Here is a 60,948-nt window from a genome sequence, read left to right as displayed (position 1 = left end):
AGAGATGATTTCAAAGCACAGTAAGTTCAGTGGTGGTAGATAAGCATGTGGTGACAAAAGCAACTTGTGAGTTGATGAAGAATGAGGTAGCCAGGGAGGCTTTCTCCAAGAGCAAAGCATTTGAGCTAAGCTTGGCATGATGAGAGGGTGGCAGCTATGCAAACATCAGTAAGAATGTTTCAGAAGGTATATGATCACTATCAATACCAATTATGGGGCTAACTCCCAGCATCTACACAGTAGTTTTCAATTATCTATAACTTAGTCTCAGGGTATACAATGCCCTCTTTTGGACTCTAAGAGCACTGCATGCACATGGTGCATAGACATACATGCAGGGAACACCCATACACATAAAATAAAAAAAAATAATTATATGGACAGGAGACTTGATCTGGAAAGATGCTGATGTGTCCAAAGCCCACAAAGGATGCTGGAATAGGTAGAATATATTTCTGAGGAGAGTGGAACAATGGAGGCTAGGAGCCAGACCATGCTTGGTAAACAGTTTACATAATCTAAACTGCAAGTGGGCACTTTTTAACCAGTTGTCTGGCTGATATGATCTTATATGCACTTTGAAAAGATTGCTTGTCAAATACTGAATGGAGGATGGATCAGAAGAGTAAAAGTGGAAGTACCAGCCTTAGGTTAGGTGACAAACACTGGTGTGGAACTGGGAGAAAGATAGAAATCATGATTGATTTCTCAGTATGTAGCTGGGGGATGGAGTGGTGATAGTAAAATAGGAAGATGAAGTGCACAAGAACATGAAGTTCAGATATAGCAATGGAGCCATCATACCATAGCACAAGAAGACTAGAAGGTAGACAGTGGGTAAGATGGTATTTCCATAAAGCTCAGGACTTTTAAAATATTTTTAATTTGTTGAGCATTTCATATTATGTATTTTAATTATCTACTCCAACACCTCCCTTAACTTCTCTCAGATCTTCCCACCTCGCTAAGCTCTGAACTTTGTGTTCTCATTTAAAAAAAACCCCATCAACTCTAATTTATGCTGTCACATAGTTATGAATCTTTCTCTCCCATTGTGTGTCCCAACATAGCAGCTCCAGCTCTCACCTTTTTCTCAACTCAGGTGGTTGGAAGGTTTAGAAAGGACAGGAAGACAGATTCCTTATCTGTCAAAAAAACAAATTATAATCTGCTTGTATTAAGTTACTTCTCTTATTGCTGTGAGCAAATAAATAACCTAAGAGAACAGCTTAAGGGGGCCTGGAGAGATTGCTCAGTCAGTGGTAAAGTGCTTGTTGAGCAATCATGAAGACGTGAATTTGATTCCCAGTACCCATGTAAGAGGGTAGGTGTGGCGATGCACACTTGTAATTTCAGTGCTGGGGAGGATGAAACAGGTGGATCCCTGTGTTCACTGGCTAACCAGCCAGCAAAATAAGATGGCCTCAGGTCCCAGAGAGATAGCCTATCTCAAAAATCAAGTTGGATAGACAGATCCTAAAGAATGACATCTGAGGGTTGATCAGTTGGTTATCCACATGTACATATGCACGCGCGCGCGCGCGCGCGCGCGCACACACACACACACACACATACACACACGCATGTCTTCCACCTTCCACAGAAGGAAGCAACTTAAGGGAGAAAGATTTATTTTGGTTTGTAATGTAAGGGGATACAGTCCATCACAGAGGGGAAAGCATGGGGACAGCTGGGTCAATGGTGGCAAGAGTTTGCAATAGAACCCTATTTCCTCTCATCTTAGTGGAACAAGAAGCAAAGAGCATAGAGGAGGTGGGGCTGGGCTATAAAACCCCAATACCTCTCCTTCATCAAGGCTTCACTTCCTAAAGGCTCCACAAATCTTTCAAAACAGCACTACCAGCTGGGAACCAACTATTCAAATACATAAGATGATGGTGAAAATTTCACATTCATTACATTGTCCTAACATGTGCTCAGCTACTATGGGCTAACACCAGCAACATAGCAACAATGAGCTACAAGGAAGCTGGGGGAATATAGTCTGTATGAGAAAAATGGCTGAGCCAATGTATCACGTATCAAGTCAGATTCATGTGGACCGACTCTTAGAGTAATGGTAACAGAAGGGCAGGAGGCTGTGAACAGAATGCAAGATCCTGGAATTTAAGGTTCTGAGAGTTATTGCAGCACCACAGGTGGAGTTACAGAAATCAAAGACTTGAGCAACCTGGGCACAAATGGTGAAGACTACCAGAATGGCAGGAACACAGGGAAGAAGACAAGGCACAGAGACAATCAGCAGAGAGGAGAAGCTGTGGTCTAGTGCTTCAGTGGCTCCAGTAGATTCTGTGAGACAAAGTTTTACAGACTGAGGCGAGAAATGCCTCCCAGAGCCCTTTGGAACACCTCTATTCAGAAGCCAAAAATCTCACTTGGCAATTTGCTTTGCTCCTAAACTCTACCCCTTCTTAGTAGCCGGGCCTAAGAAAAACCAAGAAAATTAAGATGTAAAAGAATCCATCTTGAAGTAAGTCACTAGCAAGAAAATTCTGCAACGCTTTGTTCCAGTCGTTTACATAATTACATTTACCTCTCAACAGTATATAAATGCAGTATGGTTCTGACACTATGGTATGAAAAGCATTAATTAGCACAGTGGTATAAATTTATTTCACGTGTCTTGACTGTATATTGGCTAATAAGTCATTGCACATAATTTAAAAGATATAATGTTATTAAGAAGAGGTTAGTTTAACCAACAACACATGAAAAGTATAAGTTTCTTTTGTTTTTTGACTCTCATAGTCATCCTTGCAGGATGTGTGGATTTGAAACAATAGGCCCAGACTAGAAGATATTCACATCTGAAGAACCTTATACAATGTCCTTGCCAACAGGTGGGTGTTGGACAAATTAGAAAGAATTTACATTTGAGTCGGTGCAAAGCTCAGAGCTGCCTCAATGGAAGCTTGTGAGGAACTGCTTTTGTCTTGCAGACCCCACCTAGGGGGTCTTTGGCCAAACCAACATTCTTAACATATCCAGGTGTGATTCAGGATGCAGTTCATACTTATTACTCATGGAGACTCATTTAGACTCAGGGAGTTTGACAAAACGTCCTTTAAAGTCTCTGTAAAAGTTTATATCAAGAAGATTGATATTGTCTGTGTTCAAGTTTCTAAATTTGTTACACAGGAAAATGTTTTACCTGGTTGATTTTATATTTTCTTGTGCCAAATGGTTATGCTAATTGTTCCTTGTGCCTGCTTTACTGGATACATCTTTTGATATGTAAATGTCAATCCCTCATGCTTAAAGGCTCATGCCTCAAAACAGAAAAATACATTCAGATTCAAACCGCCTCTGTGAGTGGTTGTTTCTGTCTATCACCACCCAACCTGTTCTTCTCCTGAAATCCAAAGTTCCCTCTCGGATCTAAATCTTCCCGGCTGGGACCGGCCGTGGCAGTCTAGGCTTCATGGAAGAGAGACTTTGAAGGAGGAAGACTTAGTTTAAAGCAGCATTGGGAGTATAAAGAACATCCCTTCCTAATTTTGGGCCCTGCGTGGTTAAGAGAGGAAGCATTTTCCACTCGAGCAGCTGCAGGAGTTGTAGGATTTTCAGGGAATCTTAAAATGTTATCTAAGATGATGTGAAAGGACATTTAAACAAGGCATTGGGAACTTAAAGCCATTTTCCCAGAAATCTTAGAGAGCACAAAAAAGTAGAAGGGATGGGGCTGAGGACTGGGTAGGGCTGGGGACTGGCAGAACCTGGTGGAATAGGGGAATAGGGATATGGACAATAGGTATTTCTTGAGGCCTTGACTTGGTCCTGGTGATGACTAATGTCAATGTCAGAGGCATAGTAGCAGTAGTGTACCTTACTCATCAGGACACTATGTAACTTTTAGCATCTGCATAGATGGCTTGGACTCCAAGGCAGGTGATTCCTAAAGGAGCAGGATATATATGGGAACAAAACAACAGTGGTCCCCAGAATGTCTTCCTCACAGATCCTGTGACTGTTAGGGTCCATGGGCAATGGGGAATTAAGACTGCAGATGGAATTAGGTTGCCAATCAGCTGGTTTTAAAAATAAATAAGGAGACTGTCTTCCATCATCCAGATGGGTGAAATAATCCCATGGGTCCTTCAATGTATATGAAGGAGATGGGAGACAGCTGGATTGATGGCAATGGAAACCATGGGCCAAGCATTGTGGGTGGCCACTCAAAGCTGGAAAGTGCCAGGAAGCAGATGGTCCTTGAAAAGGGGATGTAGTTCTGCAGGAGCTCACTGATTTCACCCCAGTGAGACCCATCAGGGGCTTAGGAACTGTAGAGATGAAAGATAATAAATATGTGTTGTTTTAAGTCAACGAGTCTGTGGTAATTGGAAGCTAATACGAGATGAAAGGTTTTTCTCTCTGATGACTGCTACCTCCTGCAGGCTGCAGTACTGTGACAGCTGGGCAGAGAAATGGTTGTTAGTTTTATGAGGCTGCCTTTCATGAAGGGTGGAGTTGGTGCCTTAACAGCTGTGCCCCTCAATAGCTTTGCATCATGCCTTTCTGCCTTCGGTGAAGAGGGTAAAGGCTTGGGTGGGGATCCCCTCCCCTCTCTTTGCCTTCTTTCTGCTGTTTGATTCTTTGATTAGTGGCTTATGCAGGAGGAGGATGAAGAGGTCCCTTTGGATCTCAGTGACATTTGCCGGTTTTATAGGACCAGAGAGTTTGGGGGTGTTGTGGCTTGCTGATAATGGTCTGGCCATTAAGAAAATGAATGCCTTGCCTCCTTTCTGCTATAATTTTCTGGTGTTTCTCCATTGGCTGGGCTCAAGTGTGGAGGATTATGTGCCATGGCTCTTCCTGTAGCCGCAATGGTGAAAGACAGTCCTCGGGACCCGGGACTCCTGTATATTTTGATAGCAAAGGTTCTAAAGATTTCTGAGGTGTAGCTATCCAAGTGAAGCTGAAGCTGAAATAAAATTGCCCCAATTCCATGTGGAGACACAATGGCAGACTGAGACTGCGGTTCCAGCGTATTAGTCTATAGCCACTGACTGTCCACTTGGCTTTGACATGATTTTAGGACCTTAGAATGAACCATGGAGGGATGTTCCCAGCATTCCAGGAAGTTATCTGCTTCCTGGCAAGTGTAGCTTACAGGTTTCCTGTAGCCCTCACACCTTCCCCTGTTTACTTCTCCTCTTTCCTTTCTTCCCTTCTCTTCTGCTTTCCTTCTCTTTGTATTAGGGCTATAGTTAAGGGCCTTGTCACATAGGTGAGCTATCACTGAGCTACACCCCCAGACAAAAGACAATATTTTCTTGAGAGTTTGAGTTCTTAGATACCTGTGATGAAACAGCAGCAGCAGCAGCAGCAACAACAACAACAAGAAGAACAACAACAAAGTATTCTCGTGCCTAGATACTTTTAAGAGTGAAACTAGAAACCATTAGGATATTCCTTACTAAATCAGAGAAGATGAATTCAGATTTAACAACCATGTAGTGTCGAGGGAGTCCACTAGAGGGAGCATGGACCTAGAAAACCGGCAGTCACTAGACCAGAGCGAGAAAATGGAGAGATTTAGTGACCTAGCTCCATTATTAGATAAGTTGTAGAGGACCCGTTTAAATTTTTTAAGGAATATTGCCCATGCTCTGAGAAAACATACCACATAGTTATGAAGAAGATAAAACTCCTTCTAAAGATAATTTGTCACTAAACAGATCAAGTTATGCTTATGTTAGAACTAAGTGGAAAGAAACATTCAGTCTGTATACACCACAAGGTCATAGACGTGTCAATGTGCTTGCTTCCCCACCCCAGTGTAAAGTCATACTCCAAACAGCTTTTCTTCAAAAGATTTTTACCCCTACGGGTTTAGTTCACATGATAAAAAATGCTAAAAAGCTGATAAGGCTGAGAGAGGGCCCCTCCTGAGAGGAAACCAAGGCTTTCTCTCTTCCTACATACTACCTCATTTCTGCCCCATAGCTTATGGCACAAACAAGATGACTTTTGCTGAACTTGGAGCTTCTGCACATGTTTGAAATGCATGAGAATGCTGTCTTTGAGATACTTTCTATCGTCTTGTTCATTTTAAATGCCAGGCTAAACAAGGCAGATTCCTAACTTAAGCCCCTGAGCAGTCATGATAACTGCAGGAGGAGCATGCAGACCTCACAGAAGTGTGGCTTCAGGCTTCCTTGCAGCCACTCAAGGGGTGCTATGGTTCCTCCTTTTAAAACATTGTGATCTTGCACCTTGAAGTATATTAAAGATTTCCTTGGTACCTCTGCCCTTACACCCCAAACCTCTTGAAAGTAGTTCAGGGTACATGGTTGCCTTGGGACACGAGAACATACTGAATTTTGTGGTATGGAGTTGGTGCTACTGTATCCCATGTACCCTTGCTGCTCTGACTTAGAAGAAAGATAGATCCACAAATTATTTGAATTAAGTGCCGCCAGTCACTTTGGGGATAGGCCTTCTACCTGAGCAAACTCTTTCTCAAGTTAGGTCTGTGAGGTCTCAATTCACCTGGTCCAGTAGTACCTTAGCATTCTGGTATGCTGTCTCAGGTAGGAAGAGGAGAGGCTGGGGCATCTGTCTCTTTTGGAAGCTTAAATTTTGAGAGTGCATTTACTCCTTTTCGTAAGTCCTGACTCCTTAATATCTATGACAATGTGGAAATTTTTCTTTTCTGCCCATACAAGGAAATCACTGAATCTTTCAAGTTGAGTGGGCAAATAAGCTTGGGAGTGGTGGGGGCTGGAGCCCTGGCATGTGGGAGTTGGATCCTCTTAAGAAAGGGGAGGTTTCAAAGACTGGCAGTACCTAAATCTCTTTGCGATAAAACTCTTTAGCTAAGAATAAGCAGTTAGGAGAATAAGAAATTAGGAGATGGGGAAATTTTGTAATTTCATTTCCTTGTATTTTAATTTTATTTATTTTCTGAGACAAGGTTTCTCTGTATAGCTTTGGCTGTCCTGAAACTTGCTCTGTAGACCACGCTGGCCTAAAATTTCCTAGAGATCTGCCTGCCTCTGACTCTCAAGTGCTGGGATTCAAGGGATGCACTACCACTGCCTGGTATATTTTAATTAAAAATTAATGTATTCTTCTATACAATTCTTCCCCCAGTAGTCTCTGCCCCTCCTGCCCTTGTAGACCATATTGGTCCATGATTCATGAAGGCTGGGAGACCCACAGCTTGGTTATAGAATATAGAGGGGCAGACTGTGTATCCTTCATTACTAGGAGTACTTGCTATGGCCACCCTTGTAGATCCAGGCAGTTTTCACTGCACTGTTTCCACATCGTCCCCAAATGCCCCCCAATTCCAGTTATCTCTCCCTGTACTCTCTCCATCCCTCCCCCTGAAATCTTCTTATTTCCATCTCTACCCAGCCTCAGTTCACCCACAAAATCTATTCATTTCCTCTTTCCAGGGAGATCCCTGTGGTTCCCCACTAAAGCCTTCCTTGTACTTAGCCTCTCTGGGTCTGTGGATTGTAGCATGATTATCTACTTAATAGCTAATGTCCACTTTGAGTACATGCCATGTTTATTTTTCTGTGTCTGAGTTACCTCACTCAGGATTGTTTTTCCACCTATTTGCCTGAAAACTTCATGATGTCAGTTTTTTTCTCAAAACTGCAGAGTAATACTCCATTGTATAAATGTACCATATTATTTAGTTAAGGGACATCTAGGTTATTTCCAGTTTCTAATTCTTATGAATAAAATTTCAGTGAACATGGTTGAGCAAGTGTCCTTGTAGTGGGAGGGAGCATCCTTTGGGTATATGCCCAAGAGTATTATGGCTGGGTCTTGAGGTAGATTGATTCCCAGTTTTCTGAGGAAACACCATATTGATTTCCACAATGGTTGTACAATTTTGCACTCCACCAGCAATAGAGGAGTGTTTCCTTTGTTCTACATCTTCACCAGCATGAGTTGTCACTTGTATTATTGATCTTAGCCATTCTGACAAATGGCTATTCTGTAAGATGGAATCCCAAAGTAGTTTTGATTTGCATTTTCTTCATAGCTAAAGATGTCAATATTTTTTAAAGTGTTTCTTGGACATTTGAGATTTCCCTATTGACAATTCTCTGTTTAGCTCTGTACCCCATTTTTATATTAGATTATTATTATTCTGATATCTAATTTCTTGAGTTCTTTACTCATTTTGGATATTAGTCCTATATCAGATGCGGAGTTGGTGAAAATCTTTTCCCTTCTGTAGGCTGCTGTTTTGACCTATTCACAGCGTTCTTTGTCTTCATGAGGTCCCATTTATTAATTGTGGATCTTAGTGCCTGTGCTATACGTGTTCTCTTCAGGAAGTTGTCTCCTGTTCCAATGCACTCAAGGTTATTTCCCATTTTTTTCTTTCTTTTTGGTTCAGTGTATCTGGTTTTATATTGAGGTCTTGGATCCACTTGCACTTGAGTTCTGTGCAGGGTGATGATGTAGATCTATTTGCACTCTTCTCCATGCAGACATCCAGTTAGATCAGCACCATTTGTTGAAGATGCTTTCTTTTTTTCACTGTATTTCTGGCTTCTTTCTCACAAATCAGGTATTTATTACTGTATGGATTTATGTCTGGGTCTTCAATTTGATTTCTCTGATCAACATGTCTGTTTTTATGCTAATGCAGCTTTTATTGTTATAACTCTGTAGTACAGTTTGAAATCAGGGGTGGTGATACCTCCAGAAGTTTTATTATTGTTCAATATTGTTTTAGCTATCTTTTCCCCCTCCATATGAAGTTGAGAATTGTCCTTTTAAGGTCTGTAAAGAATTGTGTTAGAATTTTGATGCAGAATGCGTTAAATCTGTAGATTACTTTGGTAGGATGGCCCGGGAGATCCTTCCATCTTCTAATGTCTTCTTTAATTTCTATTTTTGAATCTGGACTCACAAACCAAAATCTTTCACTGGCTTGGTTAGAGTTGCCCTAAGATATTTTATATTTTTTGTAGCTATTGTGAAAGGTGTTGTTTCTATCATTTCTTTCTTATTCTGTTTGCCATTTGTACATAGGATGACTACTGATTTTTTTTGAGTTACTCTTTAATGCAGGCACTTTTCTGAAGGTGTTCATCAGCTGTAGGAGTTCCCTGGTAGAACTTTCGGGGTCATTTATGTATACTATCATATCATCTGCAAATAAAGATACTTTGACTTGTTCTTTTCCAATTTGTATCTCCTTGATCATATGGAGAGAGTAGACAGCTTAGTCTTTTTACTGATTTTAGTGGAATTGCTTTGAGTTTCTTTCCATTCAATTTGATGTTGGCTATAGGCTGTAAATTGCCTTTATTGTGTTGGGGTATGTCTCTTGCATCCCTAATTTCTCCAGCTCTTTTATCATGCAGGGATGTTGGATTTTGTCAAAGGCCTTTTCTACATCTAATGAGTTGATCATGTGTGTTCTTTCTTTCAGTTTGTTTGTTGGTATGATGGATTACACAGGCCGATTTTCTTTTTTTTTAACGATTTATTTATTTATTACATGTGAGTACACTGTAGTTGTTTTCAGAGACTAGAAAAGGGTGTCAGGTCTCTCTACGGATGGCTGTGAGCCACCATGTGATTGCTGGGATTTGAACTCAGGACCCTTGGAAGAGCACTCAGTACTTTTACCCACTGAGCCATCTCTCCAGCCCCCAGACTGATTTTCACATGTAGAAGCAACTCGGAATCTATGGGATAAAGCCTACTTGATCATGGTGGATTATCTTTTTGATGTGTACTTGTGGATTTGGTTTGTGAGTATTTTTGCATCTATGTTCATAAGGAAAATTGGTTTGTAATTCATTGTTGAATCGTTGTGTGGTTTGGATATCAAAATGACTGTAGCCTCATAAAATGAATCAGGCAACGCTGTTTCTATTTTGTGGAAAAATTTGATGAGTATTGGCATTAGCTTTTCTTTGAAAGTCTGATAGAATTCCACACTAAAACTTTCTGTCTCTGTGCTGGTTTTGGTTAGGAAACTTTTAATGACAACTTCTACTTCCTGAGGGGTTATAGGGTTATTGAAATTGTTTATCTGATCTTGATTTTATTTTGGTAAGTGGTATATAGAGCAAATTAGCCATTTCATTTAGATTTTCTAATTTGGTGAAGTATAGGTTTTTGAAGTATAACCATATGTATCTTTAGATTTTCTCAGTATCTGTTGTTATGTTCCCTTTCATTTTTCATTTTGCTAATTTGGATTCTTTCTGTCTTCTAGTTTGTTTGGATATGGGTTTGTCAATGTTGTTCATTTTCCCTCAAAGAACCAACTCTTTGTTTCATTAATTTTTTGTATTCTCTTTGTTTCTAGTTTATCGATTTCAGCCTCAGCTTGATTATTTCCTGCTTTCTATTGCTCTTGGGTGTGCTTGCTTCTTTCTGTTTTAGAGCTTTCAGGTGTGATGTTAAGTTGCTAGTATGAGATCTCTCCAGTTTCTTCATGTAGGCATGTTTGTGCTATGAACTTTCCTTTTAGTACTGCTTACATCGTATCCCTTAAGTTTGGGTATGTTGTGTATTCATTTTCATTGGATTTTAGGAAAACTTTAATTTCTTTCTTTCTTTCTACCCTACCCAGTAGTCATTCAGTTTCCATGCGTTTGTAAGCTTTCTGTTGGTTTTGAAATCCAGCATTAACCCATGGTGGTCTGATAGGATGCAGGGAATTATTTCTATTTTCTTTTATCTGTTGAAATTTGTTTTGTGTCTGAGTATATGGTCAATTTTAGAGAAAGTTCTGTGAGGTGCTGAGAGAAAGGTATATTCTTTTGAGTTTGGGTAAACTGTTCTGTAAAAATAGGTTGGGTTCATTTGATTTATAATTCCTGTTAGCTCCAGTTTTTCTTTCTTTCTTTTTTTTTTTAGTTTTTGTCTGGATGACCTGTTTATGATGAGAGTAGGGTATTTAAGTTTTCCACTATCAGTGTGTGATGGTCAATATGTGATTTAAGCTTTAACAATGCTTCTTTTACAAATGTAAAAGCCCTTGCATTTGGGGCAAGAATTGAAAGGTCACCTTTGTAGATTTTTCCTTTGAGGAGTATGAATTGTCCTTCTTCACCTGGTTTGTTTGATATTAAAACAGCTACAACAGCTTACTTCTTAGGTTGGTTTGCTTGGTAAATATTTTTCTAGCCCTGATGTTGAAGTATGTTTCTTGTAAGCAACTGAGGGATAGATCCTGCTTTCACATCCACTCTGTTAATCAGTGTCTTTTTATTGGGGAACTGAGTCCATTAATATTTAGATATATCAGTGATCAATGATTGTTAATTTTCTGTTATTTTGTTGGTGTGTATGTGTCTATGCTTCCCTTCTTTTGGGTTTGTTGTTGTGAGATTATTTATTTCCTGTGTCTTCATGGGTTTAGTTAACTTCCTTGGGTTGGAGTTTTCCTTTCAGTACCTTTTGTAGGGCTGGCTTTGTAGAAAAATGTTGTTTAAATTTGGCTTTATCATGTAATATCTTATTTCCTCCATTTATGGTGACTGAAAGTTTTGCTGGGTATACTAGTCTGGGCTGGCATCTGTGGTCTCTTAAAGTCTTCAGCACATATGTCGAGGACCTTTTGATTTTAGAGTCCCCATTGAGAAATCAGATGTAATTCCAATAGGTCTCCCTTTACCTGTTACTTAGTCTTTTCCCTTGCAGTGTTTAATATTCTTTCATTGTTCTGTGCATTTCCTGTTTAGATTACCATGTGGCAAAGGGGCTTTCTTTTCTGATTCAACCTATTTGGTGTTATGTATGCTTTTTGTACCTTTATAAATCTCTCCTTCTTTAGGCTAGGGGCATTTTTTTTTTCTGTGATTTTGTTGAAAGTATTTCCAGGGCTTTCCAGCTGGGACTTTTCTCCTTTTTCTATTCCTATTTCCATTAGGTTTGGTCTTTCCATTAGGTTTGGTGTGCCCGATTTCCTGGATGTTTTGTGTCAGGAGTTTTTAAAGTTAACATTTTCTTTGAGTGGAGTATTCATTTGTTCCATTGTATCTTCTCGATGCCTGGGATTCTTTCTTTCGTCTTGTGTATTCTGTGGGTGAAGCTTGCCTCTGTAGTTCCTGTTCAAATTCCTAAACTTTTTATTTCCAGAGTTCTCTTAGTTTATGCTTTCTTTATTGTGTCTATTTCCATTTTCATATCTTAAACAGTTTTATTTGTTTCCTTCAAATTTTTGTTTTTTTCTTGGTTTTCTTTAAGGGATTTATTTATTCCTCTAGTTTATTGTTTGTCTTTTCCTGGATTTCCTTAAGGAATTTATTCATTTCTTATTTAAGGAGCTTATCATCTTCATATAGCTGGTTTTAAGGTCTTTTTCTTGTGCCTCATCAGAGTTGGAATATTCAGGGTTTGCTGTGGTAGGATGGATATAGTGGTGACATACTGTCTTGCCTGATTGCTGTTTCTACAATGGTGTCTATGCTTCTGGGATTCAGGTGATTATAGGTCTTGGTGCTGATTTCTGACTTTGTCTTTGTTAAATGGACACTTTGTTCCTTATTTTTTGTTTTGTTTTGTTTTATCTGGTCTTCTGGCAAGTGTGACCTGTGATTGAGGAGGGGGTTTCAACCTGATTTGGGGGCTGAACTTCTAGCATCCAGAGTGGCTTCTGGTTGAGCAGAAGCTCTCTAATTGAATCGGGATCTGAGACAGGGTGAAGAGGAGAGGGGATTGAGGATAGGGTGGGAGGATAGCTGAAAGAGCTGGGGAGGTCCATGGGTGCATGATCTTCTTGGACTTCTGGCTGCTGGTGTGGCCTCTGGTTGAGTAGCTGTGTTTAAAAGAGGGTATATTTGAATTCTGTTCTTTGTTTCTTTTGAAATTAAAGGGGGCTTCTGCTAAATTTTAGGGGGTTTTGGGTCATTAGTGTTGAGCTGTTTGCCACTTTATTACTGCTACATAGGGCTTATTTTGTAACCCTCAGGTGAGCTGTACTGGGTAGAGCTACTGACCTGATGAGGCAGAGGTGGAGGCAGAGACAGTAGAGTCTGAGGCACTGTACATTTTGGGAGTCAATTCCTGTCCTATTTAGATCTATCTCAGAGGCCCTGGGGCCCACAGTTACTTGGCTCTCTGAATGTCCAGGAGGATACAAAGCATGGGGGTGAGAATCTTTATTCACTTTTTCCAAATGAAAGTGGGGATAACAACTAATTTTTAAAAAAGATTAAATGAGTACATACATGCAAAGCGTTCAGAAATAGAGTCAAAATGGGTCATTTTCTTAGATATTTGTTCACAAATGGCTAAACATTGAAAGTGGGGACTGCGCTGATGCTACCCTTTTCATTCATCCTGCAGACTTACTCATGGAAAAGAAAAGAGGAGGCTACTCTGTGTTGGGGTCTTTCCCTCCTACATATCCCTTCCTCACAGGAGTACCAGAGAGGAAGGGGTGTGTGTGGTCCAGATAAAGTGCTTTCTTGCTAGTAGTTTTTACTGCTCTGACTCTGTGATTCAGGGAATCAGCAGGAGTACAGTGAATGTACTGTAGAGATTGGAAAGTCCATTATCCTAAGGTCTCTTATCCAGGAAGCTGCACATTTCAGGTTTATTGGCACAATTGCCATATCATAAACTTTGGTAGCAGGAAGACGCTGGGTTGGTCCTTCTGTCTTGTTTGTTAGATAGTTACAGCTGAGAGACTGGAGAGTACCAGGAAGCTAAAAGAAAGGTTTTTCTACTCTGGAGAAAAGCCAGAAGGGAAAGAGGTGATTTTTATGGGCTTTCAGATTTGAGTAGATTTCTTTCAGACTTTTCTCAGCCAAAAGGGTGCCAACCCTGCATTACAGAAGCTTAGTTCCTCTGTTAATTTCTTGAGCTTTATTTCATGTGAGCTGGGGGTAGGATGCTGAAGAACAGAGATCTCTCTCCTTCCTACTATCCTCTCTACTCTTGCATAGGCAGTCTTCTTTTCCCATGTTTTCATTTTTCCATGTTTCATATGTATTCGCAGTGAAAACTGCTTAGGGTTGCAGGAAAGTCAGAGCAAATTAAGTAGGCAGGCCTGACAGGCACTCGGTGGATATTAGCTGTGTGGGTTAATCAGAAGTCCTGACAGACGAGACGTCAATGCAAGAAAGCACAGGGTGGGATTTAGGATTAGATACCAAACAGTTCAGAAAAGGAACAGGGAGACTGAATAATCAAGAGTGGCAATGTCCAAGAAAATTAGTGAGGAGAAGATTCTAGAGGAGATAGTTGTTTCCAGTCTTTCAGAGACAGAGTAGAAAAGTCATGAACAGCCATGAAGCCTGTTGTTGTATGTGGCCTTTGGGAGGGCTGGTGTGTGGGAGCAGGCAGACTATAGTGAGTGAGTAGGAATGGAGGTTGTCCATATTGGAGGAGCAGAAGGATGACAAGGATCAAGTTTTGCAGAGAATGTTTTGGATGGGGAGACTTAACTAGACTTGTAAACTGAGGGGTGTGTGTGAAAGGTTTGGATCTAAAAGGATAGGATAGCTAGAGAGGAATCCCAGTAGAGTGAGGATATCCCCCTTCCCTTCCCGGGCCTGACAAAGTCACCAGAGATCTGGGTTTAGGTTGCAATATTTTAATGTAGGATACCAAAGGGTAGACCGAGAGGTGGTAATCAGATGAGCAGAATGTGGGTGATGAAGGCACCACCTAGCATGAGACTTAGTGATTAGGCGTTTTTGTCTTCATGGCTTAATGACTTCATTGGCACCAGGGATTATGCTTTCTGTACTACTTATAAGTCCTTCAATTATTTTACCCAGTCCTTTCTCCACTGTCTGGCTTGACTTGGTCAGTTTTTCATCTGAGGTGGTTGCTGTAATTTGAAGATAGAAATGTTCAGTTACAGTGGGTTACCATTCACACCTCCATCCTTCCATCCCAACAGCTTCCTGCAGTGCTGGCAGTTGGTTTACACTTAAAATTTGTCCTTCTAGGATTTCTTTTTCCTTTGTAGAGCCTCCTATTTATACAAGCTACTGTCTGCCCTGCCTTCCTCTGCTTACCACCTCCCCAGACATTTCCCTTTTTTCCTGGCTCATACCAGCTGAGATGGTGGGTCTTGTGGTCTCTTCCAGCTGAGACAATCCACTCCTGAGCCCATACTGGGCCTCTTGATTCTCTGGTTTGGTAGATTCTATCACCACATTATCTTTGGAAATCAGCTCTTCTCTGACAATAGAAGACTCCTTGGAAAGGACATTACTGGAAGTACTCTCCTTGTTGGACTGGGTAGCTGGAACTAAGGACATATAGGGAGTGAGGGGCAGAGAAATATTCTGGGAGGAAAAAAAAAAGTCTCTTCACATAGTGCATTCGTGTTGAGTTATTGCCTAATTGATCTACAGTAGCATTGGGGCCCTATGCTAGCATTTGTATCCCTGAGCTCCTCAAAGGCATGGATTATATTTCTAATGTCATGATTAAGAATTTCTGCTACTCAAACCTCAGGAAAATCCACCTTCTCAATTAAGAGCCATTTGCAAACACCTCTCCCTTTGTTTGGCTTATATGAGAAGCTTCTTAACCTTGGTTCTTCCTTTTGAACGCCGAGTGTTTTTCTCTTTTAGCTTCTCAGACTTCTCCCAGGTTAATCTGGGAAGTAGTTCATGATTAAACCATGTTTACAGTTAATAATAATAATCCATAAAACTGAATCCATCAATGTTTAAGGTTTTTGGGCTGTGTGGTGCAGTACCTATAACCTCACCCCTTGTCTCTGGGTGAGCTGAAACATTAGCTGCCAGTACTTGGGTGTGAAATGCTGTCCCCATTTCCAATTTCCAATGACTATATAGCATGAGTGCTGTACAAAAGGTTCCTGCCCCCCCCCAGGTCTATGGCCCATCAGTGCAGCAGGAAGAATTAAGGCCAACAGTAGGAGAGGCCGTTTGCCCACTTTCTCCTAACATCATTTACTTTCTAGTCTTTTGCCACCAACAATTAACAGATGCTCTCATGATACTTACTGGAATCTGTGGGCTGAGTCTCCATGTGGAGTTCATCTTTGAACCCTGAGGAGAGAAGATAAAATCTCAAGAGATCTCAAGATAGTTAACATGTGAACTGGTTATTTGTAGTCACCCCATTGAAGCTTCCTCAACCTCTCTTACTCTTTTTTGTTTGTTTGCTTTGATAGGGTTTTGCTTGGTAGTTCAAGTCAACCTGAAATGTGCATGACCCTCCTGCTTCTGCTTCCTGAGTGTTGGAAATTCAGGTGTGCATCACCTAGCTAGTCTCTTATATTCTCTTCTCTACACTTTCCTTAGCGTTTCTAAAATACTATGTAAAATCTTTTCAGTATGTTTATTTTTTCTTCCTCCTTTAATGAAATTTCAGTGGTGACAGAGGTCTTTATGTAAGCTATTAGTGTATTCTAAGTCCTTGGAACTATATGGTACAGAGTGAATGCTATGGATAGCACTTGATGTGATGTGTGTGTCTTGCTCTCATTGTACCAAAGGAGCTAAGCAGGTCTAAAGCAGTGATTTTACTTGGGTTGTGCTAAACCAGCCTCTGGTGATAGGATCTAACAGAATTGCTGTTGACCAATAGTCTATCCTGTTTTGTGTTAAGTCTAGCCTCTGAACCCAGCCTCTGTTTTCTGGGTTCCTGGACTCATGGGCTATATGTCTTCATGCCCACTTCTAGCTGTGGCTTTTTCATTCCATGTCTTATCATCTCTCCACAAGGGTGATAATGTTGCTTATCTGACAGCCCCATGGCCTGTAGGAAACTAAGAAGAACAGAAAGAAAGGCACACTTACCAGGCAGGCCAGCAAGAGAGGTGGCAGCAAGGCTGGCAAATAGCAGGACAGTGAAGAATTTCATGGTGGCACGGGAAGAAGGTCAGCTTTCCCTGGGAAGCTGTGTAGAATGCTGGAGTAGTAGTCTTGCTGGGGCTTTATTTATTTTGGGGTAAGGATGCTGGACAATGGTTGGAGATTAGACAAGGAAGCAAGCCAGGATTCCCCTCCAATTCCCGTTCAGACTACATTGGGTTTGGGGAATTGGTGTTTCTGGGAAATGAGTTGGCAAGAAAGTAAGGCCCCCAGCCTTCCCTTTGGCCTAGCTACTGCCATGGTGTGCCAGCCCCAGGTGCCATCTCTTTGTACTTTTGAGATAACTTCCTGAGTGGGGCTCCCTTCCTTAATGTTATTCATTACTGGTATTATTTTTACAGGTTCCCATCTGATTATTTAATTATTATCTGTTTCCTTCAGAAGCATGAAACGTCTGTGATGCTGGGATTATTCTTGCTTTTCTTGCCATGGTTTCTCTAGAACCTCTCTAGCAGCTGGCTCATATTTGGGTCCAGAAAATATTGCTTATGTGACTGAATCAAGGAAAGACCAGATGGTCCTCCAGGGTGCAGACAAACCTTCCCATCAGTTCAGGAATGGAAGAGTGAGGCAGGTACAGGAATTCCACCTGCTAGGTTGTGTTCTGGGTTTGCTAACATAGGATGTCTCATTTGATTAATAATATTTGGGAAGTTATTTGATAATCATGAGGTGACTTCTATCAAGCACATATTTGTATGTGCGTTTTCCTTCATTAGTGTAGATTTACTATGAAAAATAAAGGGCTTCATTATGACACCCCATATTACCTTCTTTGGTTTCTTTCCTTCCTGAGGGTTCCTGTTCTCTTTCCAATTAATTTCCCTTCATCTATCTATCTATCTATCTATCTATCTATCTATCTATCTATCTATCCTATACCTAATTTATCATATATCTATATTTTTCTTTTTTGAGATGGGGTTTATCAAATAGCCTTGGCTTGGAACTCTCTAGGTAGATCAAGCTGGGTTCTAACTCACAGAGATCTGCCTGATCCTGAGTGCATCCTGAACATGCACCACTAATGCTCTGAAATATCTGCATATATGTATATGATGTACATGATATATACAATGTATATGTGTATGTATATATTTATATTTATGTGTACATGTATATGATGTATATTTATAAGTTTAAAAATATATAAGTGTATATATATATATGAGTTTTTTAAAAGTCTCTTTAAAGTAGACAATTCTAACTCTGTCTTCAGAGACTAATGACCCTAAATAGAGCAGGATGTCTGAGGAAGCCTCTGGAAAGGAGGTGGGGGATAAACCTAAGATTAATGTCCCATTTTGGCTTAGGGATTGAACTAGTTTCTTTCTTCATCAGAGGTTTTGATGATGTCTGTGAAACCTGCCTCTGGATCATCTCCAGACAAGAAAGGTCTGCTGCATCCCAAGACATCTCTCAGGTGCATGCTCGATGGGCACAGGATAAAGTCCAGCCTTCAGAACAAAGAGAGTTTAGTATGTGCCAACCAGTGGGAGTCTTCCTGTTCTGGAGAGGAAGCTCCAGGGCCTCATTCTTGTTCTCTTCTTGCTACATCTGGGATCTCCTTAGGCAAGATGAGGTAGTAAAGGAAGTTTGTTTTGGGCTGCCTCTTACCCCCCTTTCCTGCCTGATTTCTCCTTACCAGCATTGATCCTTCCATGGACTATGAAAGTTACAAACAGGAGGGGACAGGTCAAGACATTCATAGGGAGTCCAGGAGGTGTTCCATAGACACAATCCCTAATACATTAAAAATCCATCATTGCCAGGCTAGGCTATGGTAGTAGTTTCTTCTCTTATGTCCTACACGACAGTCTACCTTCCACTTTAATGCTGGAGAGATCTCCTGGAGGTCATGTCACTTCTTTGTGTGAAAGCCTCTAGGAATAAGGCTCAGACATCTTGGCCCTCTACCTTTTCTACTTTATCCCTGACTTCTGCAAGATGGTCCCTCTTTCCTGGAGTGCTAGGTTCATGCTATTGTTCTGATAAGAAGGCTCCCATGTCTATCTGCCTGGGGTATTTCTACATCCTGACCTATATTAGACTTTTCTGCTGATTTTGAACTGTCCCCCTCATCATCTTGTCCCCCTTGGAGAATCATCTGATCCCACAATATCTTGTTGTTGGTATCCTCTTTGTTCACTATCATGGCCCACTACTATTTATTGAGTACTAGCCATCTGCAAACTTTGGAGGATTGACTGACAGACTCATTTGGGCCCTAGCCTTTTAATATCTATTGTCTAACATTTATCCAGTTTTACTGTAATTATATGGTTTGAATCTTACTGGCCTCATTAGTCAGTTTTCAGGACAGGAACCATTGTTAGTTTATCTCTGCATCTCAATGTATTTAGTGCAGAATTTCTGGATATTCCAGTTTGCATTTGTTGAATGAGTCGTTTTGCTTACTTAAAGCTGTCCCTTGGGGAATATAATTCCCCAAGGAAGAAGCTCCTTAGTATGTGTGTGTGCCTGGTCCAGAACCTATGAGAGACCTTCAACAAGTATTTCAACTAGAACATATTGAAAGCAGGTGCCACAGCTGCAACTCAGGCACAACAGAGCTGTCTCTGTTGTGGTACACAGGATTTCAAATACGATATAAGAAACCCAGTTAGATGCAAATTTAATATTAGCAATGGATTTTTTAGTGTAAATATCTTAATACTGCATAAGACATAAGCATGTCTCAAATATGTTTGAGATGACATTTAACTGGTGTTTTGTATTTATTTGCTAAATTTTGCTCTGAATACTCCCAGTGAATCCTTCTATGTTCATACTTCCTACTCTGTCCCTCCAAGAGGTCAGGATCAGCCCTGTATGCTTGGTTAAGGAGACAGATACAGGGAAACTCTGTTAGTTACTCCTTTAACTCCTTTCTGAGAAAAACAGGTCACAGAAGTTCTTTATATTCAAAATATCCATCCGACTTTGGTCAGATGACCCCATTATACTCACAATTCTCATATTGTGTAAGTATGAGCCTTTTACAAAAGTGACCATCATTAGATCCCAGGGAACCAAATAACCCTATTAAAAAATGGGGTACAGACCCAAACAAAGAAGTTTCGCCTGAAGAAATTCAGATGGCTGAGAAGCACCTTAAGAAATGCTCAACATCATTAGCCATTAGGGAAATGCAAATCAAAAGAACCCTGAGATTTCACCTCACACCAGCTAGAATGGTTAAGGTTAAAAACTCAGGAGACAGCAGGTGTTGGCGAGGATGTGGAGAAAGAGGAACACTCCTTCACTGCTGGTGGGATTGTAAGATGATACAACCACTATGGAAATCAGTCTGGCGGTTCCTAAGAAAACTGGGCATGACACTTCTGAGGACCCTGCTATACCTCTTCTGGGCATATACCCAGAGGATTTCCCAGAATGCAATAAGGACACATGCTCCACTATGTTCATAGCAGCCTTATTTATAATAACCAGAAGCTGGAAAGAACCCAGATATCCATCAATGGAGGAATGGATACAGAAAATGTGGTATATATACACAATGGAGTACTATTCAGCAATTAAAAGCAATGAATTCATAAATTGTTTAGGCAAATGGATGGAACTGGAAAATATCATCCTAAGCAAGGTAACTCAATCACAAAAGAATACACATGGAATGCAGTCCTTGATAAGTGGATATTAATTAGCCCTGAAGCTCTGAATACTGAAGATACAATTAGCATATCAAATGATTCCCATGAAGAAGGAAGAAGAGGGCCCTAATCCTGGAAAGGCTTGATCCAGGATAGTAGGGGAATATCAGGACAGAGAAAAGGGAGGGGGAAAGACAGGAGAATAGATGGAGAGAAGAGGACTTATGGAACATATGGGGGTGGGGAACTGGGAAAGGGGGAAGGCTTCTAGAATGTAAACAAAGAATATAGAAAATAAATAAAAAATTAAAAAAAAAAAACAAAAGTGACCATCAACCAGTGGCTTCTGTGGAGGACACATGACAGAGCTGCCTGTTTCTGGTGATGCATATTACTTAGTTTCTAACCAAGTCAATGAGGCCCCTCTCAATGAATTCTGAGACTGAGAGACAAAGAGAGAAGAATCTCAGAGATGTAAAAGCACTAAGGGATGAAAGGAGGAAACAGAGAACTGGTCACACACGAAGTGCCACTATTGTTTTGTGTGGCCCACTGCTTCCTGCCTCTGGGCCTCAGTCTCCTTATCAAAGAGAAAGGGATCTTCTTTTTGATGGCTCCTCAGGATTCTATCAAGATTAACATTTCCTGGTCCAGGAGTAAAAACTTCACAGTCAACAATGGCTATTCTCACAGTACAGTGTATATCAGAATCAGCAATACTGTGCAGTTGACCTTTTTTTTCTCTTTACTTAGATGTAGCCCAGGAATTTAAGACCCAGCATCTATGGCAAGTGTTGGGGAATATTATTCAAGATGGGAGGAAGAATAGCTTCTCAGCAAATATTTCTTTCCTGACAATGATTTTTGTGATCCAGAGTACCTGTTAGAGGGAGTGAGGAAAGGTGAGAGAGAGGGGGGGGGTAGATTCTGAACACACACACACACACACACACACACACACACACACACATTCCACCCCATGCTAGAATTTAAACCCAGAATCACATGCACGCTGAGCAATATCAGTGAGCTATACCCCAGCTGAAGGAAAAAAAGAATTCGAGTCATCATAAACAGGTCAAGAGTTTCCCACTTAGTCTGATTAGATTTCTATAGTAAAAATACCACAATTATCTGGCTTGTACACAGAAACCCCTCTAAGTTCTGTACGTTGGGGAACATGTGCAGGTAGATTAGATGCCTTCTGAGTCCTGAAAACCCACCATTGCTCCCACTGTGTATTTTATAGGTCAGAGTCTTACTGTGCTTTTCCATGGTAGAAACAAAGTGGAGTCTCTTTGATAATAGGTGCAAATCACCACCTTCCAGAGGCTTTAAATATCACCATCTCAGAGCCCAGATTTCAACATTTAGCCTACTGCAGCTCCTCAACATTAAGACATATTGGGGAAAATCATGCTAATCCTGTAATTAGAGCCTGCCACATCCTTCCAAATGGACAGAATGGAGACCAGCAAGTAAGTCCAGTCAGCATGGTGGTGTAGTGCAGTTGGAGTTCTTAACTTGCTTCTGGGAGTATGAATGGAAGTGGAGAGGAGCCCAAGGAATAGAAGGTCCAGGGATAGGCTCAAAGTGGGATCCAGTGGAAAGAGAGGTCCCAAGGCCTGACAGTATTATTGAGGCTATGGAGCACTCACAAAAAGGGACCTAGCATGATAGCATTCTGGGATGACACAACAGGCAGCTGAAAGAGTCAGACGCAGATTATTTGTACCTGACCAATGGATAGAAGCATCTGACCCCTGCTGTTGAATTATGGAAGGCTGAATGAAGCCGAGAGTGACCCTGTAGGAGGACCAGCAGTCTCAATTAATCTGGACCTTTGGGATCTCTCAAACACTGGACCACCAAACAGGCAGCATACACCAGCTGATGAGGCCCCTAGCACACATACAACAGAGGACTCTCAGAGATGATGTACCTAACCCTCAAGAGGTCCCAGGGAGTTTAGAGGTCAGGTGGGGTAGGGGGTAGGGATGTTCACATGGAGACAGGGGGAGGGGAGGAGGTATGGGATGTAGAACAGTCAGAGGGTGGACAGGGGTTGGCGGGGTGGGGAACAAAATATGGAGTGTATAAAAATAATTAATAAAAATATTAAAAAATAAAAAATTAAAAAAAATAAAATTTAAAAACCTATTAAAAAACCTGTTAAAACTAAGCACACTTTTATTCTATAATTATGTATATATTCCTGGACAAAGAGACAAGGAAATGACACATAAGCCCACTGGAGAATAGGTATGAGAGTGTTTATAGTAGAATTACTTATAATGGAGACAATCCACACATCTACCAATAGTAGAATAAAGAGCTATAGAATGCCACACAGATTACAAAAAAACTATTGCTATTTGGCACAATATTTGGTTCCAAACATTACTATTTAGAATGTAACAGAAAAGATATTGAAAGAAAGCTAGGCTCAAGGATCATACTGTATATGGTTCAATTTATATAGAGTTCCTCAAAGACAAAGAATTAATGGTTACTAAAGTTAGAGCAGTGGGTATCTTTGCTGTGATTCTTACGGGAGGAAGTGTAAGGAAACCTTCTCAAGTGTGGAAAATTGTTTATATGATAATCTGGGATATTATAATTAAAGATTATATATATTAGTTGATTTAAGATAAGTGTACCCAGTTAACCAAAACATTAAAAATAAGTATTAGTTCTATGAATGTTACTGATAAGAAGGAACACAAAGAATGTTGGAAGTGCTAACATATTGTCCTAACCCTAAGTTGCAGCAGGATGGAGATTAGAGCAGGTGATGGAAAGAAAGCTGTCTTGAATATACTAACATTAGGACAAAACCACACTGGCTGAATCATTTGTCTCAGTGGCTATGGTTGACATTGATGCCTGATGCCAGAGGGTAAAGACAAGCAGCTCTAAGAAAGAGGAACAGCTGTGAATATGCTTGGCCCATGGGAAATGTCACTATTAGGAGATGTGGCCTTATTACAGAAGGTATAGTCTTGTTAGAGGAAGTGTGTCATTGTGAAGGCGGGGCTTTGAGGTCTAATATATATGCTTAAGTCTGGCCTGTGTGATCCAGTCTTCTTCTGGTGGACTTGAGATCAAAAAATTCTCAGCACCTCCAACACCATGCCTGCCTGGACACTGCCATGCTCCTTTCTTGATGATAATGGATTGAACCTCTGAACCTGTAAGCTAGCTCCAATTAAATATTGTCCTTTCTAAGAGTTGCCTTGGACGTGGTATCTGTTCACAGTAGTAAAACCCTAAGACACAACATCTGGAAGGGACAGCTTCAGAATAAGCAGCCAGTATGAGGGTCTTTGCAAATGCCTTTGCCAGCAGAGTAATGATCTACATGAGGCAAGAAGGAGATCCAGTTCAACATGACTCAAGAGCTGGTGTTGGTTCAAATTTCTAGAGTCTGACACTGGGCAGTTCATTTTAGGTATCTATGAGTAAGTACAGTGCAATTTGGAAAAAGTTTCCTGTTGTAACACAATCCCATGTGTAAAAGGAGGCATGGTTATATTGAACCTCTTCTCAAAGTACACATAACTTCTGTGAAGATGAGTTCTAAAGATAGGCTACCTGTGTTATATTAAGGGCCAGGTGGAAGATCTGATGTGGTTTCATGGTTATCATACAGAGAGCACAGAGGTTATCTAGTGGTTAGCCACTTCTGGTCCTGGTTGTGAGAACTTGGAGGAATCCCTGGCCATACAGATAGCACAGCGGTCGCCTAGACGATTAAGTGACTCCAGCATTGGTTGTGGGAGTCTGGCAGAATCCCTGACTATACAGAGAGCACAAGGATTATTTAGATTATTGGCTACCTACATTCCAAACCTTCTATGCAGAGAAGATTATATATCTCTTTCATGGAAGAGATAACCCTATGTGTTTAACATTCCTGGTTTCTTCAGTGCTTATCTGTGAGTATGAGGACATTTATACTCAACATTGATTCGATGCAACCATCAAATCAATGCTCTCACTAGCATATAGGAGAATGTAGAGGCCTGTGAGTTAAGGAGGCATATGGCTACTGTCTAACACATCTACCTTTTATTTTTACATTTTTCTACCTGTACTGGAAGTTGAAACCAGGGCTCAACCAGCACAGAGATATGCTGTGCCACTCAAATACACTTAGGCTCTTTTTTGAGATGGTGTCTTACTGAGATCTGAGGCTTACCAGCTAAGCTAGACTGGCTGGCTAATGAGCACCACAGATCCCCAGCGTCTATATGCCTTTTTAGAGTCAAGAGAAACTGCTCTCAAAAGTTTTCTGGAGACTTGTTTATGTCTCATTAGCTAGAATCACATCACATTTCAGTGACACATCAACTAGCCATTGTTACAGGGAATGGGCCATTCTGATTGGCTTTCACTAATTGTGATTCATCTCTTGCTATTTTGCCTTTTCTGAAAAAGTTACAAGGAGGGGTGTCATTGGAATAGTCACTCTTAGAAAGAATAGATGGAGTATTTAGTGGATGTATCTAACAGTTTGAATTCAATGGGTTCACATATGAACTGGTTTTGTTTCTCAAATTATGGCTTTAAAATTGCTCCCCAGAAACTCCATTTCTGGTCTTCAATAATATAATAGGAATACACTAAGTTAAGTTTTGTTTAAAACTTCAATCTCATATTCAATTTGGCACTCTTTCCCACTTCCTATCTCTTCCTTCTGGTCCTTTGCTTCTTCTGGTGTGTTTAGGTCAGGAAGAGGACTAGATAAACATAAAGAGATAAACATCCTCTTACGCAATTATTCCTGTAATCTTCTCTGGTCAAGACCCAAATGACCATGTTTTCTATATGGGAAAAGCCCAATTGAGGGACTGTTGGGAGTGGTGCATTTGAGTTGAATCCCTGGAGGGTCTTGGGACTCTTGGATGCAGTTTTCTTATTCACCATTATCAGTAGCCATCTCTGGGAGTCTCTCTTGTGTATTTCACATCTGGGGGTCCTTTGCTGAGAAGAGCAGGATCTAACAAGATAGCTGAAGCTGCAAGACACCTGTATCACTGGAAACACTTATCTTTTCTCCAGTCCTATTGGGATTCAGGGCTGCTTGTCATCAGTTCAGCCTCCACTCTGTCTAACTGTGCATCTTTAAGATCAGTTTTTCTTCTGTTAAGTCAGCACAGGGGACAGACTAGCAAATTGGCTGCTATAGAAGCAGGTGCTGAAGTTGGAATGATGCTTCAGTTCTCCTGTCATTCATTGAGCCTCTGCTGCATGGCTGGAGGGTAAAGAGAAAACATGACAACCCACAATCCTGAAAAACTATTTTACATCTCATTTATATTTTTTTATTCAAGCCAAGGAGCCCCAGTGGGACCAGCTTGGTTGATTCTCTCTCTGTGTGTGTGTTTTGTGGGGTCCTTGACTCCTCTGGCTCCTACAATCTATTCTCCCCTTCTTCCTCAGGATTCCCCAAGCTCCTCCTATTCTTTGGCTGCATGTTTCTATCAGTTGCTGGGTGAAGCCTCTCTGATGACAACTGGGCTAGGCACCAACCATGTTTATCTTTCTGTAGACCCCTCCTTTTTTAGTGGCTATTGTCCACTTATAAGTGAATACATGCCGTATTTATCTTTTTTGGGTCTGGTAACCTACTTAGGATGATTTTTTTCCTAGTTCCATCTTTTTGCCTGTAATTTCTATGATGCCATTTTTTTTAAAACAGCAGAGTTATGCTCCATTATGTAAATGTAGCACATTTTGTTTATTCATTCCTCTGTTGAGGGACATTTAGGCTGTTTCCAGTTTCTGGCTATTATGCATAAAGCCTTTACGAACATGGTGTAACAAGTGTCCTTGTGGTAGGATGAAGCATCCTGTGGATATATGCCCCAAAGTAGTTTTGAGGTACATTGATTCTCAATTCTTTGAGGAACTGACATATTGATTTGCAGAGTAATTGTACAAGTTTGTACTCCCACCAGCAATGGAGGAGTGTTCCCCTCATTTCACATCCTTGCCAGCATGAGCTGTCACTTCTGTTATTGATCTTAGCCATTCTTACAGGTGTAAGATGGAACCTCAAAGTAGTTTTGATATGCACTTTCCTGATGGCTAATGATGTTAAACATTTCTTTAAGTGTTTTTCAGACTTTTGAGATTCCTCTACTGAAAATTCTGTTTAGATCTGTACCCCATTTTTATATTAGATTATTTGTTTTTTGATATCTAGTTTTGGAGTTCTTTATATATTTTTGATATTAGTCTTTTATTGGATCTGGAGTTTGTGAAAATATTTTTACATTCTATAGGCTGCTGCTTTCCTTTGCCTTATGAAGAATTTCAGTTTTATGAAGTCTCATTTATTAATTGTTGATCTTAGTGCCTGTGTTATTAGTGTTCTGTTCAAGTTGTCTTCTGTGCCAATGTACTCAAGGTAATTCCCCTACGTTCTCTTCTATCAAGTTCAGTGTGTCTGGTTTTATGTTGTGGTCTTTGATCCACTTTGGCTTGAGTTTTGTGTAGGGTGATGAATATGGATCTGTTTGCATTCTTCTCCATAAAAACAGCACCATTTGTTAAATATGCTTTCTTTTTTACCATTGTGTATTTCTGACTTCTTTATTAAATAGAAAATAAAAATATCAGATGTCCATAAGTGTGTAGATTTATGTCTGGGCCTTTGGCTCCATTCCATTGATCAGTGTGTCTGTTTTTATGCCAATACCATGTTTTTATTAATTATTATTATTATTTATTATTATTACTATTGCTCTGTAGCACGAAAACCTGAAATCAGAAGTTCTGTTATTGTTCAAGATTGTTTTAGCTATCCTGAGTTTTTTGTTTTTCCATAGTGTGATGGTTTATATATGCTTGGCATAGGGAGTGGCACTATTAGGAGGTGTTGACTTGTTTGGAGTAGGTGTGTCACTGGATTTGGGCTTAAGACCCTCATCCTAGCTGCCTCAAAGTCAGTATTCTGCTAGCAGCCTTCAGACAAAGATGTAGAACTCTCAGCTCCTCCTGCATCATGTCTGCCTGGATATTGTCATGTTTCCACCTTGATGATAATAGACTGAACCTCTGAACCTGTAAGCCAGTCCCAATTAAAGGTTGTCTTTATAAGAGTTGCCTTGGTCATGGTGTCTGTTTACAGCAGTAAAACCCTAACTAAGACACATATGAAGTTGATAATTGTCCTCTCAAGGTCTGCAAAGAATTGTGTTAGAATTTTGATGCAGAATGTTTTGAATCTGTAGATTGCTTTTGGTAGGATGCCCATTTTTATTATATTAATCCTACCTATACATGAGCCTGAGAAATCTTCCCATCTTTTGATATCTTCTTCAATTTCTTTCTTTGAACCTGTAAGTTTTTGTCATGCAAATCTTTCACTTGCTTGGCTAGAGTTACCCCAAGATATTTTATATTATCTGAGGCTATTGTGAAAGGTGTTGCTTCCTTGATTTCTTTCTCAGTCTATTTGCCATTTGTACATAGAGGGTATCCAGCCACTTCACTGAAAGTGTTTATTAGCTGTAGGAGTTCCCTGACTTTTAGGTCATTTATGTTTATCATCTGCAAATGATTCTTTTACTCTTTTATTCTTCCTTTCCAATTTGTTTCCCCTTGATCTCTTTCGGTTTTCTTACTGCTTTAGCTAAAACTTCAAGTTCTATGTTGAATAGGTATGGAGAAGGTGAACAACTTTGTCTTGTTGATTTTAATGGAATTGCTTTGAGCTTCTCCCCATTTAATTTAATGTTGACTATAGACCTCTTTTTAATTGAATATAATCTTCATTTACATTGCCATGGTAAAACCTTCCCCAATTTCCCCCCTCCCCAAAGACCTCCAACTCCTCCTCCCTCCCCTTGCCTCCACATATATGCCCCTCCACCTGACACACTCCCCCTCCCCCCCCTTGGTTTCCCTTTGTTGGGGCCTTGGTTGAGCCTTTACCTGACCAAGGACCATTCCTCCCACTGATACTCAACTGATACTCTGCCACATTTTTGGCTGGAACCATGTGTGCCCCTTGGTTGATGGTTCAGTCCCTGGGAGTCTTGGGGTGTCTGGGTGGCCGAAATCATTGTATTCTTCCCATGGGGCTGTAAGCCCCTTCAGCTCTTGACCACCCTCCAGCTCCTCCATTGGAGACCCCATGCCCAGTCCAATAGTTGGTTGCTAGCATCTGCCTCTGTATTTCTAAGTCTCTGGAGACCTTTTGGTATACACTTGTTGTCATCCTTAGTAGTGTCGGGGGTTTATTGACTGTTTATAGGATGAATACCCAGGTAGGGCAGTCTCTGGGTGGCCTTTACTTCAGCCCATGCTCCACACATTGTCTCCCTTATTGCTCCTGTGAGTATTTTTTTCCCCTTTCTTAGAGGGACCAAAGCACCCTTACTTAAGTTCTCCTTCTTCTTGACCTTCCTGTGCTGGGTGAATTGTAACTTGTTTATTTTGAGCTTTTGGGCTAACTTCCGCTTATTAGTGAGTGCATACCAGGTGTGATCTTTTGTGATTGGGTTATCTCACTCAGGAAGACACTTTTTGCCATACCACCCTGAACATGCCCAATCTTGTCTCATCTTGGAAGCTAAGCAGGGTCGGGCCTGGTTAGTAGTTGGATGGGAGACTATAGACTTTCTATAAATTGGCTTTTTATGTTTAGGTATGTTCTTTGTATGCCTAATCTCTCCAGGACCTTTATCATGAAGGGGTGTTGGACTTTGTCCAAGGTCTTTTTTGTATCTAATGAGATGAACATGTGTGTTTTCTCTTTCAGTTTGTTTAGATGGTAGATTACATCGGCTGATTATTGCTTATTGAAACACCCATGTCTGGAATGAAACTGAACTGGTACTGGTGAATGATCTTTTTGACATGTTCTTAGATTTGGTTTGCAAGTATTTTATTGAGTATCTTTGTATCAATGCTAATAGGGGAAATTGCAATTCTCTTTCTTTGTTGGGTCTTTGTATGGTTTGGATATCAGGGTGACTGTGTCCTTATAAAATGAATTGGAAATATTTCTTTGTTTCTGTTTTCTGGGAAAAATTGAGGAATACTAGCATTAGCTCTTTAAAAATCTAGTAGAATTTTCCCCTAAAACCATCTGGTCCTATTTTCTTTTCTTAACAGACCTTTAATGACCTCTTCTATTTCCTTTAGGCTTATAAGTTTAAATTGTTTATCTGATCTTAATTTAACTTTGATTTGTGGTATCTATCAAGCAAAGTATCCATTTCTTTTAGATTTTCTCATTTGGTGGAGTACAGGTTTTTAAAGTATGTCCTTGTGTTTCTCTGGATTTCCTTGGTGTCTGCTGTTATGTCCCCCTTTTTGTGATTTTGCTAATTTGTATATTCTCTCTCCATCTTTTAGTTTAAATAAGGGTTTGTCTATCTTGTTGATTTTCTCAAAGGACCAATTCTTTGAGAATTGGTTTCATTGATTTTTTTGTATGGTTCTCTTTGTTTCTATTTTTATTGATTTCAGCCTATCTTGATGATTTCTTGCTGTCTCTTCCTCTTGGGTATATTTTATTCTTTTTGTTCTAGAACTTTAAGGTGTGCTATTAAGTTTCTAGTACAAGATCTCTCCAGTTTCCTTTTCCCCCCCTTGTGTGTAGGCACTTAATGCTGTGACCTTTCTTCTTAGCATCACTTTTTTAGTGTTCATAAGTTTGGGTATGCTGTTTATTTCATTTTTGTTGAATTCTAGAACATCTTTGATTTCTTTTTTACTTCTTTCTTGACACATTTTTCATGCAGTAAAGAGTTTTTCAGTTTCCATGAGTTTGTAAGGTTTTTGATGTTTCAGTTATGGTTGATATCCAGCTTTAATTCATGCTGGTCTAATAGGACGCAGGGAGTTATTTCAATTTTCTTTTATCTGTTGAGATTTGCTTTGCATATGTGGTCAGTTTTGGAAAGAGTTCTATGAGGTGTTGAGAAGAATATATATTATTTTGAATTTGGGTGAAACGTTCTGTAAACAATATGTTAGGTTCATTTGATTATAGCACTTGTTAGCTTCAGTATTTCTCTGTTCAGTTTTTGTCTGGATGATCTGCTCATGATGAGATGGGGTATTTAAGTTTCTCATTATCAGTGTGTGAGGGTCAATATACGACTTAAGCTGTAGTAGTGTTTCTTTTATAAAAAGGGGTACCCTTGTCTGTGGTGCAAAGATGTTAAAATTTGAAATGTCATCCTTTTGTATTTTTCCTTTCCTATATAGTGTCCTTCCCCATCTTTTTTTGATTAATTTTGGTTTAGTGGTTTATTATTATTTTTTAAATATTTATTTAATTATTATTTGTAAGTACACTGTAGCTATCTTTATGCACACCAGAAGAGGGCATCAGATCTCATTACGGATGGTTGTGAGCCACCATGTGGTTGCTGGAATTTGAACCCAGGACCTTCACAAGAGCAGTCAGTGCTCTTAACCACTGAGCCATCTCTCCAGCCCTTAATTTTGGTTTGAAGTCTGTTTTGTCAGATATTAAAAAGGTGGTGCCAGCTTGTTTCTTAGGTCTATTTGGTTGGTATATCTTTCTCCCAACTCTTTCCCCTGAGGTAATATCTATCCTTGATGTTTAGGTATGTTTTTTGGATCCAGCCAAAGGATTATTTCTTGTTTTTGCATCCATTCTGTTAGTCTGTATATATATATATATGTATGTATATGTATGTATTATATATATATGTGTGTGTGTATGTATGTATGTGTGTGTGTGTGTGTATGTGTATGTGTATATGTATGTATGTATGTATTGGGGAATTGATACCATTGGTGTTAAGAAATATTAATGACCAATTATTGTTGGCTCCTGTTATTTTGTTGTTGTGTTTGAGTGGGTGTGTGTATGTGTTTCTGTTGTTTTGGATTTGCTGATGTGAGATTGTTTATTTCCTTTGTTTTAGTGGTTGTCAGCCCTGTGGTTTCTTAAAGTCTTCAGCACATATGTCCAGGCCCTTTTGGTTTTAGAGTCCCCATTGAGAAATCAGATGTAGTTCCAATAGGTCTCCCTTTACATGTTACTTAAGTCTTTTCCCTTGCAGTGTTTAATATTCTCTCTTTGTTCTGTACATTTCATGTTTTGATTACTATGTGGCAAGGGGGCTTTCTTTTCTGATTCAATCTATTTGGTGTTATGTCTGCTTTTTGTACCTTTATAAACATGTCCTTTATGTTAGGAACATTTTATTTTTCTGTGATTTTGTTGAAAATATTTCTGGGGCTTTCCAGCTGGAATTTTCTCCTTTGTCTATTCCTAATTCTGTTAGGTTTGGTCTTTCCGTTAGGTTTGGTGTGCCAGAGTTCCTGGATATTTTGTGTCAGGATATTTTTTCTTTTTTTTTTCCTTTTTTAAAAATTGGATATATTCTTTATTTACATTTCGAATGTTATCTCCTTTCCCAGTTTCCCCCCTTCCTGGGGAGCCCCTATCCCATTCTCTCTCCCCCTACTTCTATGAGGGTATTCCTTTACCCACCCCCTCCCGCCTCTCTGCCCTCAATTCCCCTAGAATGGGCCATCTACTGAGCCTTCATAGGACCAAGTACCTCTCCTCCCCTTGATGCCTGACAAGGCAATCCTTTGTTACATATGCAGTTAGAGCCAAGTGTACTCTTTGGCTGGTGGTTTAGTCTCTGGGAACTCTGGGGGGAGGGGTCTGGTTGGTTGATATTGTTATGAGGTTGCAAACCCCTTCAGCTCCTTTAGTCCTTTTTCTAACTCTTCCATTGGGGAGCCTGTGTTCAGTCCAATGACTGGGAGCATCTACCTTTGTATTTGTAAGGCTCTGGCAGGGCCTCTCAGGAGACAGCCATATCAGACTCCTTTCAGCAAGCATTTCTTGATATCCATGATAGTGCTGGGGTTTGTTGACTGTAAGGGGGTTTTTCATTTCCTGTTTATGGACCTCTAATATCCTCACATAGTTGGTTTTAAGGTCCTTTTCTGTGCCTTTTCTGTGTTAGAATATTCAGGGCCTATTGTGGTTGGATATCTGGGCTCTAGTGGAGACATACTATTCTGACTGCTATTGATTATGTTTTTATGCTGGTGTCATGGATGTCTGGGTTAGGGATGATTATAATTCTAGGTACTGTTTCTGGGTTTGTATTTTGGTTATTTTGCTCTTGGTTTCTGTTTACTTTCTGGATTTTCAGAGTGTGATGGCTGTGTGTTGCCTGTTTTACTAGCTTGTCTGGCTGGTGTGTTTTTAGGTAATGCTGCTGATGTTGGAGGCTGGAATACAGGTAGGAGTTGTGGGAGGGATTTGGTGGGGGATGGTCTGTGGAGTACACAGGAGATTTAGGCAGGTGGAAAGGAGACTGCAGCTGGTGTGTTTTGTTGCAGTACAAGGGATGAGACTAAGGCATTTGGTCTAAGGGAACAGAGTAAGGGGAGAAGGTGTGTGGGCACCAGTATTGTAGAGTCAGCACAGGGGTTTGGGTAGGAGATGTTCAGGTAACACCAGTAGATGGTGTCCACATGAGTCTCTTTCAATGCAGGCAGGTTGCTTACCATCTGTTAACTCTTAGGCATTAGGCATATTGACTAAATTTCACACAGACCTACTTCTAAAGAGCTGCCTATCAGGGAAGGGATGAGAGGTGAGTGGAATGGACTGAATCATTCAGTACTCACCTTCTTTCTTGAGTGCCTATTATATTTCAGGTACTGTTCTAAGCACTGAGGGCCCAATGGTAAAAGAACAGACTGGTATATCTATCTCCATATGCTTGCTTCCCAGTAAAGAAAGAAAGTGAGTAAGTTGCATGTGCATATGCAGGGAGAAATGCTAAGGACAAAAATAAAGTAGAAAAATGTCGGGGAGAGTTGACATTTTCGAAAGGCTGTCCAAGAAGATTCTGACTAAAAGGTGACTTGTGAGTAAGGATCTGTGGGGCACGTAGGAGTGAGCCAGCAAGCTACCTGGGAGAAGTTTTCTAGGAAGAAGAAAAAACAAGTTCTGGGACAGAAACGTGATCTATGTGCCTGAGGAGGAGTGAGGAAGACAATGCAGATGGAGCAGAATGAAAGGGGTCACTACTGGCCACAAGCCAGTGAGGAAATGGCACCTGCGCTCTGAAGTACTTAGTAGGTTGCTGGAAAGGCTGTCTTTTTCCTAGGTGATGTGGAAGGCCTTGTGGAAGGCTCTCAGGGAACATATGTGGTAATTTTAGAATGGCTGCTGTGTTTAGTAGTCCAGAGCAGAGGCAAGACTGGAAAACTAGAGACCATTTAAGAGGAAGTTATAGAAATCCAGATGAAAGGTGATGGTGGCTTGGATGGGCTGACAACAGAAAAAGCAGGAAGGATAGTGCTTCATGGAGGGAAAAAAAAAAGCAAGGGAGGTTATTCTGGGATAGGTCATGGATGAACAATGACCAGAAGGAAGATTTGTGAAATTGCAGGCATTGCACTGTGTCTTATGAAGAGGGTATGTGAAAGGGACTATGACAAATACAATCAGGAAGCAAATGGCAGCTATGTCATGGTTCACCTCAGATGGTAGTGCCACTATGTATATATCTATCTTAAGCATATAATGTGCAGGGGGGCTGACTAGAACTTCTAACTTGTTTTCTCTACTCATTTTAGTAACTCTAAGTCTTCTTACTACTATTCCTATGGGCTTTTTTATTAATATTTTTATTTTCTATATTCTTTGTTTACATTTCAAATGATTTCCCCTTTCCCGGATCCCCCCTCCCCATATGTCCCATAAACCTTCTTCTCTCCATCCATTCTCCTATTACCTCCCTCCTTTTTTTCTCTGTCCTTATATTCCCCTCCAATGCTAGATCAATCCTTTCCAGGATCAGGACCTTCTCCATACTTTTTTATGGGAGTCATTTGTTATGTGATTTGTGCCTTGGGTATTCAGGGCTTCTGAGCTAATTAATATCCACTTATCAGAGATTGCATTCCATTTGTATTCTTTTGTGACTGGGTTACCTCACTTAGGATGATATTTTCCAGATCAAACCATTTGCCTAAAAATTTTGTGAATTCATTGTTTCTAATTGCTGAGTAGTATTCCATTGTGTAAATATACCACATTTTCTGTATCCATTCCTCCTTTGTGGGGCATCTGGGTTCATTCTAGCTTCTGGCTATTATAAATAAGGCTGCTATGAACATAATGGAGCATGTGTCTTTATTGCATGCCAAGGAATCCTTTGGGTATATGCCCAGGAGAGGTATAGCAGGGTCCTCCAGAAGTGTCATGTCCAGTTTTCTGAGGAACTGCCAGACTGATTTCCAAAGTGGTTGTACTATCTTACAGCCCCACCAGCAGTGGAGGAATGTTCCTCTTTCTCCACATCCTCACCAACACCTGCTGTCTCCTGAGCTTTTGACCTTAGCCATTCTGACTGGTGTAAGGTGAAATCTCAGGGTTGTTTTGATTTGCATTTCTCTAATGACTAATGATGTTGAGAACTTCTTAAGGTGCCTCTCGGTCCTATGGGCTTTTTTATAGTCTAGGCATATCTACTCTTGGAAATATTTTTTATTCCCTAGTACTAGTTCCCTTAATGCTTTACTTTCATCATGGAAAACTTCAAGCTTCTCCTCCTATAATATTCCTTCTTTTTACTTCCTTCCCCTATTCTAACCTCTGGACTTTCCCTGCAGCTAAACTATTTCTCTCTGTGTTGAGACATGAGTGATCTGAGAGATAAACAGGCCACAGTCTCCTGGGCAGAAGTAGTCCCTGTCGGGTCCTAGAAGTTATCTTCACAAAAGAGGAAACATCTTATACCATAAAGTAGAAAGGTACCATACCAGAAGACGCTCTAACCCAACACTTCAGCCAATTGCCAAATAGCTGCAAGTGAGGGTTTCCTTTGATCTGCATTGGCAACCATGTCTCCCTACTCCTTCCCATGTCCCAGTATCAACTATCAAGATAGTTCTAATGTAAGGTAGAATGAGAGTTTTTGTTGATATGGATGGGTATCTGCTTCCTGAGGTTAACTTTTTCATTCTCTTAACTCAGAGTAGGTCCTGTGTCAAGTGTATCAGTTGGAGGGTTGAGAGAGAACTTTCCAAGAGTGACTGAAATCCGTCCCAGGAAACTTTTTTTCTTAAGCCATCTTTTTAGTGGCGTTACTTTTTCAGAATGTTCCATCAGAGCTAAAATTAAAGGGAGTTGGAGTCCCTGAGTGCCTATCAACCAGGAGTTAGGAGAAGCAGTGGCTAAATTTTGAAATAAAAGTGTTTACTAGTTTGTCCAGGTTGCCTCAAAGCTACTGTCTTACCAAGGTAACTCTTATAAAGATAAACATTTACCTGGGAGTGGCTTACAGTTTGGAGGTTTAGTCTATTGTTGTCACGGCAGAAAGCACAGTGGCATGCAGGCAAACATAGTGCTGGAGAAGGAGATGAGAGTTCTATATCTTGATCCACAGGCAGGAGGAAGTGAACTGACTGAGACTACAAAGCCTGCCCCAACAGTGGCACGTTCCTCTAACAAGGCCATACCTATTCCAAAAAAGCTATACCTCCTCATAGTGCCATTCCCTATGGACCTATGGGGGCCATTCTTATTCAAACCACCATAGGTATCACACACTAACTTGCCTAAAATGGTAGAAATGTATTGTCTCATAAGTCTGAAGACCAGATATCCAAAATCCAGGCACTTCCTTCTCATATTCCTTAGTTCTATAATGAAGACATTTTTCCTCTTCTTACCTCTAGTACCTGTATGAAAGTTTAGGCAATCCCTTATGTTAGAGATGTGTCAATCTACCTGTGCCTTTGTTGTCACTTTGATTTTTACCTTGTCTACTTTCGCATCAGCTTCTTGATGTCTCTGTTTCCAAATCTCTCTTTTTGTAAGATTAGTCCTATTGGATGAGGGGCCTGACCTACTCCAGTATGATTACAGCCAATACATCTGTAATGATCTAAATAAGGTCATAAGTGTGAAACATCCTTCTAGGTTTTTCCCTCAGGATGGTGGTATTATGTAGGACCACTACTAGTACTTGCCTCAGTTCTTGATCTGGTGTAAAGACAGACTAACTTGTGAATTCCATTTTCCGCACCCTGGTGGTCACTGCTGGAGCTGCCTCTGGGGGATGAAATAGACAGTGCTAGAGTTTGAATCTGTTCATCAGCGTTATCTACAAACACACAAATTTATTGATATTAACAAACTCTAAGAACTTTTATTTTCCCTTGGTGCAGTACCAGGGCCCATAGACACCTGATATATGCTTGGTGCTTGACACAGAAGTGATATTGCATAGACTCTGTTGTCTTAAGGAGAATGGGATTTATATATACTGTGGTTCTCAAAAGGCTAAATTCTAGGCACTGCATGAAGGAACTGGGAGTTATGGGAGTTGTTTTCAATTGAAAGTATTAATACCAACAGGCTCATTAGCCCATTGATTATCATTCAATCTCATGCTTCTCTTTCTTTTCTTCACAGCAAAACTTCTATGCTTCCCCTTGGCTTTTCCTATTTGTGTTGTCCTTATCTTTGTCCCATTCCAATCTGTGCTACACTCTATTACCTGCTATTCTCCATTATCATCCAGAAAAGAACTCCAGCCTCATCCTCAGATGGTCCTCCTATATGTTTCCAACCGTCACACACTAGCATGGAGGTCAGGGAGCCTAGGAGGACTTTCAGGCTTTGAGTCCTTGGCAGAAGCAGCCACTGTGGGGGTCTGAGGAGTCATCTTTTGCAACAGGAGAGAGGTGTTAGGTTAGAGGAAGGATTGATGCAGATCATTTAGGCTGCCATCTACTCCCCTCCAAGGATGTAGTTTTCAGGATGATGATGGATGAAAAGGGTTGAACAATCTATTCTGATACATCAGAGGGTCCACTAGGACTTTCTCTCTCTGAGAAGGGAGTTATTCCTTTAAACACCGTTCTTCCCAAGTTCTTTGGCTTGTGAAAGTTCCTTGAGATGCTTTTTGGGGCTCAGTCCTGTTTCCAGAGGCTAAATATCCTTTGTAGCTTTATGACTCCACTATCTATGAAGATAGATAGTGTGAGACCATTGGTAGTACCAAGTAGTTTCTGAAATTGAGACTCTACTTTTATTATATATATTCCTTCAACATAGTGTTTATGAAAAACTCTTTGCCTGTTGATGAAGATACAGTGCCTAAGGATGGGGAGCCCCTTTCCCCTAATTGTTCCCATATTTCATTAGGGAGTATTCAGTTACTGGCATGATGATGTCATGAGGGAAAAATGAGGCAGAACATGACAATGATAAAATGTGTTGTGTTCTTATAGAAGGGTTTGTTTTCAGTTACATATAAACTGACATGAGATAGATTAAATATCATTTGCTAAGTAACAATAAGAATTGGCAGTCTAACAGGGGGAGGAAGAACAGCCTAGGCAGAGAGGAGAGCAAGGAGCAAGGTTTTAGTGTTTAAGGACCAGTAGGGTGGTACTAACCTGTCCTAGATGCAATTAGGAAAGTCTCCTTTCCTCTTGGGAGGTGTCTTAGGGTTTCCATTGCTCTGAAAAGACACTATGGCCTAGGCAACTATTATAAAGGAAAACACTTAATTGGGGCTGGCTTTCATTTTCAGAGGTTTAGTTCATTATCATTATGGTGGGAAGCATGGTAGTATGCAGTCAGACATGGTGTTGGAGGAAATGAAAGTTCTACACCCTGATTTGGAGACAGCAAAAAGAGAGGCTTTCACATTGGAGAAAGCTTGAGCATACATGAGACCTAAAAACCCACTTCCACATTTCCTCCAAATAGTCCATACCTCCTAATAGTGCCACTTTCTATGGGTCAAGCATTCACATATAAGAGTCTATGGCAGGGGTCATACCTATTCAAACTACCACAGGAGGAAAGATAAACTGCAAATAGAGTATAGGTTAGCTCCCACCATTCTTTGGTTGGATACCCTTCTGTAGGAACAACTTATCCAGATATAGTTTGTGAACCAAAGCACCAAAAACATGTCTTTGTGGCTGGAACACAGATATGAAAGGATGAAAGATGGAACATAAACCAAGGGAACAGGCAGAGGCTGGAGGGTTGCCAGTTCCCTGTGTGGGAGCCAAGAGGCCTCATCTGGAGACCCATGAGCAAAAAGCAGTCATAGAGGTAGGAAAGCTGGACTGGCAGGGGCTAGGCCTCCCTGGATTGTGAGGACACTGAAGTGCTGGGCAGAACCACACTCAGGAGTTCAAACCAGAGACACAGCCAGAGCTGGCAGGAAGAGCACAGGGGTAAATTGTCAAAGACTGAGGGGATCAAGTATTGAATACAGGGCCCGTTGAAGAATATCAGGGGTCAATGGGAATCAAGCTTGGAGGGACATGGCTTCTATATCTTCCTCCTCCTCTTTGGACTGTTGCCAGCTAAGTAACAAGTACTACCAGGTGTTTTAGCAGGTCCTGGGATAGAAGCCTTTTCTTAATGACCACCAGCCTTCGGGTTTCTTCTGCTGCTTTTCTTTCTCACTTCACCTGCTCTTTTGGTCTACAACCTGAGACTTTAGGGGCTGCACTGTGTCTGTTGAAGATGCCAGCATAGGACTGTTAGATTCATTTTTTTTTTGAGACCAAGTATATAAAGACCAAATCAGTTTTTTAAGAGTAATAAAACTTATAGAATGAATGAATCCCAATCTCCCTCTCTCTCCTTCTCTCTCCCTCTCCCTCCCTCCTTTCTCCCTCCATCCCCCCCTCTCTCTCTGTCTCTCTCTCTCTCAGATTTATTGGAATGACTTACAGACTGCAGGCCAGTTAAGCCAACAATGACTGGCCATGAATAGAAAGTGCCAAAACCTAGCAGCTGCTCAGTCCAAAAGGCTGGATGTCTTGGCTGGTCTTCAATATAAACTGGGATCCCAACGAAGTAGGCACCAATGCCAATGAAGGAACGGATGTGTTTGCAAGTAGGCAATAAGCAAAAGTTTCATTCTCCCATGTCGTTATATTGGTCTCCAGCAGAAGTTGTGACCTAGATTAAAGATGTGTTTTCTTACCTTAAAGGTCCAGACTAGAAGTGGATTCACTCCCTTCAAACCAAGCAAAAATAATCTCTCACAGGTTTGCCCTCCATTTCTGGATTATAGTTCATTCTATATGTAGTCAATTTGACAACCAAGAATAGCCATCACATCTAAGTGTTGTAGTTAAAAAAGGTTCTTCCTCGCAGCCCTATGCTCCCAGAAACAAGACTCAGACTTAAAATATATTTACAAATACCTTGGCCATATGCCTAGACTCTACTTTGACTAGATCATAACTAAAATATTTTGATGATTTTAACCTACATTCGACCACATGGCTGGTTACCTGTGCTCAGGTACCATGTGTCCGAATCATCACATTATTTTTGGCAACCCTCCTACCTTCTTTCTCCCAGAATTCTTTCTTCTCTTGGATGTTCCATCTCTATTTCCTACCTAAGCCACTGACCACAGGCTTTTTAATTTACAGGTGATGCATCCATACAATACACAAGATATTCCTTCTATACCTAAGGGTGCCTCTTTCTCAAGAGGCCATACCAGGACCCTTGAGGATACCTGAGGGGATGGGCTTGTTTGTCTTCATTCCTCATGGATGGAACCCGCGTTCCCAAGAGAATCTAATCGTTAAGGGTGATTGGAGTTCATCAAGTCTCGACTTGGTTCTTTCCTTTGAGTATGTGTCTGGACAGCAGTACATTTTGTCAATGATCTAGAAAGGCAGGGAAAGAAGCTTTCTATGACTGAGTTTTTCTTTTTTTCCTTTCCTGGTAGGGAGTTATGGCCTTTTCAAATACATATGGCAGAACACATACTATCATATTCTAAAAGTGTGAAGGTTTTATTGCCACCTAGGAATTACTTAGTCATGGTTCCTTGGTACAAGGCAGTACTAGAGAGGAAGTGATCTAGTTATATACAGGAAGCTATGGAATACAGAGAGATTGGAGCTGTCCATAGGCAAGGAGGCTGAGAGTAGAATTCCTGGGTTTCCAAACACAAATGTTAATGGTCCTTGGCACTGCCAAGGAGCTATTCACTGGTCTTTTCTACCTTTTGTTCTGTGAGATATTCTTGGGAAGATGTCACCAAAGTAAGGATACCCCTCAAAGTATAACTTTATTAACCAATGAGTTTTATTGGGGGTAGTTTACAGATATGTGGGTGAGGTGCTCGTATAGTAGACACATAGAAAGCTTCATCATCAAAGTTCAAGCCAGGTCAGGCAAATCTGTAATGCTGGAGCTTGTTACACAGCTTGCTCCATAGTTTAGAAAGTCCTTTCCAGGAAATTTTGTTAGTCTGAGCCTCTTTAAGGCAGTTTAGATGATTTGAGAATGTCTTTCAGCAATTCTTACTGCTTATGTATGTGTGGAGGAGAAGAGACCTAGAGTATCTGGTCATTTTCAGGGATTTCATGAAGTCTTTGAATTATTTTCCTCCTGAATGTATGGCACATTCTTGCAGGATGGAATATTTTTACCTCTCTTTGTCTTAATAATGATCTTCTCTCTAAAATGGATGGTTTTATTAGGATGAATTTGCTACATGACATCATTAAATAGGTGTGTGAGCCTAGAGAGGTCTTGTGACTAGGGATATAGACTTGCAATTAATTTACACTTGTTCTCTGACTCCAAAGAAGTTGCTTATTTAATTTTAGTCTTAAATTCTTTCTCTCTGTAGAACATAGGACATCTCCTCAAAATACATTCCAGGGAAACGGTGAAACAAGGACACACAAAACAGATATCACCTGAATGCTTACTCTGCAGCCCATCAGCTCAATATATTGGCTTGGCAAACCAAAAGACAAACAAAATGTTTTCTTAGTACTTAAGGAGCTTCCAACGAGACAAGATCAGTGACTATCAAAGAAAAAGTAGGGGGAGTGGCGGCGGCGGCGGCGGCGGCGGCAGTGCAGCAGTGGCTGGTCCAGCTGAAGGGCCATCAGCAGTGAAACCAAGGCGACACAGGGTCCAGTTAGGCCCTGCGCCCACGACCATTGACCTTCGCTGACCAGCCGGGCTGCAAACAGCTGCGGTTTTGCGGCGCCTTTCGCTGCACGGAAGCCACTTCAGAACTCTGCCTCCCGCCAGTCAGGAGAGGCTCACCTCCATCTTGGTTTTGGACTCCAGAGAGATCGGACAGACTGAGGTACACAAACATAACCCGAGGCCAACATCGCGGGGGTCTGAGCCCAACGAGCGTTGGCCTGCACCCAGGCCCTGGGCTGTTCGGGGGGGCCATCGGGGTGCCAACCCAGCCAGGAGTTTTTTTTGCCCTGGCCGGCGCGCGCACCGCCATTTTGCCTACAGGACCCAGAGAGCTCAGGAGACGGCTAACAAGCATAGCCTTAGGCTAACAAAGCGGGGGTCTAGGCCCCAACAGGCCCTGGACTGACCCCAAGAACTGGGCGGCTTGGTGGGCCATCTGTGTGTCAACCCGCCCAGGAGGTTGTTAGCACAGCAGACTCTCCCGGTGCTTTCGGGGAGTGCGAGCGCGCACGCCCGCCATCCTGGTCACCTGGCAGACCCCGTTGACAGTCATAGCCCGAGAGGAACTTTGCTCGGACCTTGGCCTCCCAGGCTTTTGCATGGACCCAGGGCCTGGGCAGCCAGGCTAACCTTGTGTGCGCCAGCCCGGTTGGTGGATCAGCTGCCCAGCGGAGTGATCAGCACGCGGGTGAGGTCCCTGCAGCTTACACTGTCTGCGCTCCCTGGGGGTGCACACGGGCTCCATCTGGTTCACAGACACAATCTGGGGAAAAGCACACTAGAGCTGCAAGGGCACCCAAGAACACATCAGCAGGCCAGCAGGGAGAAGTCGGTGTGCTCCGGTGAATCCAGCAGGCCCCAGTGGGAGCCTTCGGGTGCCTGCTTTGGGATCTGAATGACCAGGGCCACAGTGCTCGGTCTCCAGGAAGTGCGGGAGACCCTGTGTGCACCCAGAGGCAGTCTGGGAGCTTGCAGAGCAGCTTGCTTCTGCGGCCCAGAGCTTGGGTCCCACTCCTGAGGCCTCTGGCTGGAGCCCTCAGCTCAACTCTCTCCGCTTCCAGATCCAGATCAGCCTGGGCGGCAACACCCAGGTCCTCTCTAGGTCCTGCAAGAGGCAGGAGGGGCTGCTGGGCGGCCAGCTGGGAGAAGTCGGTGTGCTCCAATGAATTCAGCAGGCACCAGCGGGAGCCTTCGGGTGTCTGCTTCGGGATCTGATCAGTCTAGGCAACAGCACCCTGTCTCCAGGCAGTGCAGGAGGTAAGCTGTGCACCAGAGGCCACCTGCAAGGGGCAGCTTGCACTGGTGAGTCCAGCACTGACAAGACCAACTAACACCAGTGAGAACTAGATGGCAAAAGGCAAACGCAGGAACGTCACTAACAGAAATCAAGGCAATATGGCAACATCTGAACCCAATTCTCCTCTACCAGCATGTCCTGGATACCCCATCACACCAGTAAAACAAGATTTGGATTTAAAATCACTGGTCATGATGCTGGTACAGGAACACATGAAGGACATACTTAAAGAAATTCAGGAGAAAATGGATCAAAAGTTAGAAGCCCTTGCAAGGGAAACACAAAAATCATTGAAAGAAATCCAGGAGAATACAAAAGCCAATAATGAGGAAACGCAAAAAAAACACTTAAAGAAATACAGGAGAACTTTGGTCAACAGGCTGAGGTCATGAAAGAGGAAACACAAAAATCTCTTAAAGAATTACAGGAAAGCACAAACAAGCAAGTGAAGGAGCTAAGCAAAACCATCCAGGATCTAAAATCAGAAGTAGAAACAACTAAGAAAACTCAAAGGGAGACAACTTTGGAGATAGAAAGCCTTGGGAAGAAATCAGGGGACAGAGATGCAAATATCAACAACAGAATACAAGAGATAGAAGAAAGAATCTCAGATGCTGAAGATTCCATAGAAACCATGGACTCAACAGTTAAAGAAAATGCAAAATGCAAAAAGCATGTAACCCAAAATATCCAGGAACTCCAGGACACAATGAGAAGACCAAACCTAAAGATTATAGGCATAGATGAGAGTGAAGATTTACAACTTAAAGGGCCAGCAAATATCTTCAATAAAATTATGGAAGAAAACTTCCCTAACCTAAAGAGAGAGATGCCCATGAATATACAAGAAGCCTACAGAATTCCAAACAGACTGGACCAGAACAGAAATACTTCCCGTCACATAATAATCAAAACACCAAATGTTCTAAACAAAGAAAGAATATTAAAGGCAGTAAGAGAAAAAGGCCAAGTAACATATAAAGGAAGACCTATCAGAATCACAGCAGACTTTTCACCTGAGACTATGAAGGCTAGAAGGTCCTGAGCAGATCTCATGCAGACTCTAAGAGAACACAAATGCCAGCCAAAACTACTATATCCAGCAAAACTCTTAATCACCGTAGATGGAGAAACTAAGATATTTCATGACAAAACCAAGTTTACCCAATATCTATCCACAAACCCAGCCCTACAAAGGATAATGGGAGGAAAACACCAATACCAGAAGGGAAACTTCACCCTGGAAAAAGCAAGATAGTAACCTTTCATCAAACCCAAAAGAAGTTAAGCAATCAAATTTAAAAAATAACGTCAAAAATGATAGGTAGTAACAATCACTATTCCTTAATATCTCTTAACATCAATGGACTTAATGCCCCAATAAAAAGACACAGACTAACTGACTGGATACGTAAACAGGACCCTACATTTTGCTGCTTACAGGAAACACACCTCAGGGTCAAAGACAAACACTACCTTAGAGTAAAAGGCTGGAAGACAATTTTACAAGCAAATGGTCTCAGGAAACAAGCTGGAGTAGCCATTTTAATATCAGATAAAATTGACTTTCAACCCAAAGTCATCAAAAGAGACTCTGAGGGATACTTCTTGCTGGTCAAAGGAAAAATACAACAAGAAGAACTCTCAATCCTGAACATCTATGCTCCAAATGCAAGGGCACCCTCTTTCGTAAAAAAAAAACTTTATTGAAGCTCAAAGCACACATTGCACCTAACACAATAATTGTGGGTGACTTCAACACTGCATTTTCCTCAATGGACCGATCAGGAAAACAGAAACTAAACAGGGACACAATGAAACTAATTGAAGCTTTGGACCAATTAGATTTAACATATATATATAGAACATTCTATCCTAAAGCAAAAGAATATACCTTTTCCTCAGCACCTCATGGTACCTTCTCCAAAATCGACCATATAATTGGTCACAAGACAGACCTCAACAAATATAAGAAGATCGAACTAATCCCATGCCTCCTATCAGATCACTATGGAGTAAAAGTGGTCTTCAATAGCAACAAAAACAACAGAAAACCCACATACACGTGGAAACTGAACAATATTCTACTCAATGATACCTTGGTCAAGGAAGAAATAAGGAAAGAAATTAAAGACTTTTTAGAACACAACGAAAATGAAGACACAACATACCCAAATCTATGGGACACAATGAAAGCAGTGCTAAGAGGAAAACTCATAGCCCTGAGTGCCTCCAAAAAGAAAATGGAGAGAGCATACATTACCAGCTTAATGACACACCTGAAAGCCCTGGAACAAAAAGAAGCTATTTCACCCAGGAGGAGTAGAAGGCAGGAAATCATCAAACTCAGGGCTGAAATCAATCAAGTAGAAACAAAGAGCCATACAAAGAATCAACAAAACCAGGAGCTGGTTCTTTGAGAAAATCAACAAGATAGATAAACCCTTAGCCAGAATGACCAAACGGCACAGAGAAAGTATCCAAATTAACAAACTTAGAAATGAAAAGGGAGATATAACAACGGAAACTGAGGAAATCCAAAAAATCATCAGATCCTACTACAAGAGCCTATACTCAACACAACTGGAGAATCTGGAGGAAATGGACAATTTCCTTGACAGATACCAAATACCAAAATTAAATCAGGACCAACTAGACCATCTAAACAGTCCCATAATGCCTAAAGAAATAGAAGGAGTCATAGAAAGTCTTCCAACCAAAAAAAGCACAGGACCAGATGGTTTCAGTGCAGAATTCTATCAGACCTTCAAAGAAGAGTTAACACCAATACTCTTCAAACTATTCCACAAAATAGAAACAGAAGGAACACTACCCAATTCCTTCTACGAAGCCACAATTACGCTGATACCAAAACCACACAAAGATCCAACAAAGAAAGAGAACTTCAGACCAATTTCCCTTATGAACATCGATGCAAAAATACTCAATAAAATTCTTGCCAACCGAATCCAAGAATACATCAAAACGATCATCCACCATGATCAAGTAGGCTTTATCCCGGGAATGCAGGGTTGGTTCAATATATGGAAATCCATCAATGCAATCCACTACATAAACAAACTCAAAGAAAAAAACCACATGGTCATTTCATTGGATGCTGAAAAAGCATTTGACAAAATTCAGCATCCTTTCATGCTTAAAGTCTTGGAGAGAATAGGAATTCAAGGCCCATACCTAAACATAGTAAAAGCAATATACAGCAAACCGGTAGCCAGCATCAAACTAAATGGAGAGAAAGTTGAGGCAATCCCACTGAAATCAGGGACCAGACAAGGCTGCCCCCTTTCTCCTTATCTTTTCAATATTGTACTTGAGGTACTAGCTCGGGCAATTCGACAACATAAGGGGGTCAAAGGGATACAAATCGGAAAGGAAGAAGTCAAACTATCATTATTTGCAGACGACATGATAGTCTACCTAAGTGACCCAAAAAACTCCACTAGAGAGCTCCTATAGCTGATAAACAACTCCAGCAAAGTGGCAGGTTATAAAATCAACTCAAGCAAATCAGTGGTCTTCCTATACTCAAAGGATAAGCAGGCTGAGAAAGAAATTAGGGAAATGACCCCCTTCACAATAGCCACAAACAGTATAAAGTATCTTGGGGTGACTCTTACCAAACATGTGAAAGATCTGTATGACAAGAACTTCAAGACTCTGAAGAAGGAAATGGAAGAAGACCTCAAAAAATGGGAAAACCTCTCATGCTCATGGATTGGTAGAATCAATATAGTTAAAATGGCCATTTTGCCAAAAGCAATATACAGATTCAATGCAATACCCATCAAAATCCCAACTCAATTCTTCACAGAGTTAGAAAGAGCAATTATCAAATTCATCTGGAACAACAAAAAACCCAGGATAGCTAAAACTATTCTCAGCAACAAAAGAAAGTCTGGGGAAATCAGTATCCCTGACCTCAAGCAATACTACAGAGCAATAGTGGCCACTTGATCCTCGAAAAAGAGGCTGAAAACATCCAATGGAAAAAAGTTGCCTTTTCAACAAATGGTGCTGGTTCAACTGGAGGTCAGCATGCAGAAGAATGCGAATTGATCCATCCTTGTCTCCTTGTACTAAGCTCAAATCCAAATGGATCAAGGACCTCCACATAAAGCCAGACACTCTGAAGCTAATAGAAAAGAAACTGGGGAAGACCCTTGAGGACATCGGTACAGGGAGAAAGTTTATGAACAGAACACCAATAGCATATGCTCTAAGATCAAGAACTGACAAATGGGACCTCATAAAATTACAAAATTTCTGTAAGGCAAAGGACACCATCAAGAAGACAAATCGGCAACCAACAAATTGGGAAAAGATCTTTACCAATCCTACATCAGATAGAGGGCTAATATCCAATATATATAAAGAACTCAAGAAGTTAGGCTCCAGAAAACCAAACAACCCTATTAAAAAATGGGGTACAGAGTTAAACAAAGAATTCTCACCTGAAGAACTTCGGATGGCGGAGAAGCATCTTAAAAAATGCTCAACTTCATTAGTCATTAGGGAAATGCAACTCAAAACAACCCTGAGATTTCACCTTTCACCAGTCAGAATGGCTAAGATTAAAAATTCAGGAGACAGCAGGTGTTGGAGAGGTTGTGGAGAAAGAGGAACACTCTTCCACTGCTGGTGGGGTTGCAAATTGGTACAACCACTCTGGAAATCAGTCTGGCAGTTCCTCCGAAAACTGGGCACCTCACTTCCAGAAGATCCTGCTATACCACTCCTGGGCATATACCCAGAGGATTCCCCACCATGTAATAAGGATACATGCTCTACTATGTTCATAGCAGCCCTATTTATAATTGCCAGATGCTGGAAAGAACCCAGGTATCCCTCAACAGAAGAGTGGATGCAAAAAATGTGGTATATCTACACAATGGAGTACTATTCAGCCATTAGAAACAATGAATTCATGAAATTCTTAGGCAAATGGATGGAGCTAGAGAACATCATACTAAGTGAGGTAACCCAGACTCAAAAGGTGAATCATGGTATGCACTCACTAATAAGTGGATATTAACCTAGAAAACTGGAATACCCAAAACATAACCCACACATCAAATGAGGTACAAGAAGAAAGGAGGAGTGGCCCCTTGTTCTGGAAAGACTCAGTGAAGCAGTATTCGGCAAAACCAGAACGGGGAAGTGGGAAGGGGTGGGTGGGAGGACAGGGGAAGAGAAAGGGGCTTATGGGACTTTCGAGGAGTGGGGGGCAAGAAAAGGGGAAATCATTTGAAATGTAAATAAAAAATTATATCAAATAAAAAAAATAAAATAAAAAAGAAAAAAGAAAGAAAAAGTACTTAATCACTTGTTTTGAAGTTTTGAGTCAGATTCATTTTGGAAGGCTGTGTTTTTCTAATTGTAGAAAGTATTTTTTTTTAATTTTTTTTTATTCGATATAATTTATTTACATTTCAAATGATTTCCCCTTTTCTAGCCCCCCCACTCCCCGAAAGTCCCGCAAACCCCCTTCTCTTTCCCTGTCCTCCCACCCACCCCTTCCCACTTCCCCGTTCTGGTTTTGCTGAATACTGTTTCACTGAGTCTTTCCAGAACCAGGGGCCACTCCTCCTTTCTTCTTGTGCCTCATTTGATGTGTGGATTATGATTTGGGTATTCCAGTTTTCTAGGTTAATATCCACTTATTAGTGAGTGCATACCATGATTCACCTTTTGAGTCTGGGTTATCTCACTTAGTATGATATTTTCTAGCTCCATCCATTTGCCTAAGAATTTCATAAATTCATTGTTTCTAATGGCTGAATAGTACTCCATTGTGTAGATATACCACATTTTTTGCATCCACTCTTCTGTTGAGGGATACCTGGGTTCTTTCCAGCATCTGGCAATTACAAATAGGGCTGCTATGAACATAGTAGAACATGTATCCTTATTACATGGTGGGGAGTCTTCTGGGTATATGCCCAGGAGTGGTATAGCAGGATCTTCTGGAAGTAAGGTACCCAGTTTTCGGAGGAACCGCCAGACTGATTTCCAGAGTGGTTGTACCAATTTGCAACCCCACCAGCAGTGGAGGAGTGTTCCTCTTTCTCCACACCCTCTCCAACACCTGCTGTCTCCTGAATTTTTAATCTTAGCCATTCTGACTGGTGTAAGATGAAGTCTTAGGGTTGTTTTGATTTGCATTTCCCTAATGACTAATGAACTTGAGCATTTTTTAAGATGTTTCTCCGCCATCCGAAGTTCTTCAGGTGAGAATTCTTTGTTTAACTCTGTACCCCATTTTTTAATAGGGTTGTTTGGTTTTCTGGAGTCTAACTTCTTGAGTTCTTTATATATATTGGATATTAGCCCTCTATCTGATGTAGGATTGGTGAAGATCTTTTCCCAATTTGTTGGTTGCCGATTTGTCCTCTTGATGGTGTCCTTTGCCTTACAGAAACTTTGTAATTTTATGAGGTCCCATTTGTCAATTCTTGCTCTTAGAGCATACGCTATTGGTGTTCTGTTCAGAAACTTTCTCCCTGTACCGATGTCCTCAAGGGTCTTCCCCAATTTCTTTTCTATTAGCTTCAGAGTGTCTGGCTTTATGTGGAGGTCCTTGATCCATTTGGATTTGAGCTTAGTACAAGGAGACAAGGATGGATCAATTCGCATTCTTCTGCATGCTGACCTCCAGTTGAACCAGCACCATTTGTTGAAAAGGCTATCTTTTTTCCATTGGATGTTTTCAGCCTCTTTGTCGAGGATCAAGTGGCCATAGGTGTGTGGGTTCATTTCTGGATCTTCAATCCTGTTCCATTGATCCTCCTGCCTGTCACTGTACCAATACCATGCAGTTTTTAACACTATTGCTCTGTAGTATTGCTTGAGGTCAGGGATACTGATTCCCCCAGATTTTCTTTTGTTGCTGAGAATAGTTTTAGCTATCCTGGGTTTTTTGTTGTTCCAGATGAATTTGATAATTGCTCTTTCTAACTCTGTGAAGAATTGAGTTGGGATTTTGATGGGTATTGCATTGAATCTGTATAGTGCTTTAGGCAAAATGGCCATTTTAACTATATTGATTCTACCGATCCATGAGCATGGGAGGTTTTCCCATTTTTTGAGGTCTTCTTCCATTTCCTTCTTCAGAGTCTTGAAGTTCTTGTCATACAGATCTTTCACATGTTTGGTAAGAGTCACCCCAAGATACTTTATACTGTTTGTGGCTATTGTGAAGGGGGTCATTTCCCTAATTTCTTTCTCAGCCTGCTTATCCTTTGAGTATAGGAAGGCCACTGATTTGCTTGAGTTGATTTTATAACCTGCCACTTTGCTGAAGTTGTTTATCAGCCATAGGAGCTCTCTAGTGGAGTTCTTTGGGTCACTTAGGTAGACGATCATGTCGTCTGCAAATAATGATAGTTTGACTTCTTCCTTTCCAATTTGTATCCCTTTGACCTCCTTATGTTGTCGAATTGCCCGAGCTAGTACCTCAAGTACAATATTGAAAAGATAAGGAGAAAGGGGGCAGCCTTGTCTGGTCCCTGATTTCAGTGGGATTGCTTCAAGTTTCTCTCCATTTAGTTTGATGCTGCCTACCGGTTTGCTGTATATTGCTTTTACTATGTTTAGGTATGGGCCTTGAATTCCTGTTCTCTCCAAGACTTTAAGCATGAAGGGATGCTGAATTTTGTCAAATGCTTTTTCAGCATCCAATGAAATGACCATGTGGTTTTGTTCTTTGAGTTTGTTTATGTAGTGGATTGTATTGATGGATTTCCGTATATTGAACCAACCCTGCATTCCCGGGATAAAGCCTACTTGATCATGGTGGATGATCGTTTTGATGTGTTCTTGGATTTGGTTGGCAAGAATTTTATTGAGTATTTTTGCATCGATGTTCATAAGGGAAATTGGTCTGAAGTTCTCTTTCTTTGTTGGGTCTTTGTGTGGCTTTGGTATCAGCATAATTGTGGCTTCGTAGAAGGAATTGGGTAGTGTTCCTTCTGTTTCTATTTTGTGGAATAGTTTGAAGAGTATTGGTGTTAACTCTTCTTTGAAGGTCTGGTAGAATTCTGCACTGAAGCCATCTGGTCCTGTGCTTTTTTTGGTTGGAAGACTTTCTATGACTCCTTCTATTTCTTTAGGCATTATGGGACTGTTTAGATGGTCTAGTTGGTCCTGATTTAATTTTGGTATTTGGTATCTGTCAAGGAAATTGTCCATTTCCTCCAGATTCTCCAGTTGTGTTGAGTATAGGCTCTTGTAGTAGGATCTGATGATTTTTTGGATTTCCTCAGTTTCCGTTGTTATATCTCCCTTTTCATTTCTAAGTTTGTTAATTTGGATACTTTCTCTGTGCCGTTTGGTCATTCTGGCTAAGGGTTTATCTATCTTGTTGATTTTCTCAAAGAACCAGCTCCTGGTATTGTTGATTTTTTGTATGGTTCTCTTTGTTTCTACTTGATTGATTTCGGCCCTGAGTTTGATGATTTCCTGCCTTCTACTCCTCCTGGGTGAAATAGCTTCTTTTTGTTCCAGGGCTTTCAGGTGTGTCATTAAGCTGGTAATGTATGCTCTCTCCATTTTCTTTTTGGAGGCACTCAGGGCTATGAGTTTTCCTCTTAGCACTGCTTTCATTGTGTCCCATAGGTTTGGGTATGTTGTGTTTTCATTTTCATTGTGTTCTAAAAAGTCTTTAATTTCTTTCTTTATTTCTTCCTTGACCAAGGTATCATTGAGTAGAGTATTGTTCAGTTTCCACGTGTATGTGGGCTTTCTGTTGTTTCTGTTGCTAATGAAGACCACTTTTACTCCATAGTGATCAGATAGGAGGCATGGGATTAATTCTATCTTCTTATATTTGTTGAGGTCTGTCTTGTGACCAATTATATGGTCGATTTTGGAGAAGGTACCATGAGGTGCTGAGAAAAAGGTATATTCTTTTGTTTTAGGATAGAATGTTCTATATATATCTGTTAAATCTAATTGGTCCAAAGCTTCAATTAGTTTCATTGTGTCCCTGTTTAGTTTCTGTTTTCCTGATCGGTCCATTGAGGAAAGTGCAGTGTTGAAGTCACCCACAATTATTGTGTTAGGTGCAATGTGTGCTTTTAGTTTTAATAAAGTTTCTTTTACGAAAGAGGGTGCCCTTGCATTTGGGGCATAGATGTTCAGGATTGACAGTTCTTCTTGTTGTATTTTTCCTTTGACCAGCAAGAAGTGTCCCTCAGGGTCTCTTTTGATGACTTTGGGTTGAAAGTCAATTTTATCTGATATTAAAATGGCTACTCCAGCTTGTTTCCTGAGACCATTTGCTTGTAAAATTGTCTTCCAGCCTTTTACTCTAAGGTAGTGTTTGTCTTTGACCCTGAGGTGTGTTTCCTGTAAGCAGCAAAATGTAGGGTCCTGTTTACGTATCCATTCAGTTAGTCTGTGTCTTTTTATTGGGGCATTAAGTCCATTGATGTTAAGAGATATTAAGGAATAGTGATTGTTACTTCCTATCATTTTTGACGTTATTTTTTAAATTTGAATGCTTAACTTCTTTTGGGTTTGATGAAAGGTTACTATCTTGCTTTTTCCAGGGTGAAGTTTCCTTCCTTGTATTGGTGTTGTCCTCCTATTATCCTTTTTAGGGCCGGGTTTGTGGATAGATATTGGGTAAACTTGGTTTTGTCATGAAATATCTTAGTTTCTCCATCTATGGTGATTGAGAGTTTTGCTGGATATAGTAGTTTTGGTTGGCATTTGTGTTCTCTTAGAGTCTGCATGAGATCTGCCCAGGACCTTCTAGCCTTCATAGTCTCAGGTGAAAAGTCTGCTGTGATTCTGATAGGTCTTCCTTTATATGTTACTTGGCCTTTTTCTCTTACTGCCTTTAGTATTCTTTCTTTGTTTAGAACATTTGGTGTTTTGATTATTATGTGACGGGAAGTATTTCTGTTCTGGTCCAGTCTGTTTGGAGTTCTGTAGGCTTCTTGTATATTCATGGGCATCTCTCTCTTTAGGTTAGGGAAGTTTTCTTCCATAATTTTATTGAAGATGTTTGCTGGCCCTTTAAGTTGTAAATCTTCACTCTCATCTATGCCTATAATCCTTAGGTTTGGTCTTCTCATTGTGTCCTGGATTTCCTGGATATTTTGGGTTACAAGCTTTTTGCATTTTGCATTTTCTTTAACTGTTGAGTCCATGGTTTCTATGGAATCTTCAGCATCTGAGATTCTTTCTTCTATCTCTTGTATTCTGTTGTTGATATTTGCATCTCTGTCCCCTGATTTCTTCCCAAGGCTTTCTATCTCCAAAGTTGTCTCCCTTTGAGTTTTCTTAGTTGTTTCTACTTCTGATTTTAGATCCTGGATGGTTTTGCTTAGCTCCTTCACTTGCATGTTTGTGTTTTCCTGTAATTCTTTAAGAGATTTTTGTGTTTCCTCTTTCATGAGCTCAGCCTGTTGACCAAAGTTCTCCTGTATTTCTTTAAGAGATTTTTGTGTTTCGTCTTTCATGACCTCAGCCTGTTGAGCAAAGTTCTCCTGTATTTCTTTAAGTGTTTTTTGCATTTCCTCCTTGTTGGCTTTTGTATTCTCCTGCATTTCTTTCAATGATTTTTGTGTTTCCCTTGCAAGGGCTTCTAACTTTTGATCCATTTTCTCCTGAATTTCTTTATGTATGACCTTCATGTGTTCCTGTACCAGCATCATGACCAGTGATTTTAAATCCAAATCTTGTTTTACTGGTGTGCTGGGGTATCCAGGACATGTTGGTAGAGGAGAATTGGGTTCAGATGTTGCCATATTGCCTTGATTTCTGTTAGTGACGTTCCTGTGTTTGCCTTTTGCCATCTAGTTCTCACTGGTGTTAGTTGGTCTTGTCAGTGCTGGACTCACCAGTGCAAGCTGCCCCTTGCAGGTGGCCTCTGGTGCACAGCTTACCTCCTGCACTGCTTGTAGACAGTGTGCTGCTGCCCAGGCTGTTCAGATCTCAAAGCAGGCACCTGAAGGGTCCCGCTGGGGCCCGCTGGATTCACTGGAGCACACTGACTTCTCCCAGCTGGCCGCCCAGAAGCCCAGCTAGCCACTTGCAGGACTTGGAGATGTAATGCTGCCGCCCAGACTGATCTGGATCCGGAAGCGGAGAGAGTAGAGCTAAGGGCTTCTGCCTGAGGCCTTGCCCCAGATTGTGTCTGTGGAGCAGATGGAGCCCGTGTGCACTCCCAGGGAGTGCCGACGGTGTATGCTACTGTGACCTCCCCTGTGTTCCGCTCACTCCGCTGGGCAGCCGATCCGCCAACCGGGCTGTCGCACACAAGGTTAGCCTGGCCGCCCAGTCCCTGAGTCCAGGCAAAAGCCTGGGAGGCCAAGGTCCGAGCAAAGTTCCCCTAGGGCTATGACTGTTAATTGGGTCTGCCAGGTGACTAGGATGGCGGGCGTGCGCGCCCGCGCTCCCTGAAAGCACCGGGAGAGTCTGCTTTGCTAACAATCACCTGGGCGGGTTGACTCACAGATGGCCCACCAAGCCGCCCAGTTCTTGGGGTCAGTCCTGTGCCTTTTGGGGCCTGGACCCCCGCTTTGTTAGCCTTAGGCTATGCCTGTTACAGGTCTGCCCGCCTGAGCTCTCTGTCGTCCTGCAGGCAAAATGGCGGCGGCGCGCTCGCAGGCCTGTGCAAAAAAACCTCCTGCCTGGGTTGGCACCCCGATGGCCCCCCGACCCGCCCAGGGCCTGGGTGCAGGCCAACGCCCGTCGGGCTCAGACCACCGCGGTGTTGGCCTCGGATTATGTTTGTGTACCTCAGTCCGATCCGTGGAGTACGGAACCAAGATGGATGCGCCTCTCCTGACTGGTGGGAGGCCGAGTTCTGAAGTGGCCTCCGTGCAGGAAAGGCACCGCACAACTGCAGCTGCTTGCTGCCCAGCTGGTCAGCGAAGGTCAGTGGTCGTGGGCGCAGGGCCTAACTGGTCCCTGTGACGCCTTGGTTCCACTGCTGATGGCCCTTCAGCTGGAGCAGCCACTGCTGCCGCTGCCGCTGCCGCCGCCGCCCTACACATATGTAATTGTAGAAAGTATTATGGAGACTGAATTGTTAGAAGGCTACTTCATTGCAAACAACATTTCAACCGCAGAACTGACTATGCATATAAAATGAGCTAAAGAAGGGTTATAAATACCACATTAGTTTACATCAAATTTTAAAAATTAAAAAAAAAATGTAACAAATGAGCTAAGTGATGGTAAGGTTTTTCTACAAAATGATTTGTCAAAGGGCTTTTGATTTTCATAATTTTCTGGTCTTTAGAAGTACATGTTGACTTTTGGAACTGTTATGTAGTTTTGGAAGAATAAAGGGAACATGCACTCAAGTCCAAAGACCTGGGGATGAACTTCTATGCTACTGTTTGTGACAGAGTGAACTTGGAAACAATTGTTGATACATCTCAGTTCCTGACTCTAAAACATGTGAATAATAGTTCATAACTATTATGTTATCAAAGGAGCAAACAAAGGAACATGCCTCCTAAGCTCTCTGAAGCTGATTAGATTCTTCCCTTCAAAGGAAGAAGGCTCTCATTTGTTTATCAGGGGCAGAGAGTGTATATAGCAGGTCCTTATCCTTAAGGGAGATAAAGATTATTATGAAATTAAAGTCCTGTTATGTGATTTGAGAGTTGACATCTCTTAGGTCTCTAATATGGTCAGTAGTGAAAAGGATCCATTTAATAAATGCATGGGTGTGACTTGACAGTTACTACCCAAGTGCTTGGGCCTGAGAGGCAAAATTTTATGGTAGCTTTACCCACAGTTGGGTATTGCAGGATACTTGATCTCACTTTGAACTCTGAAATTTATTGTTTACTGGAAAAGCTTGTTTCTAGTTGCAATGTAGCTCAGCCCTAGCATAAACCTTTAATCAAAGAGCTTTCTGTTTATTGTAAACAGAAATACTGAGAGATGCACAGGAAGTAGAAGGGAAGGACATTCAGTTAGAAGGATTTTTGAGATGGCTTGGAGAAGGAGAGCTCCTTTTGACTTTTGGGACACTGGCTGTGGAGGAGGGTCAGCTAAGTGCCTTCTTTGCCTCTCTGAGTTAGTAGGCTTTCACTCCAGCATCTGGCTCCTGAGTCAAATGACTGAAATTTTGTTAAAAACAATAGTTGGGAAGGTGAGGGGACAGAGATTTGTGACTGTATCAATACCCTGAGTGTAAGTGTATGTGCTCTCCTCCCTCTCCCTCTCCCTCTCCCTCTCCCTCTCCCTCTCCCTCTCCATCCCCCCCCCTCTGTCTCCTGAAGAGGGAACAACCCTGCCTTCAGATCCCAAGTAGTCTCCATAGCATATTCAACAAGTCAGTAGGAGCTAAATCTAATATTTGGGAAGTTGAGATAAGAGGATTGTAAGTTTTAAGCCAACTTAGGTAACATACTTCCCTCCCCCCTTATTTTGCCACAAGAAGCCAAGTTGATGTAAGTGGATTTTCTACGAATGAATTAAAACTTTGACATCAGTTCCAGAACAGTCACAAAGCAGATTCTTTCCAAATGTCACTGTATAGTCATTTTCTTCTCCTAATCCTCCTGGACCCTGGAAAAAATGAGAGATACTCATATAATTGAGGATAAATTTGGAATTAGGAACACTTATTTTACATAAAATTTTCACTACTTTACATTAAAACCCAGGAAAAATGTTATCCCTGTCTTAGGGTTTCTATTACTGGTTAAAAAAAAAAAAAAAGACACTGTGACCATGGCGATTCTTATAAAGGAAAACATTGAATTGGGGCTGGCTTAGAGTTTCAGATGTTTCATGGTGTGAAGCATGGCAGTGTGCAGGCAGACAGACATGGTGCTGGAGAAGTTGCTGAGAGTTTTATATCTGGATCAGCAGGCAGCATATAGAGCAAATGAACCACACTAGACCTGGCTTATGCATCTGAGACATCAAAGCATAACACCTAGTGACACACCTCCAACAAAGCCATACCACTTTAACAAGGCCACACCTCCTAATAGTACCTTTCCCTGTGGGTCTATGTGGGCCATTTTCTTTCAAACCACAATCCCAAATTGTAGGATTTGGGGTATGTTGTAGATTGAACACAAAGTGCCTCTCATAGGCTGATATGTTTGAGCACCTGGTCTCCAGCTGGTGGTAATATTTGAGGTTGCAGAACCTGTAAGAGGTAGATCATTTCTAGAGCACTGTGTTGCTCTGGGTAGGCAGGCTTTGAGGTTATAGCCTGGACCAACCTTTTATATACTGTATGCTTCCTGAAAACCAGGCCAACCTTAAACTCCTTTGCTCCCATGGCCACACTTTACCCACCATAATGGACTATAACTCAAATAAACCCTTTCTCCTCTAAATTGTCTTTCATCCTCCAGTGTATTCTATTACAGTAACCAATATAGAGTAAGTATACAGATAAGTATACTTACTTATAAGTAAGATAATACAGATAAGTAACCAATATAGAGTAGAGTTGGATAGGTATATGAAGAAAAGAGACACAGGGTGTATATCTGGTGAGGTGCTGGCCTGTGTGATGTTTTGCAGTTTAGAACTTCTGACTCTCAGCATGGCTACTTGCTGATGCTTTTTTTTCCCTGCCATTGTCATTGTGGGGCTAGGGACCCATAGGACTGGGAGGAGCAGGCCTGGAGCAAGAATGGGGTTGAGGCTTGTCCAAACCATGGAAATCTCATCCTGAGATAGCCAAGAGTAGGATTGCTCCCTGACTGTCATCCATATCCTTGTGCATATAGCCCTGTGCTCCCACTCAACAATATTAAAACTCCAAAGTTCAAGGTCTCTTCTGAAATTCATCTAGTAACTTAACTGTAATCCCCAAAGCAAGACAAGAAATCAACTGGGCAAACTCCAAACTCTGCATCTCCATGTCTGATGGCAAAGCAGTCTTCAGATCTCCAATTCCTTTTTCATCTTGGTTTACTACAACTAAGTTCTTTCTCCTGGGATGGCTCCACTCCCTGTTAGCAGCATTCTTCAGCAGAGAGTCCATGGCTCTGGCATCTAGAAAAATCTTGGGGTCTCCAAGGCAACTTCAATGTTATAGCTTCATGTTTTAACATTTGGGATCCACGCATAATCTTCTGGGCTCCTCCAAAGGGCTGGCATCACTTCTCCAGCTCTGTTGTCTGTAGCACTCTCAGGTTGATCCACTCCATGCCATTGCTGTTCTTGGTGATCATCCCATGGTACTGGTATCTCCAATACACTGGGGCCTTCCACTGCAACTAGGCTTCACCAATTAGCCTCTCATAGGCTCTCTTCATGGTGCCAGGCCTCAAATCCTTTCCATGACCCCTACAACTGAGGCTGCACCTTCAGCAAAGGCCTTCCTTGGCCTCTCACAGTGCCAAGCCTCAGCTGCTCTTCATGACCCCTTCCTTCCTTCAAAACCAGTTCCACCTGGGTGACTCTTACATATTACCAAGTCCAGCTGTGTCACGAGGTACAACCTTAGCTACCTCTGGAACACAGCTTCCTTGTGCTCTCAGAAAACACTTCCCAGAAGATTTCACCTCATTGATGCTGGTCTCTTCTTAATCACCACCAGTTTCTTAGCTCTAGATAATCAGCATCAATTGTCCCAGTAGTCCCTTCTATTTTTCATTCTAAAGCCAGAGCCATATGACTGAAGCTGCTGAGTTCTGCCACTTGTAGAAGCTGGAACGTGGGCCCCTTGTTCTATTACATTATTACTAACTTTCTGTTTTCCAACTCCTTCACTGTTTAAGCTTGGCTGTGCCTGTCTCCTAGGATTAAAGGTGTATGCCACCATGCCTGGATCTAAATTTAGCTGGGTAGTATCTTGCCCCAAAATTTTACCCCCTTAATCTGTTATCTCCTGGAACGCAGGATTTAGCTCCATTTCACTTTCTGTTGCCCCTTTAATACTTAAACCATAGATTTTATATTTTCCCTTTTTAAACTTAATACACTTGTTTAAAATGTTCTTCATGAGCCTTAACCAGAGAATAAAGTCTCTACAGGGCTTTTTTGAGACTTCCTTTGTCAATGCAATTAATATAATTCTCTTCACCATAGCCTCAGATAGACTCTTCAGACAAGGGCAAAAAGCAGCCACATTCTTCATCAAAATACCACAAAAACAGTCTCTATGCCACATACTGAAATTCTCCTATGAAACATCTTCGGTCAAATATGCACAGTTCAAATTACTCTCAGCAGTAAAATCTTCCATATTCCTACTAGGATGGTTCATTAAGCCCCATTTAAAGCATTCTACCACTTTCAAATCCAAAGTCCCAACTTCCACATTCTTCCAAACAAAAGCATGGTCAGGCCTATCACAACAATACCCCAGTCCCTGGTACCAACTTCCGTCTTAGTTAGGGTTTTACTGCTGTAAACAGACACCATGACCAAGGCAAGTCTTATAAAGGACAACATTTAATTGGGGCTGGCTTATTGCTTCAGGTTCAGTCCATTAACATCATGGTGGGAGCAGGGCAGCATCTAGGTAGGCATGACACATGCATAGCTTAGAGTTCTACATCTTCATCTGAAGGCTGCTAGTGCAAGACTGGCTTCCAGGCAGCTAGGATGAAGGTCTTCAGCTCATGCCTGCCTCTGCCTCCCAGAGTGCTGGGAGTGACATACCCACTTCAACAAGCTCATACCTCCTAATAGTGCTACTCCCTGGGCCAAGTGCATACAAACCATCACAGTGAACCTTTATTTTAGTGACCTTCATATTAGGTATTCAGGCTCCCCTAAAAGCTATTCTCTGTGCTCTGTAATAGCAGCTTTCAAAATGACTAGAACTTAACATTAAATTTTTAAATGAAATGCATATTTTAAAGTGAAATACCCTAATATGTTGTAGTAAAATATAATCTTAAATCTGTATCAATGTACAAAGCTATATACTAATGTAAGATTTTTGGCTTACTAATGTTCTTTGTTCTAAAAGTAGATTCAATAGTAGACCTTTTTACTTATTATCCCTCTATCACCTCCCCAAATTTTACGACAAACACTGATCACCCAGCAAACAACCCAAACCCACATATTCCACTTCTTGGGAATGGAGTGTAGCTTTCTTAAAACTGCTTCTTGCTGATTTTCTTTTGCCTCCACCCACCCCAAAAATTGGGGTTCCTTCATGCAGTGCCTAGAATTTAGCCTTTTGAGAACCACAGTATATAAAAAATTGGGATATTGGCCAGTCTCAAGAAAGTTAGCTGTAGCATTTGTTGTCTAGTCTCTGTATGTTGAGAAAGTTCAGGGCTTAAATGAAGTCCTGACTGGATCAGTCTGTAATGCTAGACCAATTGGGATTGGTGGCTTTCTTTGACGCTGTGTTGGAAGCAGGTTTTGATGAAACACCTATGAGGCAGTCAGAAGTAGGATCAGGCAAGATGTTTAAATAAACATGTCTCAGTGTCTCAGCATCCCTGAGGGTGGATCTTGTCAGTGCTATATTGACTTCATTGGTATCAGTAACATATAACTTTCACAGATATTACACATTTCTGCATGAACACATGTGTGGAATGTGCAATGTGCACAGTTTAATTATGGTAATTTTCTGATCTTTATATAAACAGATGAAAGGCATTTGTCTTTCTTTATAAGTTAGTTTAGACTGTATAACTAAACTGTAATATAAATTTCTATGTCATTTGAAAGGATGACATGGTAAGTTTTGAGGATTCCCTAGCCAAAGATTTATTTGCTACACATAGCCAAAGTTCTGCCTGGAGACATTTTCATGTCTCAACCAGTCTCAGATCTGCTTCCAGTTTTCATCTTTCTCCCTTTCTTGTTTCTCTAAAGCCCTCTTCTTTGAGAAGGTCTAAAAAACATTGTGATTATTAAGACCAAGATAATAAGTATCAGCATAATAATAACCATAATTGATAATTTATCAATTTCAGTTAGGTCTATTTTCTCTCTCTTTTGTTTCTACCTTTAAGCCATTAAAAATGACATTCTTTAGAGTCTAAAAGTTTTTGTGTTATTGTCTATCAATATAAAATTATCTATTATTTATCTATGAAATTTCACATCCAGTCTCCTTCCTTTTTCAGCATTAAAACATATCTTTAAATTTTTTTTTAACTGGTTGTCTTAGTCAGGGTTTCTATTCCTGCACAAAACACCATGACCAAGAAGCAAGATGGGGAGGAAAGGGTTTATTCAGAGTATACTTTCACATTGCTGTTCATCACCAAAGAAAGTCAGGACTGGAACTCAAGCAGGTCA

At 41.1% G+C, this 60,948-nt stretch overlaps 1 protein-coding gene across 1 annotated transcript; it reads right to left on the bottom strand.

Moving 5' to 3' along the window:
* Positions 1-14,541: 14,541 nt before the first annotated feature.
* On the bottom strand, positions 14,542-16,871 carry LOC127667592 (glycosylation-dependent cell adhesion molecule 1-like). The gene is made up of 4 exons (XM_052160719.1): positions 16,749-16,871; positions 15,951-15,995; positions 15,026-15,223; positions 14,542-14,797 (listed from the first exon to the last, which is right to left on the bottom strand). The coding sequence occupies exons 1-4, from the start codon at positions 16,810-16,812 to the stop codon at positions 14,667-14,669; spliced, it is 438 nt and encodes a 145-aa protein (XP_052016679.1). The 5' UTR covers positions 16,813-16,871; the 3' UTR covers positions 14,542-14,666.
* Between the last annotated feature and the right edge of the window lie 44,077 nt (positions 16,872-60,948).

The sequence above is a fragment of the Apodemus sylvaticus genome, chromosome 17 (genome assembly GCF_947179515.1).
Source record: "Apodemus sylvaticus chromosome 17, mApoSyl1.1, whole genome shotgun sequence".
Taxonomy (NCBI): domain Eukaryota; kingdom Metazoa; phylum Chordata; class Mammalia; order Rodentia; family Muridae; genus Apodemus; species Apodemus sylvaticus.
The sequence above is the reverse complement of the archived record's forward strand: the minus strand, read 5'-3'. Positions and strand labels throughout refer to the sequence as shown.

Coding starts and splice junctions, on each gene's coding strand:
- LOC127667592 (XM_052160719.1), bottom strand. CDS start 16,812: ATGAAATTCTTCACTGTCCTGCTATTTGCCAGCCTTGCTGCCACCTCT. Junction 15,224..15,950: donor GACTCAGCCCACAGATTCCA/GTAAGTATCATG, acceptor ATATGTCCTTAG/TTCCAGCTACCCAGTCCAAC. Junction 14,798..15,025: donor AAGACCCACCATCTCAGCTG/GTATGAGCCAGG, acceptor TTCAAATTACAG/CAACCACCTCAGATGAAAAA.